Raw genomic sequence first — 72,089 nt, 5'->3', positions numbered from 1 at the left:
ATGAGTATATATTCAGAGATAACTAAGATGAGCCCCTCATGAGAGCCCTTTCTTCATCCTCCATACCATTCACCTGTGGGTCATGAGAATATATCCATTTTTATTATGATCACAAAACTCCAAAACAATACACAAGACATCACTAATAAAAGTCCTCTATGAGTAGCTTAATAGAGTTCATATATTGCTTGTAACTGTATCTTGAAAAATAGACTCAAGAGTGAAAATTTATAAACATATAGATATATATTTTCTGCCATCATCCAACTGATGTTCTTACTCTTTTGGCTGTTAGTTATTTCTTATACAGCCATAGTGAAAATGAGAATACCTGACAGAAATTAAAGCTGCCTAATGTTAACTGGGAAATAAAGGATTGAATTCCTGCCTTCACTGCCTTCAGATTCATAAAACTCTGACCCATTAATACATTTTTAGACACTCTAATAGATTTTTTATTTTAAACTATACATTTTCCTTCAAGCTTTTAGAACCTCAGTGACTGTTTTTTATTGCAAGTACTTCTGTTAGGTTGATATTATATGATTGTTATCATATGGATCCATCTACTTCTTATTCCCATTCATTCCTTTTATATTCTTAATTGTGCACTTCAGAATACATATTTGGTCAAACTGATTCTCTTTTTACCTGCAACGTTGAAAACCCTACCATATTTTCCTTTCCAGCCCAGCCACCATTCACATTGACAAATAAATCCTTTCTCTTATTGCCAGATCAAGGAAGACCATTCAGACTTCCTTCTTACGTAGCTTCCTTGGAAACTTTAAATGTTTCACCCTATTTCTTTGCATTGCCATATATTTACATTTTCACATGATCAGCAGTGAAGACTTATCAGATGACCTCATTATTTCATCAATGGGTGGTAGAAGATGTGGCCTAGTGCAGGAAAGGTACCTATGAAAGGATGTATCTTTTCTCATGCTAACTTAAGTCATATGAAAACAATGCCTTTAAATAAGAGATACTTATCACAACAAAATCTTGTTTTCCCTTTACCCAAATCTTGTTATGGTTCCACCTTCTGACAGAATGCCTGCTGCTCTGTTTATCCCCACACCATGAAGCAGTTCTCACAAGCTTCTTTCCTATTGATGTAAAGCCTGTTTTCTCTTCCCTAAGGTTTCCTATTCCCCCATCCTTGTATTTTAATAAGTTGCTTCCCTATCACCTTGCTTAACAGATGTACATTTACCCTGACAGATCCTTCCCACACAAGAGGTTTTTGCCTCAGTTTTCTGGAAGTTTCTATTCATTTGAGCTTCCCAAAGCAGTCCCTTCCATTCTCTTTCTGTAAATCACAACTCCGTCCCCACTTTACTTCACCCTCACCCATATCCTCACTTTCCAAAAAGATTTCCTATTTTCTTCTATTACTATCTGAAGACTGCAAGTATAGTCAATGAAGGATGACCAGAAGTTTCTTGCTCCTTCAGTCCCCACTGCTGTTACATGAAATGAATTATGGCTCTAGATAAGCAGCATGGTATTAGTGAATGAGAGGATTCTTATTTCACTTTGTGATGTGTAAGTATCTGTTACTGAAGGAAAGTGAAGAAGGTAAGAGCTGAAATGAAATGCAGACTAATACTCAACACTTGGCAGTTTCTATAGTGCTTTTACCCTTTCAAGGAAGAAGCAGAAAACATTGTGTTGAAGAGGGAACAGCAGTATCAGGAGAGCTGGTAATTATTTCAAAAATTCAGGATAATCTCTAAGTATGAGTACAGACAATTTCTTTAGACTCAACCCACAACTTTGCAGACTGGGAGGGGGGATTTATCAAATTCATCCCCCTTTTCCCATCCTCCCTAAGAAGTGGTATTTGTGTGGGAGTAACAGGGAGGATAGTCCCCCTCTTCTACAGTGAGGCACCTAGTAATTGTTTTAGTAAAAAACAGGTACTGTGGCAGTTAGTGTTCATGGAAATTACCTAAATAATTAATTTCAGATAGCATTCCCACCTTATCTGCTATGCTTCATTCCTCACTGGCAGAAACTAATCTCTGACTTTCCTGTGAGAAACTTTTTCTAGTAGATAGAGAAAGCAGACTAAACTTTGGCCAGATGAGAGATCAGCAAGATCTCTCAGTGGAGAGAAGTATAAGGACAATTTCTTGCAATAGCCTAAACTGCTGGGTGGTTGAATTTTTGCCAGATGGTTTGATATACCTAACACTAAGAAGGATGGCTGATACAAAAACTTGGCTAAAATCATGTTTAAATATTTGGCTTGACAAATGGGCCTCTTTCCACCAATAGGGGTTAATCTTCCTCAGGGCTTTGAGACACTGTAGGTGATTTCTTCTGGTCTTTGATTTTAACTCTATACTGAACTATGGCTTGTATTAAGAAGCATACCACTGACCAGTTGGGAAGTGAGACTTACCATAGAAGAGCCACCTGAGACATACCCAGGGAAACTGTGGATCCCATCACATGATCCAGTCCATTTGCCAGAAATGCTTGAAATTTCTGTGACCATTCTTATGTTTCTGATGAATATTTAGAGGAAACAACTAGACATTTTTTATTTAATTCACATCTGTAGTTATTCTCTGAGCATTTTAAACCACTCCTGTGAAAGAAGGAAAAAGGGAAAGCTACGACATATTCAAATCTATATACTTTCACATTTCAGACCCTGATTTTTGGTAAAGCATGAGTATGAGGGTTATTATACCTGTCAGATGATATACCTCTGCTATGTTTCTTTTGTACTGCAAATACTGCTGTCACACGATGGTTGTGGTCAGTAGTATGTGCTATCTCCAGTGTTTTCAAAGCAACTGCTAACTCATTCATAGAAACCCAAAAGCTCTCCTCTATGCTCTCAATTTTCCGGTCTTTTACAAGGATTTGGATGCTGTAGAAAACGTGGAGTTACATTTTAAAATTCTAAAACATCTTGTAAGTACTTTTAATGAATCAGTTATATAATAAATTCACTTTAGTTATCATGCCTACCCTATTTGCTTTGTATCTTTGTTATATTAATATTATGATACATGTCATTGTACTCCTGTTTGGTGAAAATTGCAACAAATAATACTAACTGAGTTTCTGTATGGAACTTCTCCAGTTCCCACTATAGCAGGAAGCTTTGTTATTTACTACCACCAAACTTAACTACTGTAGCATGTGTACAGGTTTTCAGTTATCTTCTTTTCTATTCTTTCCCTCAAACACAGTACGATAATACACCACTCAAACAAATCTAATGGATGTAATCCATCAGAATATATATAATGAAAAATGAAATAAATTGTATTCCACAAACTCTCCTTTTTAAACAACGGTTACTTTCACAGTCCAGCAAATTCTGATAGATAGATGAAAGTTGAGTTTACTTTGAAACTTCTCCTGGAAAGGTCCACTGCAGAACAATAAACCAGAGGATTGGATTTACATTTACAGAAAATTCCATATAACACTTAGAAAAATTAAGGAAATGGTGTTTTGGATAGGTATGAGTAAATGAAGTGAAGACAAAGGTAGATAAAGTAAAGTTTTTCCAAGGCAATATAATCAAACAGTATTTTTACTATATTAATACAACCAAACCACTTCTCTTAGTACTTGTGTACACAGCACTTTTCAAATACTTTAATCAGTAACACTAATTAAATGGTTACATTGATACATTTGATGTAGAATTTCAAGCTCTGGATCCTTCTATTATTTTGCATAATCAAAAAACTGTCAAAAACATCTCTGGAAAGCATGTATTCATGAGCCATTAGAACTTGAAACTTTGTACAAGGAGCTATGAAATATTTGGATAAAATGTTCTGTATCTATTTCAGCTGTGAAAATGTTTAGCTATATATAGCCCCTTCAATACAAGAGAACTAAGCAGCCTTTAAAGAGGGTCTGCAATGTTATCATCTATCAAAGATTTATAATCTTAAACATTTAATGTACAACAATGCTTCTATTACATTATTTAATAGCTTGATGTATATTTGATATCCCACGGTGGATGTTACTGAAAACGTCAGGATAAATGATACATTACTACCTTCTGGCCTTAGATGCTATAAATGATGCATTGAGTTGTGTTTAATACCTATGAAGAATCAGAAATTATTTCAATAATGTTAATATTTTACAGAGCCTTCTAGCAGTGCATATTAAACACTGAATACAACAGTGATTTAAAAAAAAAAAAAAGTTAAAAGCTCTCTGGATTTGAGAATCTTGGTATTTTTTCCTTCTAAAAAAGGGGAAACAAATTCTGTAATGGATGTGGTAAAAGACATACCTATGCGATGCTCAGAACAAAATTTGCACAGTGGAAGATAACAATATCTCTTGAGAAAGGTGAGGGACAGAGACAACATCTGGAAGGATTATGTTAACCACTAGGTAGTAATAGTCAAGATTTCAGTTACTGTGTCCAGAGGAAAAGAAATATTGCAATGGCTCTTTGGCTCACAAAAAGAAAATTATATATATATAAAATAAACTATTTTATTGTATGTTTACAACGAAATTGTTGAGGGTAATAACTGTTTTGAAAGTGACATTTTTCTGGAGAGAAATCATTACCTGTCTTTCATAAAGAAAATAAATTTAACTGGGAAGCCAACACTAGCTAGTTTCATATGTTAAATACTAGGATTTTTATCTGTTTTAGTATTTCATTGATGTTGTTAATCAGAGCCTTTTCTGTGATCTAGGGATTAAACCAACTATGTCATTCCATTAAATTCTTTTGAAAAAAAATGTGAATGCAGGTATCCCCTCTCCTTTACCTGTTCTTGCATATTGGTTAATGTCATTGTTTGAGCCTGGTCAGCAGCTAAACACCCCGCAGTCGCTCACCCACTCTCCCCCCACTTGGGAACGAGGAGGGAATCGGAGGGGCAAAGGGAGACTCGCGGGTTGAGATAAAAACAGTTTAATAACAGTGACAGAATAATACACTGACAGCAGTATCAGCAGGTAATGTACAATACAGCTGCTCACCACACACCCACCGACCGACCGACCCCGCCTGCTCCCAAACACAAAGGCCCCACAGCCACACTCCCAGAAGTGAGAGCCCCTCCTAGCCCTCTCCTGTCTTTATATAGTGAGCACAATGTCACATGACATGGACTATCGGCCAATCGGGGCCCAGCCCTCCAGCTGTGCTGCCCCCGCACACAGGTGAGGGCACTGGGACCTGGGGAGCCCCTGGGGTCTCAGGGTGCTGCAGCACTCCTCCCGCTGCCAGACCAACAGGAACTCTAGTCCAGACCGAACCCAGACAGTTAAGATTGATCCTTTGTTTTTTGTTGAAATCGTTTTGATCCATGGTGTTTTTAAAGAATAATCAGGTTTTAGTGAGCTACTTGAAGAACAAGTGGTAATGGTCAGAGTGGCAAAAGAGAGTAGATTTGGTTTTAAATGCAAGGTCAGAGGATGAAGTGCAGGGCTAACCACAAATTTCACTCCAATAAAAGTAGGAAAGTGAACAGATCTCTTTTATCTTCTTTATATGTTCTCTGAACAACTTTTGTCAAAGATTATCTTTGTCGTTTGACTTATCCATCACTCCTAATTTCTTATTAGATAGCTATGAATGATTGATATGAAATACTTTATTAACTTAAATGATGTACACTCTACAAGAATGTGGTCCTCTACAGTTTGAATAATCATAAAGACTAATCAAACCTTTTGAAAGAGGAAAGAAAAACTGCAGAGATATTGAACTTAAATACATAAAACTATTTTGTGTGTCTTTCATTTCACATCTGTTCCAGGCAGTATCTTTCATCTTTATGTTCCTCTAGATATCTACTGTAGTTAGACAAAAGCAGACTAGAATGTTAATGCTAACACTTCTCTGGCAAGAAACATACTCTTAAGGGGAGACTGTATGAGTGAGGCTGTAGAGTTTTTCCTAAATTTTGGGATCTTCAGCATGTCTATTACTAACATACCCTCTTGATCAAAACTCATTACTTTTCTTCATCTCCCTTGACAGGGAAACATATACTTAACACTTGTTATTTTTTCCCATATCTTAAGAAGTGTATCATGTGTGTGGCTCCAAGTTTTATTGTTCATTTCTATAACACAACTCGACACTTGCTCCATTCAGTCCCTCCTCTTGTACACGTTCATCATGAAATAAATGCATCAGGAAACAGAAATGCAGTTTTCCATACATCTTTACAAATAAAGTATGGAGTCTGCCTGAGTCTCATCAGATTTCTCTGCATGTCTTTGTAACAAGACCTGTTGGTATTTTCATCCTTTCCCAATTTTTGTTGTAAAAAATATCTGTCTGAAACAATAAAAATTGTTTTTCACCTTCTCAGATGGTGTTTGCCAGCGCTTGGAATGTCATCTGGTAGCACGAGAGTGGATATATGCTTCAGAACAAATTCCTGCTCTGAGCATAGCTGAACTAATGGCAATACTATCGTATCTCAACAGCCTTATCCAACATTGTTGACTGATGCAGCAGATGAGATGCTGAGTTCCTAACAATTTTTTTAAAAGAAAATTAAGTTAAATGAAATTTAAAATTAAATTTTACAGCATTTCTCGAACTATGTTAGAAAGAAATATATTTCTAAATAGAATAATTAAACTTTTTATTTTTTTCTTTTTATCTCCGGAATTAATTTGGTAAATTTTCAGCTTTGACTTTTACTCATCTCACCTCTTTCCTGCCCTAAGCTGATTTTGCTTTCTGCTTTATTTTTTTTTAATTTATCTTCTTCTTCATTCCCTTAAATAATTTCCTTTACATCTTTTCATTTTTAATCTTTATTTTTTGTCCAAGATAGTGTCTTGCCCTTGACATTGCTTTTCATTATCTTTATCTGTGCTTGTTCTTTCTTATTGCCTCTTCTGTGTTTCTATTTGATGTCTGGTTTGTATCTTAATGCCCTTATTTATCATTTTCTTCATATTTTCCCAAAGACTGAAGTGAATTTCTGGTGCTGACCCACACTAAATAATTTGCCTGTTCTCACTCCCCTCATATTTTGCTCTCTGCTCCTTTCTGCTTTCAAATAATGGTTATCCCTTAATTTTACACCTTGTATTAGGTATATGGAAACCCAGCTCTGATGAGTGTCTCTCTTTGCCTTCTAGAGCCTAATAGATGATTAGAAGTATTGGCAACACCATCTCTATGAATTAGATAAGAACTTTTTGTGAATTTTGACTTCTGTGCAGAAAATGAGAAAAAGATCCACCCAACCTATGGCTGCACTGAGGTTTTGGTAAACTGAAATTTCTGACATTCATCTGTCATTTCTGTGGACAAGGTATTTTTCATTACTAAATGCAACTCTTCTTTGAAGTAGGATATAATTAAAGTAAAGAAATTTAGCATTTGTGCTGTTACCATCATGACAGCTGAATGCATTGTTTTTTTCTATGTAAAAAAAAAAAATTATAAATGCAAATTTTGCTGAATTTCTGAAAAAATCACATTGATGTTGAACAAAAATTAATCATCATGCTAATTCTTTTGCACTTTTTTCAGGTCAGTTGCTTGAGATATAATGAAAGTTTTATATCTGAGAAGAGAATGTTAACACTCATATCTAGAATATTTATTAAAATAATAAAAAAGTAGGTAAAGCCAGAATATGAGATTTGATGGGATCATTACAAAAACAGAATAAAAATCATACATGAATTATTCTCTGAATATGATATGGTTTGCTTTAATTTTTTTTCAAGTACCAACTGACATTTTACCAATGTTCTGTTTGGAAGTACTGGATGTTGACGATTCAAATAATTGCTTTTGGCTCACAACGCTCATCCATTCTGAAGAATTATTCATATGCTGTCATTTAGTTTGTGAAGTATGACATATCTCTGTGTGACATGGACTAAAAATGATCTAGCTTAGACAATATAGATTTGTCTTGCTCATTTGACAGAATTTTTAAAAGGTTGAATTTATGTCAGTTGCACTGAATATTTTATGAGAGCTCCAATTTGTATAATCATCTACAACATTTCAAACTCCTTTGAAATACTTCATATCCCTTGATTCTGAGTGAAAAAATCAGAGCAGCGGAGGCCTTGAATTTGGTACGATATTTATCTGTGAAAGGACTGGACTACCTGGTAAGACTTTTGAGGAAGACCTGGTATAGCACAAAGCAATCTTTTCTGCAGGGGCCAGTTCTGTAAGGAAACTTCTGAGTCTACATCTTCATCTCTCTGTACTAGACAAGGATGCCTGTTCTGGACCAGGACACCTGCAGACTGTTAAATAACGTTTTTTCAGACTGTGATTTCTCAGGCAAAGGTAAATCCAACTTGGCTATCCCACCACACTGCTTTCTGAGGACTCCATACAAGGACCAAGGAAACTTTTTAGATAAATTTCAAAGCAGAGAGGTAATATGATTTAGGGACTGATGTGTAATGCATTGCAGATCCCAATTTTTCTCAACATTCCTCACCTGAAGAAGTGTATATCCTTATTTTCTCTTCCACCCACTATGAGAATCCTTCACATTTCTTTTGGTAGTCAAAAGTAATTTTGTGGAAATCCAAGGAAAAGTAGGGGAAAGCCATATAAAAATGTGGAGTGGGTTGTGGGGGGTGGAACACATTTTGGATCTGCATAGTGGCCAAAGAAAATAAATAAATGGCATTTAATCAAAGCATCTAGTTCTAATTACCTAAATGAAGGCAAAGATTTCTGGAGTAGAAACATTGATAATTATCATATACTTGTGCCAAATTCTCCTTAAAGGCAGAAAATGATGAGGAAACTGTTGAGAAGTTGATGATTGTCATAACTGTTTGAATAACTTCAAAATTGCTTTATATATTAAAATACTTCCTCCACTACAAGAAATCCTCCAAGTCAAGCTCTAGCTTGAATTACACAGCAGTCTTATAAATGCAGTACTGTAGTTGCTAAAGAGAAATCCCATGTCACAGCAAAGTGAAAAATCTTGTGCAAACTGGCAAATTCATAATTAAACTTAAGCCAGGAGGAGGCAAACAAAAATAATACAAAAGTAAAAAAAAAAGAAAGAAATTATGGTAAAACCTCTCCGAAAAAAACCTATGTGTAGAAAGTGTAATTTAAATAACTACTGTTTCAAAACTCAAAATACTTATGCACATGGTCTCCCTTGAACTGAAATATCTATGTACTTTATTAATTTCATCATCCCAGATAAATTATTGGCTTAAAAGCAAAACCTTATTTGGTTTAATTTTTACTGTGATGGTTTGGAATATAAAGAGACCATTACAAAACCATCCACTTTAAAAAACCCAACATATAGTTTGCATATACTACCTTCTGCAGAAATCCCAAAAGAACAATGCAATAAAATAAAAGACAATTCTGTAGTTTTAACAGTACTTTAAAGTCTATGTGATTCTGTAAGTGTCCTGGTTTCGACTGGAATATAATTTTTCTTCTTAGTAGGTAGAATAGTGCTATGCTTTGGACTCAGTAGGGGATTTGGTATGAGAAGAATGTTGATAATAGACCAATGTTTTCAGCTGTTGCTTAGAGATCAAGGACTTTCCAATACCCTACATGCTGCCCATTTGCAGGTGTACAAGAAGCTGGGGATCAGCAGAGGCAGAGAACTGGACCCAAATTAGCCAATGAAATATTCCATATCATGTATTGTCATGGTCAGTATATAAAGGAGGGGTGGATGGAAAGTTGGGGCCAGGATTGCAGTTCTGACATCTTTGTTTTCTTTGGGATTGCTAACCAGGAACAGGTTGTGTATTAGTTGGCAGGTGGTGAGCAATTGCATTGTGCATTACCTGTTTGTACTTTCTATTATTGTTAATTTTTAACTTTATTTCAATTATTAAACTGTTTTTATCTCATTCTATGAGTCTCTCTACCTTTACATCTCCAGATCCCTGCCCCATCCCCTGGGAGGGGGAGTGAGTGGCTGTGTGGTGTTTGGTGGCCAGCCTGGTTCAAACCACAATAGTCCATTTTGACATGCAAAGTGGGGCTTGAAGGATTGAAGTAACTACAGATCTGATCAGAGTGTGTTATAACAAATTTATTATAAGCAATGATTACATTGGCTTATCAGTTACTCGTCATAAAGTCAATTTATTGACTCCTAGAGTCATGGTGTTTAGAGTTGAGCTATACATTATCTCACTTGCCATACATAGTCTTTATGATGCTGCTTATCACCCATGGGAGGTGGATTAAGATTTTTGCTTTGTTGTACTACATAACACTGGTTTATGGCACGATAAAGTTATCTGTTTTGGGACTAATCCGGTATCTGTACTCAGCATTGTTGTCACCTTTGTACTTCAGGGGTCATCTAGCAGAAAGGGTTAACAATTCCATCCTTTATCTTTTCTCCTTGGAGACCCAGCCCATGGGGGTGATACCTCTCTTCACCTTCTCCTTCTCCTCCAAGCTAATTACAATAGCATTTGAGAATTTTGAAAATTTTGTGTATCCTTAGAGTTTTGAAACTAACATGGTCTTATTGCTAAGAGTCAGCATGTCCCTGAATGTGGTTCAGGTTTTGTTCAGGCTTAAGCAACTATTTAAGAGTATCATCTGGAGATCTACTCCAACACTGGAGAGTTATGAGTGGTAGGGTGTGTGGGATAGAATGGGTGAGTACCTAGGACAGTGAGTACCCACAATGTTTTGGAACTTCATCCATGAACAAGTGCAGAATCTGTCAAAACTAGTGAAATATTTGGAAAAAGTATTCTGTCACCCTGGTAAGTCCAGAGAGATACAAATCACTGCAACGTGCTGGGATTTGGCCCATGCTTACCAAGTCCTGTTCAAGAGGAAGAGAAGGTCTCTGGATCTGATAACAAATTGACAGGCACTGTAGCCACTCCAATCCCAGTGACAGGTACTGCAGCCCCTCCAACTCCCACAAGAGGTACTGTAGCAACTCCAACTCTGGCAATAAGTATTGTAGTTAATCTAACCCTGAGGACACTCACTGCAGCTGAACCAGAGAACCAACCCATGATGGTTTCAGTTGCTCCTATATGTAAGAATAAATATACAAATATTCACCTCACGTAAAGGATGATGATGAACCAGGGCCACCATGAGAACAGGAGGAAGAGGTGATGCATGCTGAAGAGTCTCCACCTTATATTAAATGACCAGATAATGAGAAACGATATGTCCTGTTTACTGATGGGTCCTGTTGCACTGTAGGGAAACATCAAAGGTAGAAGGCTGCTGGGTAGGGTCCCACATGATGGGTCACAGAAGCTGCTGAAGGAGACAGTGAATTGAGTCAGTTTGAAGAGATGGAAGCCATCCAACTGGCCTTAGATGTTGCTGAGCGAGAAAGGTAGACAGTGCTCTACCTCTACACTGACTCATGGGTGGTAGCATATGCCCTGTGGGAGTGGTTACAGCAATGGAAAATAAGCAATTGACATCACAGAGGCAAACCCATTTGGGCTGTTGAATTATGTCAAGATATTGCTGCTCAAGTAGAAAACTTGGTTGTGGAAGTACGTCACATAGATGCTTATGTATGCTAGAGTCAGACCACTGAAGAACATCAAAACAATCATCAGGTGGATCAAGCTGCTAGGATTCATGTGGATCAGGTGGATCTGGGCTGGCAACATAAGGATCAAAAATGTATGGTTTGCTGCATCCATGACTCCTCAGGCCATCAGGGAAGGGATGCAACATATAGATGGGCTTATGATCAAGGATTGAATTTAACCATGGACACTATTGCACAGGTTATCTACAAATGTGAAATATATGTTTCTATCAAGTGAGCCAAACAATTAAAACCTCTTCGATATGGAGGACAATGATTTAAACTTATATATGGGGAGGCCTGGCAGATTGTTTATGTCATGCTTTCACAAATTTGGCATGACAAATACTATGTGCCCACAATGGTGGAAGCAGCCACTGGATAGTTGGAAGCATATGCCATGCCTCATGCCACTGCCTGGGACACTATTCTGGGTCTTGAAAAGCAAGTCTTGTGGCAGCATGGTAACCCAGAAAGAATTGAGTCAGATAATGGGACTCATTTCTAAAATAATCTCATAGACACTTGGGGCCAAGAACATGGAATTGAGTGGGTATATCACATCCTCTATCATGCACCAGCCTCTCAGAAAATTGAGCAGTACAATGGGTTTCTAAATATTACACTGAGAGCAATGGATGGTGGAACTTTCAGACATTGGGATACACATTTATCAAAAGTCACCTAGTTGGTCAATACTAGAGGATCTGCCAACCAGGCTGGCCCTGCCCAGTCAAACCTTCTATGTACTGTAGATGGAGACAAAGTTCCTGTAGTGTTGTCCTGGGTTCAGTGAGTGGTGAAGTTTTTTGGTGGCAGGGGAGGGGGCTATAGGGGCGGCCCCTTGTGAGAAGATTCTTGAAGCTCCCTCAGCTCCAAGTCAGCTCCACTTCTGTTTGGAAAATTGAGCCAATCAGCTGCGCCTCTGCGATAACGTATTTAAGAAGGGACGTGGTGACGGGCAGTCGGGCTTGTGAGGAGGAGTTGCTGCAGCTGAGTGAACACCAAGGTCAGTGGAGGTACAGAGGAAGAAAGGAGGGGGGAGGTGTGCCGGACCAGAGACTCCCCTGTATCCTGTGGTAAGACAGCAGGGTGACCCCCCCCTGCCACCCATGGAGATCTGCGGTGGAGCAGACATTGATTTATGGCCTGTGGCTTCTGCTTCGCATAATCAAGGTGCTGTGCCCAAAGAAGGCTGGGGTCTCATGTGAAAAGGTAGCCCCGCTGCTGTAATTCAGTGCTGGGAGGATTGCAGCATGTGGGGGTGTCCCACGCCAGAGCAGCTCGGGAAGGGCTGCAGCTGTGGGAGGGAATCCAGTTGCAGAAAGTTAGTGACCCATGATGGAGCAGTGTGGGGAATGCTGAGGCCCATGGAAGGGAATCATGTTGGAGAAAGTTTGTGGAGGACTGTCTCCTGTGAGAGGGGGACCACGATGGAGCAGGGGGAAGAAGTTTCGGAAACTCCCCTCACCGAAGATAAGGGAAGTGGCAGCGCTGACTGCACCCCCCATTGCCTGCCCCTGTGCCACGGAGGGAGGAGGTAGAGATATCGGGAGCAGAGCTCAGCCTGGGGTGAAGGGAGGGGTGGGGGGGAAGGTGTTCTCAAGATGTGACAATGCTTCTCACTGTCCTACTCTGTTATGTGTTGTTGGTGTCTGTAATAAATGTATGTTCTTTTTTTCTTCCCCTAGCGAGTCTGTCTTTTGCTCATGATCATAAAGGGGAATTTTTTTCCCCATCCCAGTCCTATCTCGAACCCCAATCCTGGCTCTCTGTCCCTTCTCATTGCTGGAGGAGAAGGGAGAGAGAGCCGCTGGGTTGTGGTTGGCTGCCAACCAGGCCCAAACCACGACAATTGTACATTAAAAATATGCTGAGGAATATAGTCTGGATTATTCCCGCCTTGGATAAAGGTAAAACCATGTGTGGGATTACTTTTGTCCAAGGACCTGAGTACGCTTGGTGGGTTATGCAGAAAGATGGGGAATTCTGATGTGTATCTCAAGGCGATTTGATTTAAAGTGAAAACAGCTGATAAATTGAACTATATTCTCTTAATTGTTAAATAATCCTTTTATTGTATATTGTTATTGCTATGGTTGATACATATTATACTAATTGCAGCCCAGCAACTTCCTCGAGATTAACCTCTTCATCCTGCAGACGGTGAGCATGGACCATGCCAGATACATCAGCTATGAGCTCCAAATGCAGCAGAGACTACATGCTTTCCCCCTGCTGTGACCAAGGTCACCCACTGAGCCAACTCTGCATCACTCCTCCTGTCTTAAAAGACTGTTACGACAGATGTAACTTGAAGTTATGGACTAAATGAACTCACTATACATTTTGGAGGGATGGCCCATAGAATAAGGGAATAATATCATGGAAAGGGATGGTGATTAATCAGAATGTATTTGGAAATATGGAACCTGAGAATAATGTAAATGGTATCAAATAAGGGGTGTTTACTGTCCCAGTTTCAGCTGGGATAGAGTTATTTTTTCTTAGTAGGTAAAATACTGCTTTGTTTTGGATATTGTATGGGATTTGGTATAAGAATAATTTTGATAGTAGATTGATGTTTCCAGTTGTTGCTAAGAGTTCAAGGACTTTCCAATGCCCCATGTCCTGCCTGTGTGCAGGTGTACAAGAAGCTACAAGGGAGCAGAGACAGAGCACTGGACCCAAACTGGCCATCCCATATCATGTATTATCATGCTCAGTATGTCAATGAGGGTTAGATGGAAAGGAAGGGACTGTCTCTCACTTCTGGGACTGCAATTTTGACATCTTTGTTTTCTCTGGGATTGCTAGCCAGGAATAGGCTAGGTATTAGTTGGAGGGTGGTGAGCAATCACATTGTGCATTACCCATTTGTACTTTATATTATTGTTATTGTTTTATTTTATTTCAATTATTAAATTGTTTTTATCTCCACCTATAAATCTTCTTTATGCCTCCAATTCTCTCCCCCATCCCTCAGGAGGCAGAGTGAGAGTGAGTGGCTCTGTGGTGTTTGGCTGCCAGCCAGGTTTAAACCATGACAGTAAGTAAGAACACTTGCTTTATTATTTCAGTTTATCTAATTTTAGATGCCTATGTTTGAAATGTTTTCTGTGAGACCATGTTCAAACTATCCAATCCCTCTGTCCAACCTGTGCTAGTGCTCAGTTACCCCTGCAGTGAAAAAGTTTCTTGATGTTCAGAGGGAAACTCCTGTGTTTCTGTTTGTGCCTACTGCCTCTGGTCCTGTTACTGGGCACCACTGAAAAAAAAAAAAAAAAGGTCCCATCTTCTTTACACCCTCCCTTCATGTATTTGTTCATAATAATAATTTCCCCCCTGAACCTTCTCTTCTACAAGCTGAGCAGTTCCAGCTCCCTCAACTTTTCCTCATAGGAAAGATGCTCCATTCCCTTCATCATTTTATCAGTCCTTTTCTGTATTCTCGCTGGTGTGTTTATGTCTCTAGTATGAAGAGCCCAGAACTGGACACAGTACTCCAGGTTTGGCCTCACCACTGCTGAGGAGAACAATCACTTCCATTGACCTGCTGTCAATGCTCCTAATGCAGCCCAGGATACTTATTAGTCTTCTTTATGTCAAGGATACATTGTAGGTTCATATTGAGCCTGTTGTCTACCAGGATGACACCCAGGTCCTTTTCTGCAAAGATGCTTCACTGCTGGTGCCTGGGATTGTTCCTACCTATGTACAAGACCCTGTACTTCCCCTTGTTGAATTACATGAGATTTGTTGGTCCACTTCTTCAGCCCATTGAGGTGCCTCTGAATGGCAGCATGACCTTCTGGCATATCAGACACTCCTCCCAGTTTGGTGTCAGCAGCAAATGTTCAGAGGGTGCACTCTGCCTCGTCATCAAGATCATTCACAAAGATGTTAGACAAGAATCAACTCAGTATTGAGCCCTGGGGTAGACTAGTCAATGGCCTCCAACTAGACTTTGAGCCACTGATCTCCACCCTCAGTGTCCAGACATCCAGGCAGTTTTCAATCCACCTCACTGTCTGTTCTTCTAGCCCATATATCAACAGCTTCTTTATGAGGATCTCATGGAAGACAGTGGCATAGGCCTTACTGAAGTCCAGGTAGACAATATCCACTGCTCTTAACTTGTCTATCAGGCTAGTCATTTCATCATAAAAGTTTATCAAGTTGGTCAAGTTGGTGACTAGTCCTGATGACTTTTGTGTCCTTCATGTGCCTAGATGTGGTTTGTGGCATTAGTGGCTCTACCACCTTCCCAGGGATCAAGGTGAGGCTAACCTGCTTCTGGTTCCCTGCATCCCCCTTCCTGACTTTTTTTGAAGACAGGAGTGACATTTGATTTATTTCTCTCCTTAGGAACCTCTCTCAATCACTATGATCATTCAAAGATTATTGAGAGTAGCCTTGAAATTACACCTGTCAGCCCCCTCAATACTCATGGGTGCAACCCATTAGAGTACATGGACTTATGTACATCCAGTTTGCTTAAGTGTTCCCTGACCTGATCCTCTTCCACCAAGGATATGTCTGCCTTGCTCCAGCCTTTCTCCCTTTCCTATCTCTGGGATCTGAGATGTCTGAAGGATGGTCTTTCTAGTAAAGACTGAGGCAAAGAAGACATTGAGTTCTTCAGCCTTTTCCATGTCCTGTGTCACCAGGACTCCTGCCTCATTCAGCAGTGTGTCCACATTTTCCCTGGACTTCCTTTTGCCATCTGTGTACTTACAGAAGCCCTTCCTGTTGTCTTCAGTTCCCTCATTGGATTCAATTCAAGTTGGATTTTGGCTTCTGTAGCTGTGTCTCCATACACTCAGACAATGTTTCTGTATTCCTCCCAAGTTACCCATCCTCTGTATACTTCCTTTCTGAGTTTGAGTTTTCCCAGGAACTCCTTCTTCATCCATGCAGGCCTCTTGGTAATTTTGCCCGAATTCTTACTCACTGGGATGGAGGTTTCTGAGTTTGGATGAGGTGATCCTTGGATATTAACCAGCTTTCTTAGGCCCAAATTCTGTCTATGACCTTGTCCTGTGGGATTCCTCCAAGCAACTCTCTGAAGAGGCCAAAGTCTCTTCTCCTGATGTCCAGGATTGTGAGCTTGTTTTTCACTCTCCTTTCTGCCCTCAAGATCCTGAACTCCACCATCTCATGGTCACTGCTACCTATTATCCTCACATCCTCAGTAAGCCCCTCCTTGTTGGTATGAGGTGTGGCAAAACACTTCCTCTCATAACTTCTGTATCACTTCGGTTAGAAAGTTACCACCTTGGATTGCTTGAACCTCTTGGACTGCTTACACCATGTTGTGTTATGCCTTCAGCAGGTACAAAGGTAGTTGAAGTTCACCATGAGGACCCAGGGCCTGTGAAGATGAGAATAATTCTAGCTGTCTGTAGTAAGTATCATGTCCTTGCTCCTCCTGGTCAGGCAGCCTACAGCAGACACACTACAATGTCACCCAAGTAGGTCTCCTCTTTAATCTTTACTATAGGTCCTCAATTGGCTCATTACGATAAGTTCTCATCATCATATTTCATAATCTTACAGAATTTATCTAGAAACAGAGTATTTGATAAACTTGAAGAGAATTTATCACATTTAATCAGTCTTTCACACAGATTTAGACTGGTTTTTATTTGTTTGTTTGAATACTGTGGTTCATGCTCTTTCTAGTGAATGTGGAGTAATATATGGTTCTATTGTTATTATCTACTTCAGAGCTAATGATATCATTAATCCAGTGAACAATCTGGTCATTCTTTAGGAAAAAAAATCAACTTGGATTGGAAGTTTGAATATGAAAACATCTTTTTAATAAATCTTTTATATTCTTGTTGGGGAGAGCTGTTACAAACCCCAACACACAGGTTATACAATTCAAATTTAAGTCAGAATAAAATATATTAATACAAACATCTGTAGGCTGTAATCTTTATTGAGCTGTTGCTTTGAGACTGTGGTTCAAAATTTTTCTCTTACCTATATCCCAATTCTCAACTACTTTGTGTTCTATGTAAATTAAAAAAGAAATACAGTGAGTAATCTAAGAAAAAGGAGAAAACAAGTATTCATCTGTTCATTTATTTACTAAACTACAAAGTCACTGTGGAATAATACTGCAACTTGGAGAAGATTTTTGCCAAATATAATTTCTAAATTACAAGATATTGAGGAATTCCCATCAAAAATTCAAAACCAATAAATAAAATATAGCAAAGAAATACATCACAGAAGATCAAAAATCACAAAGAAAGAAACAATCAATATTAATGGAAACAGCATACTAGCTAGCTAGAGTTATTTTTTGGCAGCTTGAAATTTATTAGATTAGATCAGAATATATTCTTTGATATGCATAGAGGACACAAGCTGTACTGATGTTCAACAGAAAGGCCTTCTGGGAAACAAATCTGTCACTAAAATCAGTGATGAAAACTCCTTTATGCCTGGTTTATCATTAACGAGCAGGCATTACTTTATTCAGTCAGGGACATGAGGCAATCATTCTACCCAATATGTCCACCATACATTACAATAGCCAAAGCTTATATCATTGTTACAGACATATTCATTCTATTTCCTATAACTCATTATCATATTTACATAGTTATTACAAGTGCAGTTTGGATCTTTGAGGGTCTTCCATGGGGGCTGTTGGTGGTCTCTAGTGGTCTCTGGTGGTCTTTGGAGAGGAACATTTCTTGATCTTTCTCCGAACTTTTGAATTTTTCTTTATATGATAAGGACTTGGCCTTTCTTTGGTTTATGTCTGCACTTTCTTATCGCTTGCCTATGCTTCAGCTAGTTCATTATTTTTCAGAGGACCTTAATCTTCAAGGATAGGGGCATCTGATTAGGAATCTCTCTCAATTTATGCATTTTCCAGGAGGTGGTTATCACGCTTGCCTAGCTCAAGGACCTTTGTGCAACAGACGTTGCAGGTGTTCAGGTGATTGCTTAACTTTTTATGCTACCATAAATATTTTTTTTTTCCTTCAAATTTTATTACTCATTTTTCAACAAATCTACCCTAACTTAAGAAAAATATGGGGAAAAAGGCTTTAATTCTTTGGTCAGTAATAATGATTTTGCTAGGACATGCTGGAAGGAGAAGTGATTTGCAGCAACAAGGAAGCTAAACCATTTTGTATGATTTGTCCAAAGAGGTTACAATTTTCAAGCTTGGGAGTAACAACTGTAAGTATTTATGTGCTTTATTTATGGTGTGAATATATGGTCTGATTAAAAAAAAAGAGCAGATTCACTTGGAAGTGTTAATTTTGTGTTTTCCAGTTTCTCTCTGAAAACACAATGTCTATAAACACTCATTTTTAAAATGAAATCTTACATTATTTTTTAAGCAACTGTCTCAGGGATTTTGGATTTTAGAAAAACTGTCATTAAGCCTTGCAGGACTCTCAATAGAAACATGATGCTAAGCTTAAGGGCATACTGGTAAAACCAGCATAAAACCTTGAACAATTGAGTCCCGAGCCCTAATCCAATGTCTTTATTATGACCTTCTACAGTAAAACTAAATTATCAAGTCACAGGCTTTGAATAAAACAAATCACAGACATAATGTTATATATTAAACCTATCCAGTCTGTAGAGACTATGTAAAATATCTGTATAAAATATGAACATTTTTGTAATATCTATTTTTGTAGATCTGTAGTATCTTATGGTCTAGGATATGAAAACCCAAGGGAACAAAGAGAAGAGAAAAAAATAAAGGAATAGTCTTCATAGTAAAGTAAGTGGAGGACTCATTTCATAGATCCAAATGTTTAATAGCTCTTGATTTATGAGGTGTTTGAATGTTAGATAATTTGTCTAGGCACAAACTTCCTGTCATAATAAGATATTGGTAAGAAATGCTCAGAAAAAAATAGTCTTGAAATAGCCATAAGAACACTATAAAAAAAAGAACTTCAGATAAGTGGCAAAGATGATGAGTGTCAGTTTAAATAAAAGGAACACATATAAGAAGATAAAACAATACCAGTCTCATCTCAAATATTTATAATAGTGAAAAAGAAATGCTGATATCAAATTTATATTGTGGGGTGGGGTTATTGCTTCACATACAATTCAAATAAGTTTATTTATGAGCCTCATCATAGGACGTGCTGGGCTTGTGTGTGTGGCAAGGGTTTCTGTTAGTGGGGGTGGGGGTTACAGCAGTGGCCCCCTGTAAGAAGCTCTCAAAGCTTCCCCAGCTCCAAGTCAGACCCATCTCTGCACCAAGGCTGAGCCAATTAATGATGGTGGCTGAGCCTCTGTGATAACAGTTTTCAGAAGAGGAACCTGGGAGGATGAGTTGGAGTTGTGAGAAGGAGTATGCTTATACAAACACTAAGGTCAGTGGAAGAAAGAAGGAAGGCAAAGAGATGCGCCAGTGCAGTGACTCCGTTGAAGCTCGTGGTGAGCAGGCAGGCCACTCTGCCACCCATGGAGGTCCACAGTGAAGCAGAGATGCACCTGCAGCCCACAGAGAACCCCACACCAAACCAGGTGATTGCACCTGAAGGCCAGGACTCTGGGGGAAGAAGCCCCCAATGTTGTAGTTCGGTGCTAGGAGGACTGCAACACACAGGACAGACCCACACTGGAGAGTCTCAGGAATGGCTGCGGTCCATGGCAATGACTCATGTCAGAGAAAGTTTGTGGAGCACTGTCTCCTGTGAGAGGGACACCACACTGGAGCAGGGGAAAATATGAGGAGTCTTCCCACTTAGGAGGAGGAAGTGGTGAGACTGACCGCAACCCCCTCTTCTCTTCCCCCTTGAGCCACTACAGGGGAGGAGTAAGAGAAATTGGGAACAAAACAAGCCCTGGAAGAAGGTGGGGGGAAGGTGTTTCTCACTGTCCCACTCTGTCTGTTAAGTGTTGTTGTTAGTGTTTGAATTACAGTGATGTTCTTTTTCTTCCCCTAATGAGGCTGTCTTTTGTCTATGACCATAATGGGTGAGTCATCCCTGGCTGTCCTTATCTTGATTCAGAAGACTTTTTCTTTATTTTCTCCTTCCCATTCCTGAGGGGAAAAGGGGTGAGTGAGCAGCTGCATGGTGCTCAGTTGCCCTCTGGGCTAAAACCATGACATAGGGGTAACTTAACTTGCATTAAATACCAAGATGAGTAATGATATTTGCTTATCTAAAATATTGTTTCCCATTAACTCCTTACATTATAGAAAATAGGTGTTCCTAAATAAAGTCTTCCTCAATAAGTAATCCTTCTGTAACATAGCTACTGAGCGTATGGAAAAATAAAAAACTTGTTTTGCATGTCCATCTGAGGAAGTTTATATCTGTTTTTTTTACTTAGCTGAACTCAAAAGAATACCATAGTACATTGTTAAATAACATTACTTCAAATGTGCCAGCAAATCTGGAAGGAACCTTCTGCTAAGACAAAGTCAGAGCTATGCCAGAGTCTTCAAACTGACTTTTTCATGAGAATGTAAACTTTCAAACAAAGAGAAAATAATACTTCACAATGAAATGAATAAAATGTAGGATCAGGGGAAAAGATCATTAGAAAATAAATTATCAAATGACTTGTGTTTTCTTTATATCTAGATATTACATAGCTGTGATTAGTAGGAGACATCTGTAGAAGGGCAGGTTGAAGAAACCTACCTGGTAACTGCCACTAGACAAAACTCAGAGGTAATACTGAGACTGTTTCTCTCAGACTTTCAAAGCTATATAAACAATAGTAAGCCTGGAAGGGTCATCTCCTCACCTAAGATAGGATTATCCATGCTTACAGACATAAACCCACCACAGAGACTAGTTATTTAGAAAAAAGCCTCAGATCAATGCAACATAAAATTGTTTAGAAATAAGCCTGATAAAAAATGGAGTATTTAGAAAGACTACAGGTGTTTAAGGCTTCCTATAATAACAGGGATCTGAGGTCAGTCAGCACAGGCAGATGACTTATATATACCTGACTCAGGACAGATTGCCTGCCATTAGCTGTGGTACAAATAAACTGTGCTAGCTAGCTAGTAGTCAACACCACTCATACTCTGGGAACCAAAAAGAAGTTTCAGGATTGATTTTGTACAATATATGGATAGTTGTCTCGCAGGTGAATGAGATATGAATATTTTTCTTGGAAGATATCAGATTAACATAAAGAATATGTGAAATAAAATTAAATTGTAGGTTGTCCATCAATATTCAGATGGATTAAACGTTGTTAGGCAATGACTGGTGACTTCACACTACCTACTTCTGATGTTTAAAAAGCAGATGTCAGGCCCTAGGAACTATTTTGGTTACCCGAATCAAGGCAGCACTCAGGTTTAAAATGCAAGTGTTGGACCTTGGTCTTTTTCACATGTCCAATACAGCCTCACAGATGTTGCAATTCACAGCTAAGCACCAAAATTCCATCTAAATCCCTGCTTATGTTACTGTAAAGATATCTAATAAACTCAAATAACACAGAGTTCAGGCCAAACCATGGATGAAAGAAGCTATAGCAAAAGCAATTTTATAATAACAAGTAAAGCTCTTACTCACACAGAAGAATTTAATTTCTAGGTTCATTTGAACATGAAGTAAGCTCAAACTATCCATTTCCATTTGCAGAGAAGTTCCCTAATGTGCAAAGGAATAGATCACTCTCCAACTTTTTTTTTTTTAAAAAAAACTTATCCACTTTGCAGAAAGGCAGGTATAATCCTAGCGCTAAAAAAGAAAAAGCTAGAATGCGAGGTAGAGTAGCAAATAAGTTCTCACTCTGTCACTTGATCACTCTCACTCAGCATGAGAGAACTAGAAAGGCAAAAGTAGGAGTATTTGTGGATCAAGATACAGTTTAATAAGTGAAAGTAATCAAAAAGAAAAAAAAAAACAAACACGATGCAAAAATGATCACTCACCACCATCAGACTGATGCCCAGCCAGTCCCCAAGCAATGGTTGCTTTGTAAAAATTCCCACACCCAGTTTTATTTCTTTACATGGTATGGAATACTTCTGTGGTCAGCTTGAGTCAGCTGTCCCAGCTGTGTCCCCTCCCAGACTCTTCCTCACACACAGCCTACTCACTGTTGGGGCCACAGTGAGAAACAGAGAAAGCCTTGATGCTGTTCAAGCACTGTTTCAGCAATAACTAAACCACTGGTGTGTTACCAACATGGTTTTGGTCACAAATCCAAAACATAGCATCCCACGGGATACTATGAAGAAAATTAACTGCATCCCAGCCAGATCCAGTACACATGCTCTTATTGAATAACCTGTAAATTCCCTGGAGATCTCACCCAGCACCTGCAATCACCCTTCCAAGCACAATTTATCAAATTCTGTAATGCACAGGCTGAGAACACAGATGATAAAGTCCCCAGTTCTGCAACGATATTCCTATGGACAGCTCTTGACTCAGGAACAGCTCTATAAACTTGGGGAAAAAATCATATTTCTTTTTATTGGGGCTTTGATACATTAAAACATTTATCTGAAATATAATGAGTGTTTATAAGAAAATTCAGTATGACAGAATTAAAATTAATGAGCTTCATACCATTCATCCCATGTACTGCTGAAGCCCATTCTAATGGCATACTCTATTCCTTGATGTGACGAATAAAGCAAAGATTTTATCAAAGCAAAAAACTTTATCTGGCAAAGCAAAATTCCCCATTTAAAGGTTTCATCTTCACTTATGAATGTGGATTACGTGCTTTGTAACATTTTCTCCAAGTGAAGGACAATAGAATATTCTACATTATATTTCTAACAATGCTGTATTGCAGGCAACAAGTATGGTGTGTGTTTCAGTGGAGGCACAACAGATAGCTGTTCACTTGAAAGTACATTTTCACAAATATTGAAGATACAAAGTGAAAAACTGAGCTTGTTTTTTTCTAATTTATCAATTCACCTTCCCAAGGAAAATATATCGATTCTCTTAATGCAAGTCAGCATTATTTAAAAACAACGTTCTCAATAAAAGTCTTTGCTCATCTGTCCTGGGTTTGAGTGAGTGGTGGGGTTTTTTGGTATCAGGGGAGGGGGCTATAGGGGCAGCCCCCTATGGGAAGCTTCTCAAAGCTCCCACAACTCTAAGTCATCTCCACCTCTGTTTGGAAACTGAGCCAATCAGCTGCACCTCTGTGATAACGTATTTAAGAAGGGACGTGGTGACAATGGAGGCACTTGTGAGGAGGAGTTGCTGCAGCTGCATGAACACCAAGGAATGGAGGAAGAAAGGAGGGGAGGTGTGCTGGAGCAGAGACCCCCCTGTATCCTGTGGTGAGATGGCAGGGTGACACCCCCCCCGCCACCCATGGAGATCTACGGTGGAACAGACACTGATTTATGGCCTGTGGCCTCTGCTTGGTATAATCAAGGTGCTGTGCCCAAAGAAGGCCGGGGTCTTGTGGGAAAAGATAGCCCCGCTGCTGTAATTCAGTGCTGGGAGGATTGCAGCATGCGGGGGTGTCCCACACCAGAGCAGCTCGGGAAGGGCTGCAGCTGTGGGAAGGACTGCAGTCAGAGAAAGTTAGTGACCCATGCCAGAGCAGTGTGGGGAACATTGCGGCCCACGGGAGGAACTCATGTAGGAGAAAGTTTGTGGAGGACTGTCTCCTGTGAGAGAGGGACCATGATGGAGCAGGGTGAGGAAGATCCAGACGCTCCCCCCACCGAAGATGGAAGAAGCAGCAGCTCTGACTGCACCCCCCATTCCTTGCCCCTGCGCTGCTGTGGGGAGGAGGTAGAGATATTGGGAGCAAAACTGAGCCCGGGAAGAAGGGAGGGGTGGGGGAAAGGTGTTCTCAAGATGTGGCAATGCTTCTCACTGTCCTACTCTGTTATGTGTTATTAGTGTCTGTAATAAATATATGTTCTTTTTTTTCTTCCCCTAACGAGTCTGCCTTTTCCTCGTGATCATAAAGGGTGATTTTTCCCCATCCCAGTCCTATCCTGAACTCCAAGACTGGCTCTCTGTCCCTCCTTATTGCTGGAAGAGAAGGGAGAGAGAGTGGCTACATGGTGTTAGGCTGCCAACCTGGCTCAAACCACGACATCATCTTTGCACAAGAAGGGAAATATGCATATATAGTACAAACCTTTCTGTTTACCTTATCTAACAAACAACGATAGACATCTTTTAATCGATAGGCCAAAGTCTTCATTCAATTGGAAAAACTCCTTTGATACTGAGTTTAAAACAACCTGTAGGTAAAGTTATATCCTTTTTCTAACACGTCACATTTTGTTCTCTCTTAGAGACAAAATTTTTCTCCTCACAGTATGCCCTAAGCACTCTACTTTTTCCTGATAGAAATCTTTATCTATAAAGTGTTTTGCAGTAATAACCTTATAATAACTATATAGTAAATTTGAAATGTGCAATATAAATTATTTTTGTTAGTCTTCTACCAAAAAAAATCATTATCTCACTTATTTTATGGTGAAAAATAAAGTGAAATTTGAGGGAACAGATTTTATTTTAAGTTTAAAACTTTCAAAAAGCATTAATTCTTCTGGTATTTGCCAGACCCCAATATTAAAACATGATATGATGTTTCTGATTTCTAGGAGGTCAGTTCAGTGGCAGCACACTTTCCTTCTTTGACATTGACAAAATGAGGAGGGGAATGGAACTGGTTGATGGTAATTCAGATCCTTGGTGATATGGGAAAGTGAACACTTAGTAAAATATTGTCACCCTGAAGAATGAGTCAGCAAGATAATGAGAAACTTCATTATAAGGGACCTTGAAAGATGATAGGAAACTTTTGTCGTAAGAGGCCTTGAAAGATAATAGGATATCCATCCGTTAATTATGGCATCTGCAAGAAGCCATTTGGTTGGAGCCGGTTTAGTGGTTATTGGCTGAAGTAAGTCAGAATTCTGGGATAAAGGTGAAGAGTACATGGTGAAGAAGACCATGAGCTTTCCTCCAAAAGACCCTGGCCCATGACCACCGGATGGCAGTACACATGTGGCAAGAGGAGGAGACTTAGGATAATGAATTCCCAGAAATAATTATAATAAACACATCTATTCTTAGAATTAGTTGTAATAACCCAGCCTATACTAATGAATATGCATGTTTTTGTATCATAAATGATGCCTGCTTCATGATACGGTGTGCAATCTTGGAGGAGCAATCCCCCTTGCACCCAGCACTGCAATAAACATACCTGCTTTATAACTCTTTGTGAGTTGTAAAGTTTGTTTCCACATGTCATTGGAATAAACCTTGTTCATTCTTCAGTAGCTGCTAGTATCATAATTGCTGTATATATCAATATGCCATCTTCCTGGAAAAAAAACAAAACCACGGCACAAAGTGCTTACCTTAACTAACCTCTTCTGGGAAGCTGCTGCAGTAGCAATGGTGAAATGGCTATGTGACAACCAGAATTAATGTAGGAGACTACAGGCCTGTCCTGTACACATTATATATGCATCTCAGAACCACCACTTATTTCTGTCTGGTCATTCTTCTTTCCTTCTAAACAAAATCTGGAACTGGAATAATAATCTGATCCTATGTTACTCTTTAAGAAAATATAGTGTCATTCCTATACAGACCACCCCCGTAAAAGGACAGAACCCCTCACAACAACAAAATCCATTATTAGATTGATTACACAGCAACTTCATGGTTAAAAAAAAAATAAGGAAAGCACATATCTTCCTGGTAGAACACTGGGTAAAACTGAAATAAATGAGAATATTTCATATTTTTTCCACAACATCAAAATTTAGTTAATATTTATTTAGTATTGAAGTTTTAGATACATGCTAGATGCTTATCTGCATTATTCAGTGTTATGAAATTTACTGCTAGGTTTTGTGCATCATAGTACATTCTTCCAGCCTCTTTCACAGCAGAAGCTAACTAAAACCCCCAAAGTCTCATTTATCTCAAACTAGTGACTTCCTAAAGATCACGAGTAATGGGCTGATTATGCAATTTCTTCATTTTCTCTCTCCGGTGATCAATAGTTTGGGGAAGTGTTTGTAAAGGCACATTCTTCTTTCTTACTCTCACTTCATATACATGGTTTGCAGCAAAACACATCTCATGAGACAAAGTTGTTAAGGGAGTGTACAGGAATATTAAATAAAAACACTTTGACCTGGATTTTCAGAGGTACAAAACACCTGTAAAGTATCTTTACAGAGGTACATTAGTAACTTTGGGCTAATGTCAAGCTGTGCTCACTAATATCTTGAGTTAGGTTGTTCAAGAAAACTGCTCTGTTTTCGTGGGTGAGAATGATTTTATGATTTTTTGATCATTCTTACCATAAAACCTGTATTTTTTAAACTGACTACCAGAAGAAACAAGAGATGGTAATCTGCAGCAGTGCCACATGGCCGAGAAGGGAAACAGCCATACAAAAATGAGTTGGCCAAAATTTTCTTATTCTAAATACTATAATTCCTTATTCTAAATAGCTAATTTAACAAACCTAAATACATTGGTATGTTCATGAAGATATGAAGAATTTTTCCATTTCACTTTCCTCCGACTTTCATAAATATTTTAGTTTTACAGGATTTTTAAAAATTTACCCACTCATTTAAACAACAGGGTCCTAATAGAGGTACTTGAAGTAATTCTATGAACCCCCAAGTGATTTTACAAACATACAGACACAAAAACATGTGTGTATATGTGTTGGAAGAAGTTCCACAAAGTCATGAAGTGAGTAAATATTTTACATTCTTCATCAAACATTTAATGTAAACCTTTTAAACATTTTTTTTTAATCTAGCCAGACCATAAAAACTACCACAATACTATAAAGTATAATTATCTGATTTTGAGCCATTCTTTATGCCTCCATAGGAAGGCATAAAGTCTCATTAGCATTCATAACCACAGTGGTATAACATGGACAAAAAAATTGACCTAATGACATTTTATGCTTTGAAGAATTAGGATATAAAACCCTTTTAACCTACTGAATACTGTTGAAATTACTCCTCTTAGTTGCTTACATTTACAAAGTGACTTGTCATATTTCACAATGGAGAGTTTGACAGATCGATTTAGATTTAACAAAGAGATACTGTTTCTCTATTTTAAATACGTTGGCTCTTAGTTTTGTCGCAGTTACCTTAATAAAATAGCTTGAATCTTAACATATTATTTTGATTTTAGTTTAGAATATGATTTTGATTTTAAAAATGAGTTATAGCAGCTATGAGAATATAATGCATGCTAAGGCCCTTAGGAATAATTAGCTAGTATGGTGTGTGCCTTGAACACTATAAGAATAATTATGGACTCTGAATTAAAACAATAGGTACTGGTCATGGACCTTGAGTAAAAACAATAGGTATCAGAAGATACTGGGTTTGGTTTGGAAGATCAGCCAAAGATGAAATGAGCATGCGCAAGGATGGAGTTCGATCAGTGGATACAGTGAGGAAGACTATCGATGACCACCAGAGGACCCCCGTCCAACATAATCATGCATGCATTAGACACATTTGCATATGATAATGATTTCCAGGAAATAACATGAATATGCTAATCACCACCCTCCCCTCATTCTATTCAAATCAATCAGTAAAGATGACCAATGATTTCTGTGAAATAGGAATATAGGTAAGTTGAGGTAACTGAAAGCCAATCATTATTAAGGTCAAATTAAACTTAATGAATATTGTTGATCTTATGTAACCATGACTCTGCTGAAAAACTGTATAAATATGTTGTGCTTTGTACCTGTCGATGAACACGTCTTTGGTGGAGTTATCCCCCGTGTTCCCCAGCGCTGGAATAAAGAAGTGCCTGCTTATCTGCTTTGTGTAAGTAAGTTCTATTCCAGATTGCGACCACTAACTATTTCATTTAGTGAATTCAGTAGTACTGGTTTTCTTATACATCTGTCAGGCCTTTTTACTTCTTTCTAGACTCAAAATTTTGTCTGTGTAACTCATTGTTATACTCGGACATTCTGTCATAAACACATACTATTATTTTTATTACCTGTTTTGGCCTTTTTATTAGGCCTTTGGCCTATTATCTGTTTAGACTTTTTTTTTTAGATCACAGATATGGCTGCAAGTGACTTAATTTAATCATCCTTAAATTGTCTGTCCAGTCTTAAACTAGTCTTTAAAGCCACCTCAGCAGTAAAGACGGATCAGCTGTCCTCTAGGGATGTCAAAGACTGTTTAAATAAACAGAACAAACCCATTTCTGAAAGTGATATTCTGTTCCTTTACCAACTTGGAAAGAACCCTAGTGATTCTTGGACTAGACACTCAACTATGAGATGGCTAAAACAGGACATGTCTCCATTCTATAACTAGAAAGCAGTGAAATATTACTAGTAATATTTTGATATTGGGATGTAGCAAAGGTTTATATAAGGACATTTGTCTCTGCAATATTCTCTTCCCCTCTTAATGTCACAATATCATTATAATCTCTCTCAAATGTTTGAAATTAAAGCATCAACTTTCCTTTCCACAGGTCATCTGATTTATTTTCACCCATTTTTAGTCCAGAGCCTCAGCTTGAGCAAAAACAATGCAAGTATGAAGAACAGTGTAATCAACAGCGAAGACTTGTGTTGTCAAGGACATTATAGGACAGAACCTGGATGGACCTCTCATGTATCCATCTGAAAGTTAACACTAAAGGCAAGAATTCTGGGTACACCTATGCAGGACTATAGAAACGTACTTAGAAGGAAAACTGAATGGAACAGATGCATTAGGAACGTTCAGGATGGTATTTAGCTCTTGTAAGACCATTGTATGTACTGATGAGGATGATTATGGATGTCAGGTAGATTATATGCCCAGTTCCACATTCTGAAGCAGTGTGATCCTTGCTTTTAAATGGAAAAGTCCAAAGAATTGAAAACACTTTCTGTGTATACTTTGTTCAATATTGTATAGACTTGATCCATTTAAAATACTGATTTATTTTTTCTGCACAGCCATCTTCCAAGGTGATTCAGGCTGGATGGATGATTGCTTCTTCTTAACTAATTCTTACTGCTTAAGTAGACTCTAGCTCAACAGCCCCTTCTACTTTTAGTATAACAGAGTCTAAGAGTTGGTTCCCCAACTTACAAAGCTGACTTTTTAGCCATAGAATAGCAATATCTAATTGTCTACTTTCAAATATTTACATTTTCTTGGTTACATGAAGTGTGATACTCTTGAAAGACAATCACTGGTGATTCTAGTTCTCTCTTCATCTCAATTTGCTGTAAACTTTTAGGAATAACAAATGTCTCGGAAACAGCTGTTGTCAGATATACTAGCCAAATAGCTTCCTCACTGTTAGTATCTGTTTTCTGCAGACTGTGAAGTGTAACTTTGAACCAGACTTAGTATTGCCCTGCACTTTCAACAGCTTTTAACTCCAGAGAGCTTTTGATTTACATAAGACTCTTATACAAAGTTTTATTCTAAGTCTCCTGTGCTTATCAGAATTAACTCAGAGCTTGAATTCAGAGGAAGAATATCTCTTTTATTCAACCTCTGAGTGAACATCAAGATCCAGGCAGCACATCCAGTTTCAATCACATGTGAAAGTATTATTTAATTTTTAATAATTTTTTTAGCATTGGCTATCAAATACCATGGTAAGGGAAATGTTTAGATGTGATATATATAATAGAAAATCTTTTCTAAAGACTCTGTTGAACAAAACCACACATAAATGAGATATCTCAGAGCTTTGAGCAATTCTTCCCTTCAATACAGCTATAGAATCTTCAGCCCTGCTCTATTTTTCCTAGTCTTCCTTCCAAATTGCAGTCCTTTCTTCTTATGGCCAACAACATTAATTAAAGAAAGGGTCTACAGTATTACATTCATTAATCTGACTCTTCTGTTTCTTCTGAAGTTTCAAATGAGCTAAAATTCCCTGGGTTTTCTCCTCAGAAAGCTTTTTTAATGTTTCAAAACTGAACTCAGCTCTGCCTTTCTCCAATCACTGCATTTCTTCATGGTGTTTTCCTCAGCAGAATTCATCACACACAAACCTCATTTCTTTTTGTGCATGTAAGCATGATAAAAGTTTTTTCCACTAGTTGGATCTTCAGTTTTGATATTTTTTCACTTACCTGGTTAGCAAGATAAAACTTTTAGGTGGCAATTTTCAAGCGGCAAACTTGAATTACAGGACAAGAACAGTCACTATAGTGTTTTAAAAATGTTTTAATTATTCATATTAGTGTAATATGGAATGAGATTATTTTCCAAGTCAGAACTCTGTCTACTTGAATATTTTCCTATCTATAAGCAAGTGCTAGAAACCTAAACAAAAACAAAGATAAAATCACAGCTAGTGGAGTTAACAAATATTTTGGACTATCGTCAAATATTCACTGAAGAATCAGCTGCAAGCAGGATTCAGCTGCAAAGGGAGCAAGGATGAAGCATTATGCAATCGTCATTCATCTGGTTCAGTGCAAAATTGGCCATGTTAGATTAAACAGCTGATTATTTGATTTAGCAGATTTGTTCCAAAGCGGCTGAAGTGTGGTAACATGGCCCATGCTAACATCTGGCTGATATAGGGAAACCAGAACCTATGAGACAAGAATAACATTAAATTACACAACTGTTTGCAGAAGTAAATAGAAGTCAGCAGAGATATTCACTCAAAGAACTAATAAAAAAAGAGGAAATTTTTTAAAAGATGAGAACAATATCAGGCCTAGTATTATGAATTGCATTATTTGGTAATCGCAAAAGCTGTGCTGATGCTTATTTTTTAACAAGAGCAGCAACACCATGACATACTTTTAGTATTTCTTGTCTTATTAAAAGTGCTTTTCTAACAAGCGCAGTGCTGTTACAGTAAACCAATGTACAAAACACTGGCATCTTATCCTTTAGAAACAGAATGTTATTATCCAGTAGCATTACTAAAAACACCAGACGTTCAAAATGAAAGTTGCTCGCACTCCTGAAATTCAGAGTTAAATAATGAAAATTTAGATAGAATATTTAAACTTTGGGTGAAGAAAACACAGTGGATTCAATTCATGTTTTCCAATATTTATTATTTAATTTGGGTAAATAGATCTCTAATAAAAAATATAAGTGTAAATAATAAGTTCAATTTCAAATTTTACTGCTTGCTTGACTTTTAAAATATCCCTATGATCATATATTAAAAAATTTCTGCTTGATTGATCTGAGAGCCTGGAACTTCTGAAATGTTTTAAGGAAGAATTTCAGCACATTAATAAAAAGAAGGCAAAGTTAATGAGTATTCTTAAAATTATTAGTGCCTTTAAAAAATCTATAATTCAACTTCAAAGAATCCTGTTGTCAGTATCTGACCTATGATGCAGAGCCCTAAAAATCAGAGTGGTTCATGTAAGGATATATAGAAGGAAACTGTCTGCTCCTTTAAGGATATGTGGTCAAGGGCCTTTTCAATGCAAAAAAAAAGGGATATTAAGAAAAGGAAGGAGCCATAAACAAGAACAGAGAGAAACACAAACCTATCAGACAAGTGATAAGGGAGGCAGTGATGAGAACAAACCTGGTCAGTTGCACTAATTGGTAAGGATATGTGGAATATGGGAACGTTTATTTTTAAGTAAGTTTGTTTTAGGACTAAGGACCTTGCTAAATTGGGATGATAAGGAAAAAATTGAGATAAAGGCTTAGAAACATAAAACCTGACCGCTTAATGTTAATGAAAATAACCAGAAACAAACTTGGCCAGTTGCAGTAATCAATGTGCTATCAAGAAAATGCAGGCAAACAGGACTTTGTGACTGATAAGGATGTAGACCTGAGGGTCCGGGATGTTGGAGGGAGGGATGAGTAGGACTGTACAAATTCATGAGGCAGTGTGCAGGAGTGGAAGAAAACAGGAATAGACAGAAAACGGACCGGTTGCATGTAAACTGTGGCCAGTCAGTTTGCTTGTCTAGCTGAGCCCAGCACTTGATTGTCACAATCTGTCTGAACTCCCCACTAAATCTTTTTTAACTACCTCTCTTGTGTAATGTCACTCTCTATCCTGTGGATGTGAGTATAGCAGCATTGTGAGAGGGAGTGGGTGCCAGCTGCTGGAGTCAGAACCAGGGTGTGGGCGCTCCTGGCCTGTAGTGTTAGCTGCCGGAGAGTCTCAGTCGCTCTCTACAGCTATCTAAAAGGAGGTTGTAGTGAGGTGAGTGTCAGTCTTTTCTCCCAAGTAACAAGTGACACAATCAGAGGCCCCTGGCTTCAAGTTGTGCCAGGGGAGGTTTAGATTGGATATTAAGAAAAATTTCTTCACTGAAAGGGTTATCAAGCACTGGAATGGGCTGTCCATGAAAGTGGTTGAATCACCATCCCTGAAGGTGTTTAAAAGACCAGTAGATGTGGCACTTAGGGACATGGTTTAGTGGTGAACTTGGCAGTGTTAATTTTATGGTTGGACTCAATGATCTTAAAGGTCTTTTGCAACCTAAATGAGTCTATGATTCTACGATTCAGTGCCAGCAGCTAGAGCAAGAGGGGGTCTTTAACCTTCAGCCACAAGGAAGGAATGGTGTGTGTTCCCAAAACCAGCTGCTGGTAGTCACCAGCATGAATGAGGCAAAAGAGGGTCTCAGACTGTTGGAAAATGGGTGAAGAAAAAAAATTATTTAAGGTAGCAAAAGAACTTAAGCAATCAGTTGAACACCTGCAACATGTCTATTGCACTGAGGTCCTTGAGCTGAGCAAGCATGATAAACACTTCCCGAGCAATGCATAAATGGAGAGGCTCCATGCATGAATTGGGCTGAATCAGAAGCCCTTGTCTTTGAAGATTAAGGTCCTCTGAAAAATAATGAACTAGCTGAAACTATACAAGAGATAAGTAAGTGCGGACATAAACCAAAGAAAAGCCAATTCCAAAGTGTAGACAAAGTTCAAGAAGAGCTCCTCACCAGAGACCATCAGAGACTGCTAGAGACTACCGATGACCCTCATGGAAACCCCTCAGAGACTCAAAGCACATGTGTAATAATTATGTAAATATGATAATGAGGTTTTAGAAATTTAATTAGTATGTAGGTAACAGAGTGATATAAGCTTTGGCTATTGTAACATCCAGTGGACATACTAGGTGGAATGATTCCCTCATGTTCCCATCCAAATAAAGTAATGCCTGCTTGTTAATGCTAAACCTGGGGTTAAGAAGTCTTCATTCCCAATTTCGATGATGAGACCAGTGGCTGGATCCAGACTGTGGCCCACAGTCATATTCCTGATGGCAGCTGCCACTGATGGGTGTGTATATCCTCCCTGAACCCATTGTGCATGGAGTGTGTGGGTGTAATCACCAACAAACTTCAAGATATACCAGCTGGCAAGTAGGAGACCCTGGGTTGGGGCAGCGGTTGCAGATGGGCAGATGGTCTGTGCTGGTGAGCTCAGGGGGACCCACAAGTGTCAGGTATGTGGGGCAACTGTGTGACTGCTGTGTGTTTGCAGTGAGCACTGAGCTGGACCAGCCAGTGAGTTGGGTATCTGTGGGATAGACAAGGGGGCCCAAGATTGTGACAGGGGTGCCAGGCAGGTAGAAGGACTGTGCCAGTACTTGGAGGATCTGTGATCTTAGGGGAATCTCTGTGAACCTGGAGATCATCCCGCGTGTGCTGCACTAGTGACCTGCTGTCTCTGCCAGCCCAGGAGAAGGAGGAGGATGGGGCTGGTCTGTCTGCCTTTGTGGCTGTGACAGTCTTCTGTGCAGGTGCTGTTGGAGGCACCTTTGTCTTTCAAAGTATAGCATTTAATCTTTTGAGATTATATAGTTGACAGAGTCCTCATAAACCAACACTTCAAATTATGATTACAGGATATCTGTGGTGTATCACCTCCAACCACTGCCTGCAGTACGGAATAAAAACTGCATTCTGCATTATTTTTAGTTACTATTTTCTTATTCTTGTTGCTGGAAGAGCTCTACTGTTCAGCAAGTCAGCGTTGTATGTATTAGAATACTGCACCTCTGTACAACTTAAGAATTCATAATACCTGGATCTAAAATGACACTTAAATGAAATGCTCATTTTTCAGTTCATGATCAGACATGAGAAACTTAAAACAGGATAAACAACTGTTAAATTCCAGTGGATTGCAATCAGGAGATTTGACCTCTTGGCTCTGCAGCAGACTCCTCACATAACTCAGGACAATCTTTTATTTCAACTGAAAAGAAGAGAGCTGTTTCCTCATCTTACATCTTTTGCTAGGTTACTCTGTTGAAAATGTATCCTGGGTTGAGTGAGTGGTGGAGTTATTTTGGTGGCAGAGGAGGGGGCTACAGGGGCATCCCCCTGTGAGAAGCTTCTCAAATCTCCCCCAGCTCCAAGTCAGCTCCACTTCTGTTTGGAAAATTGAGCCAACCGGCTGCGCCTCTGCAATAATGTATTTAAGAAGGGACGTGGTGACGAGCAGTCAGACTTGAGAGGAGGAGTTGCTGCAGCTGCATGAACATCAAGGTCAGTGGAGGAACGGAGGAAGAAAGGAGGGGAGAGGTGTGCCGGAGCAGAGACCCCCCTGTATCCTGTGGTGAGACGGCAGAGAGGCCCCCCCCCGCCACCCATGGAGATCTGCGGTGGAGCAGACATTGATTTATGGCCTGCTGCTCCTGCTTGGTATAATCAAGGTGCTGTGCCTGAAGAATGCCGGGGTCTTGTGGGAAAAGGTAGCCCTGCTGCTGTAATTCAGTGCTGGGAGGATTGCAGCATGCAGGGGTGTCCCACACGGGAGCAGCTCGGGAAGGGCTGCAGCTGTGGGAGAGAATCCAGTTGGAGAATGTTAATGACCCATGACAGAGCAGTGTGGGGAATGCTGCGGCCCATGGGAGGGACTCATGTTGAAGAAAGTTTGTGGAGGACTGTCTCCTGTGAGAGGGGGACCACGATGGAGCAGGGGGAAGAAGTTTCGGAAACTCCCCTCACCGAAGATAAGGGAAGTGGCAGCACTGACTGCACCCCTCATTCCCTGCCCCTGAGACACTGGGGGAGGAGGTAAAGATATCAGGAGCAGAGCTGAGCCCGGGAAGAAGGGAGGGGTGGGGAGAAGGTGTTCTCAAGATGTGGCAATGCTTCTCACTGTCCTACTCTGTTATGTGTTGTTGGTGTCTGTAATAAACGTATGTTCTTTTTTTCTTCCCCTAACGAGTCTGCTTTTTGCTTGTGATCATAAAGAGGGATTTTTTCCCCATTCCAGTCCTATCTCGAACCCCAATCCTGTCTCTCTGTCCCTTCTCATTGCCAGAGGAGAAGGGAGAGCGAGCTGCTGGGTTGTGGTTGGCTGCCAACCAGGCCCAAACCACCACAAAATGTTACATTTGTTTTGTATTCGGAACTGCTTTTTCAAGTCTGTCAGACAGACAGACAGACAGACATGATAGCATTTTTTAAGTATGTTGTCACAGTTCTAATAGTTGACTGACTGAAGCTTCAATGAATAGAGTATCAGCTGTTGAAATATGTCCTGGTGTGAGCCCAGAAGGCCACTGAGCACCACACAACTGCTCACTCACCCCTTCCTCCTCAGGAATGGGAAGGAGAAAATATAATAGAAGGCTCAGGGATCAAGAGAAGGACAGGGAGGCATGACTCACCCATTATGGTCTCAGGCAAAAGACAGACTCAACTTGGGAAGAAGGAACAGGAATTTAATTTGACCAGCACCAACACAAATTTACCAATCACACAGAGTAGGATATCTGAGAAATACAATCACATCTTAAAAACACCTTCCCCCCACCCCTTCCTTCTTCCTGGGCTCAGCTTTGCTCCTGATTTCTCTACCTTTTCCCCCTGCAGTGATGCAGGGGGGCAGGGGATGGGAGTTGCAGTCGGTTCATCACCCAGTGTTTCTGCTGCTCCTTCAAGAAGCTTCTCACAGGAGCTACCACTGTAACCCCCTCCCCCACTACCAAAACCCTGCCACACACACAAACCTAACACGAAACATCCAGCTGGCAAGTACATTGCTTGTAACCTTTCACATTTCCCTTCCACTGATGTATTTCATATTCAACTGCTGCGTGTTTCCACAGTCCTTAGTGTGTTTGTAATATCTAGTGATGTGTTACATTCATGATCAATTATCAAAATATTGATGAACTGTAAAATAAAAAGCAATGAAGACTGCTCAGAAATTCTTGGATAAATAAAATACATGCTCATATGGTTGTCATGGGCAAAAGACAATGGATTTTGAAGACAAGGCCTTGTAAATATAAAGGATAACCCTGGGGCTTATGTGGTATGTGGCCAGTGAGTGTTCAAAGCAACAGAAATAGAGGTGTGACTAAGGGTGCTTTTCTTGCCTAATGAAAAGAACCAAATCAGTATTTCAGAGAACTGAGGGGGATTTTAAACTGAAACAACTGTCAATATCTGTGGAGAAGAAATGACTGTATGAATTTTATAAAAGCTCTTTTTAGAGTTATTCAGCACATGAAAGATGGAGAAAAATGAAGGAAAATTACTATGCAATTATCATTAATGTATACAAAAATCATGTAATTGATGATATCACAAAATGTTGCACAAAATACATAATTGAGTATTATTTGGAAATATCTTGGCCATGAAATAGGTTAGAAAAAATATTCTGATTGCCTTCCAATTAGAATGGCTTGTAAGACAATCTGTCTAGTTTTAAGATGAAAACTAAGACACTAAGATTATATTGTCTACAATATGTACAGACTAAACTGATAATATCTGAAAATTCTTTTTGCTTATGTTCTGAAAGTTTTATATATAAAAAAAAAGAGAAATAAATCCTTTATCTTTAATACGATATATATCAGAAGTCTTTTGAAATATCTCAGTTGTAGTTGTTTTTTTTTAGAGTGTTGTGCAGTAATGTCATTAAAAACTCAGGTAACAACAGAAGTGTTACAACATTTTAACACCATGAAAATCAGCTTGAAGAACAAACTACTTGAAGTAGAAAACATCAACTTCTAATTTGTCATCATTCTGACTGTAAATGCTATAATTTTTGTATCATTAATTTTACTGTTATAGGACTGAATCTATTAGCAATGCCAGGAAAGTCCAGTTACAGGTTGGGATGTCTAAGTTGCTCTCCTTAGCAAAACACAGAACTACCTCGCCTTCAACAATTTTACAGCATGATATGTAAAGAATGAATAAATATAGCATATTTATTTCTCCTCTACTAGTGCTAATCTACAGAAATCTATGCTAAGTATTAATGAATACAGAATATGTTGCAGGATTTTAAAAAGTCACTACAATAAATGCAAGAAAACACTGTAAATCACGATTCCTCTATGAAAGCAAGGTTCTATCACATCCAAACGAAGCCATAAAATGGTACTATCAGTAAAAGTGATGTGTTTACCCAAAATACACTTTTAAAATTTAGTTCAGAGATAAAATGTATTTGCTGGGAAACCTGTATGAAATGCACTAAATTTAACATTTGCCCACTAGATAGCAACAAATAAAATAGATGTGTCTATATGCTCTGAATTGATCAACACACTATTTCTAAGTGAGTCAGACTTTTTTTACTTTAAGCTTAAGATAGTAATAATGTAAATGAAATATAACATAGTTTGCTTTAAGTTATTCTGTTTCATATTTATATTAAATTTATTGATACTGTTTAATAGCATAGAAAGCTCAATAACTGATTATCAAGTAAAAACAGAGAAAAAGCTGTGTGTTGCAGTCAACACATTAGAGGGAAGAGATGTTATACAGAGGGACCTCAACAGGATTGAGAGGTAGGCCCATGTGAACCTCTTGCACATGGGTTGAGGCAATTTCATGTACAAATACAGGCTCGGTGATGAATGGGTGGAGAGTAGCCCTGCAGAGAAGGACTTGAGGATATTAGTGGATGGAAAACTGACTATGATCCAGCAATGTGTACTTACAGCCCAGAAAGCCAATTACATCCTGGTCTGCATCAAAATAAGTGTGACCAGCAGGCTGAGGGACATGATTCTCCCCCTCTACTCTGCTCTCATGAGATCCCACCTGAAACATTGCATCCCTGGAGCTATGGGACCCCCAGAGGGGGCATGGACCTGCTCAAGCAGGTCCAGAGAAGGCTCATTAAGATAATCAAGGGCATCTCCCTTATAAGCACAGACTGAGAGAGTTGGGGTTATTCAGACCAGAGAAGAGGAGGCTCTGAGGACACCTCAGAGAAGTCTTCCAGTACTTAAAGGGAGCCTACTAGAATGCCAGAGACAGACTTTTTACAAGGATGTGTAGTAACAGGGCAAGGGGTAATGGATTTAAACGGAAAGAGGGTTGATTTAAACTAGATATAAGGAAAAAAGTCTTTACTGTGAGGGTGGTGAAACATTAGAACAAGTTGCCCAGAGAAGTTGTGATATCCTGGATGGGGCGTTGCACAACCTGATCTAGTGGAAGGTGTCCACGCCTATTGCAGGAGGGGCTGGAACTAGATGATCTTAAGGTCCCTTCCAATGCAAACCATTCTATGATTCTACGATTCTATAAAAATTAAAAAGGAAAATTAGGATCATTCATCTATTCAATTGTGATTAGATTATACAAAAACAAATAATAGATAAGATACAGATTAAATTATCTTTTAAAATCCATATTATTGGCTAGCTTTTTGTTTATTATTTCCATGCTTTATCTGCATTGATACTTTTACACAAAGTTACGTCAGAGATACTGTTTTTTTGCAACATTAATTCTAAATGAGACATGCTGAACACAGAATAACCAAGTTCTGTTGGACTTTTTTTCATATGTATGCTTACTGGCAAATCAATTAGGATAATGCTAACAAGCTAACATAACGCATAAGATTGGAAAACAGAAAAGAACTGAAATATACTGTTTATTTTTACTTTCAAGACAATTTACAAAAAAGAAAAACAAAACAAAACAAAAGAACCCCACATTCTTTGAAACTTATTTGAAATGCTTCAAAGACTTGTCCTTTGTATTAAATATCAAAGCTATTCTGGTTATCCCAGTACCAAAGCCCTAGAGATTATTCTGGGTTGTTGGAAGGGGAATGAATTTCAAAATAACTATTGTACTTGGAAAGACAAAATGTTTTTTTCATTTTGGAGTGATCTTCGAGAGAATCAACAGCTGTTTAGATTTGGTGTTCCAATTCCAGAAGTGTTGAACACTTTTCCAAATAATTTTTCTAGTATCAAAGACAGCCTGCAGAAACATCCAGACATCTTCAATACCAAAACACTGTGGGAGAGATCTAATATTGCCAGAAGATATCCAAATGATGATGCCTTTTTTTTTTTTTACTGTTTTGGGTCTGTATGTAGCAACCAAATTTTGCATCTTTTCCCTAGTCTGTTGGAAAGGAAGAAGATGGTACAGCTCATATTTCTTTGAGACAAAATACGAACGTATTCCAGAGTTTAGTGCAAGGGCCTTTTGAATTTTCTCTTGATGAAACAAATGTTTGCTTGCCTTTTTTTTTTTTTTTCCAGATAAGTATAACTTTTGAATAGTACTCATTCGCTCTTTATAGACATAAGAAAATACTAAATAAGTCAAAGACTCTGTAATGAGTTAGATAAACAGGAAGGCATATACAGTACAACCTTCAAATAAAACAGCCTCTCCAGAACTCGAGGAGAGTAGTTTACCCACTTATCATTTTCTTCAAGTTGATGGATTATTCACAGGCCTGAGAATTCCTGTGTTATGAAAGTAAAATAGTATCAAGTATGTGCTATCCAAGACTTCCTAAAAAATGGGAAAAATTTATGTGACCTTCATTCCCACTATAACATCTATAATGGGAACATCTATCAGTTATCACTCATATAAAATCTCACAGAAATGCATAAACTAATGTTCATGTTTCTAAAAATCCTTCAATGACTGGTTGTTAGCTTTCAATAAACATAAGCTTTGGAGTAAGTAATCCAGTTAAATAACTGTGGGACTGAAAACAAAACTACGCCCCCACAAACCCAGTCCATACTGTTTATAGCCTTATCTTTAGCTCTGTCTGCTATTAAATTGTAGCTTTTTTGCAGCAATAAGAATACATTTCTAGGTTTTTATGTAGTGTCAAAAGTGATAAGGTACTGATTTTAAATTAATCTCCAGGAAAAATCAGCTACTGCCTGGGAGATCAGACACAAAGTTGCCATGTAGCATTACTGGAACAGAGTACACAGGGAATTCAACATGCCATTTATGTCTCTAGGGCCTCATGTACCAGTGTTTCTGTGTGGGCAGAACTTAAATTCTCTATGACTATGAATTATGAAGCACAATGATACAGAAATAAATACTTTGTTTAGAGATAAACATACAGTTTTATTCTACAGGAATGAGAAAAGTTAGATGCTCCCATCAGCTAACTACTAAACTTGATAATGTACTGATCATAGAATAACTTTAATTACTTTCTGCTTATTTCCAGTAGGACTGTTTTAAGGGTCTCTGGTTCAGGATATCAGATCATATTTAGTATCAAACTAAACAGTAGAAGCAAGCTTTGCTCATCTGAAGTGTTGCAGAGGTAACTAACATCAAAACCTTTGCCTACCTTCTACACTATACATTCAGACTAAACAGCTTTGGAGAGATGGAAGGGAAGAAAGAAAAGGGAAACAACATACAACAAGCTAATCTGTCATCAAAAGAGAACTAATGTTCAAGACACATCTATAAAAAAAGTGACTGAGAGGCAAACACACACTCCTGTGTCCTGTGAAGTCAATTTTTACGATAGACTATACAGCACATACTTTTTCACTGCAGGAAATTTGAAGCACATATTTACTTTCTCAGTTTGTTAAGCATCCAATTGATGCTATTTAAACTACTGAATGTGTATGTGCACATAAACAGGGCCACTTTCTTCACTGTGCATTAAATAAACAAATGTTTCTGACTACATTACAGCTTGAGCTTAAAGTCTTCCATCTCAGTGTGCTTATAAACCTGTCCCTGTTTGCCTGCTTATAATGATCTGAACAGAGGCTTGCAACAGTGTGTGCAGGAGGGGAGCTTACACTGGCCAATACATCAGTAGAAAAACCTAAGATGAAAATTCTGAAAACGTGGAATTCTTAGCCACATGGACACATTTTGTTTTCATGGTTTCAATAGTGCTCTTTCTTTATATAAAAAATTCTCACCAGCAATCAACAACTATGAACATGTTATATTAACCTTCCAGTCACACCTTTATGGCACATCTGAACCTTATCACTAAAAGTTTTTGTTTGTTTATTTTCCTCTCATACTGGGCATAAAGAAAACCCTTTATGAACAAAGTTTGCAGCTGTGGTAATGAATAAGAAAGTATTACAACCGTTTCACTCTCTTTTGGAAAAAAGTAAGTTTTACTAATTATGGTAAAAATTCTGGTCATGAACCATAAATGTGACCTTGGAATAGATGATTAATACAAGCTTGATGAGTTTGGACTGGGGTAATATCAGCCAACTTTGGAGGGGAAAAGACAGATTAAAAATATATAAAAGATATGCTGCTGAATTTGTTTCCATTAAGGATTTTTAAAATCTGTTTCCACTTCATCATCTCACTTTAATATAACGGTAGTATTAGCTGATCTTAATGCTTAAAGTAGTTCCATTATATTTAGAGTATTATCCACATATGATTACTTTTGATTCGCTGAAGGAGATTAGAGCTGAATGCTACTGGTGTTACCTAGCAAAACTACTGAATATACATAAAACAGCTTTTGGCTGCAGTTAAAACTGAATAAACTATTCCCAAATGAAAAAAAAACTTCCAATTCACCAAACTGTTTTGACAGTCAATTTTTTTAAGATTGTAGCCTAAGGGGTCTGCACTCAAAGATGAAATGCAATAATCCCCAAAAAGAAGAGGTGTAAGTTTATTGAGTCATCTGCTTTTATTTTATACTGCTGTGTCAAATTTGGCGTCCATAAAATGCCAGAGGAACTGAAAATTGTAAAGCTAATAAGATGTTTGTACTCAATTGTTTCTGATGTTATACAGCATATCACAATAAAATAAATAAGCTGAGTGGAAAGAGCTAAAGAGTTGTATAAAAAAGAAAAAGTATACTAGTTAAAGAACACAATGGAAGTGTAAGCAGAACAGCAATTTGGACATATCAAACCTGTATTTCAAAGTCATTTTCTGCTGTCTTTTGTCTCTGTACAAGCCTAACAATGCTTCACTCTTGTTTTCACTGTACATAGAAAGAATAAACAATTATAGTAATACAGGGAATAACAGAATGAAAAAAAATTCAGATTTGAGGTTTCTTTCATTCAGTTCTATTAATTTGTTACCCAATAAAGCAGGTTATAGACAATTTTACAAGGTAAACGAGACAGTTATATATAAGGGGACACCAGAATAGTCCCCTTAGCATCAGTGATTGGTAGATGCCAACCTAGAAGATCTCCCAAGTTTTGCAGAGCTAAATTTTTGCTTGATTTTAATAATGATAGTTCTTCATAGTGCTTTTTCTTTTATTTCCATTCTGTTTATTTGTTTCCAGTTTTATTGCCAATTACATACCCTACATTTTATCAATGTAATGTCCTGATATCTCTCAGTCACACTAATCTTTAAAGGTATACCTACATTCATGCCTGTACATCTAAATAGAATAAAGCCTGGAAGACACCTCTAACACTGCAGCGCTGATCATCCATACATTCCATGTTCCCTCACATTGCTTTTGCCTCTGACTGATAGTATTCACTGAAGTAATATCCAGACATGGTTCAGGGAGCATGGGGACTGTCTATAGTGGAAGTATGAACTTGTGTTATGACCCAGAGGAGTCCAGGGAGTCATAAAGATTTCGTGATACCCTTGGGTTAAATTAAGGTCAAATTACACCAAGTGACTAGTTAAAATGTTTTACTTGTGGTACAAACAACTTAAATTTGGAAAAGGAATAGTAAGTGATGTGCCCTCTTATTGATAAATCCATAAGAAAGAAAAGAAAAGAAGTAAAAGAAAAGGAAAGGAGAGAAAGAGAGTCAAACAACCTGGATCACCACTGCAGGTTCCATCATTGTCTCAGGTATGATAAACTTGGGCGGTGGGTGCACACACAGCAACCTTCTCTGTTGCCTTTCAAGTTCATATTATCTGCTGATTTGTATACTAGATGAAGAGACGTGGGTTTTCCATAAATTCATTTACATGAGAGGCAAGGAAAAGGTGGAGCATGGGTTCTGTGCATGCATTGAGGTGGGTGTGTATGCAATAACCCTTTTGTCCACTTGAGTCAGTGGTCATGATCTCCCCCTGCCACATTTATCTTTCCCCCAGTTCATGTTTCTTCGACAATCATCCAGCATCTGGCTCCTTCTGGTGCAGTGTATTCTCCTCTTGTCAATCTTTTAGCTCTTCTTCAAGGGTATAGCTGTTAGCAAGGCCTGCATTGATTATACAAAGTATCGGGCTTACTTAATAGATCCAGTGTTTAGCAGTCCTCTTTAGAAGATCAGTGCAGTACATTCAATAATTTGGCACTACAATCACAAGAGAGGAGAGCTGTGCACCCTTTGATGCACTCTATGTTTCCTTAGGCAAACAATTCATTCCTTCGATGAATGTCTGAGTCATTAACTCCTTCAGTTCCTTACAACCTGACAGCATCATTGCTACCACTACCTCCAACACTATAGTAAGCTTTTGAATCCTCAGACTGTATAATGCAGTTTCCTGTCATATCCAGACTAGAATACCCCTAGAAACTGGAATTCCTCAAGTTTAAGAATGTGCAAACCCCATTAAAATGGCCTGAATCAGAATAAATTTTAGATATTCTGAACCTGAAAAACATGCACGCACATTTATGTCTTCAGACCACAGACACTATATGAGTCTAGAGGAGACCACAAGCCAAGTGCTAGGTAGTATAGATGCATCTTCAACATTAGAAGAATATCAGCATGGACCCAGACCAAGAGACCTGATTAACAGTGTGCACTCTTGTCTCTCAAGAGTGTTGAATCAAGAAACTGCAAGTTTATTTTTAAGAACCTCACATTTGTGAAGTGTTTTAGAGTTTTCTCTGTCATAATCTAAATGCCATTTTGGCTACTGGAGAAACCAAAATCCTGAGTCAGTGGAGAACAGACTCCTTTATTAGAGGCGGATTAGTGTTCCACAGTGTCAGTAGCAGATGGTGAGGTTAATCCAGGAAGCCCAAATGCTTAGACATGAAGGCCTAGACCTACCCAGATAAATGTTCAAAAATGTCTAAATGGACATTTTAGAGTACATAATAATACATATCACAGAGAAAAAGGTTGGCATAATTAAACAATGTAGATAGTCATCTTGAAGACCATGATATCCCTGGTGGTAAAACTAACTTTATTATTTGAAAACCTATCTGCCTGGGCACTAGTCTACTACAAAGAACCAGCCACCTCTAAATCAAAAGGTGGTGGTGTGAAACAATCTTAGAAGAATAAGGATTAAAAAGACTGTGCTCCTGTACTAATTAGCTAATTCAGATACTGATCTATATTGTAGATAAGATGAAAACTGGGGACTTAAACCTCTCTGCAAATTGCTAAATACAAAAGAAACTAGTGCTCATAATTAGGGGCAAGAACAGCAGGTAACAACCTTAGATGTCAATAGTAGAAACGTCTGTCAGGCATACAACAGAGATCAGTTATGTAGCATCTCCTTTGTAGTAGTCTATTTGTATCTGTCTTTTTTTCAAACAGGAGATAAATATCTTTTCAGAAATGCCAGAGTAGTTTGTTATCTGGTGGTTTTGCTCATACAGGAATACTATTCTCATGTCTGTGAAATTCACCATGAAGTGGCTAAAACACTAGAACAAAAATGAAAAGGACCTGATATATATTATAATTAAATGAAAATATTTATGAACTTAAATCCAGAGGCCAGAGTTAGTAATAACTTCCTTTTCACATTTACACAGTGAGTAGTGCTCTGACTGTAAATGCGAGAGAAGCAACATCCTAGATAAATGATGAGTCAGTTTAAGATATTATGTGCTAGAAATGGGCTTCTTCAACCCAAAGAGTTATTATCCATGGAAAGCTCTTAGAATGTACACCACATCAAGTTGACATTACTGAATCTAGGAAAGTAGTCTTCAGCGGAAGATGTTTTGGGAAATTATTCACATAATATATATGTGAAATTTAGCAACACCTAAACCAAATTGACTATTTTAGGCAAACAAATTCTAAGATTAAAACACATTAAAGCTAGACTATTTCAATATAGTTATTTTTTGTTTTGAGAAACTGAACAAAAAACATACACATTTGTCATAAAGAACAAGACCCTTCTTGACTGGTACTATATAATTATATTCCAAAACTAATACAATTTTGTACTAGTTATAACAATCATATTCTACAGTGTTATTTACAAAAGGTCTATAAAATAATACAGAAACCCTGAAATAACCAAACTGTAGTTTCATTACTTTATCCCATTTCTCAAACCGTTGTCGCAAACAGGCGTAAGGAAAAAGTAAGATGGAAAGACAAAAATCATCAGTGCCTTCAGGTGTAAAATGAAAGTCACAGAGACACAGGGGAATAGATTCCTTGAAAGGAAACTTCTATACAATAAGAAAATGTTAATAAAACATGAACAATATGTTTGTGACAAAAAGCTACAAGTTACTGTGAGGATGGGAATACAATGCATCCTTACAGATGTACCAAGAAGTCCTTGTTCTTAAGGCTTTCAAGGTTGACAGATATGTCTAAAACAGGTCTCATACAATTCAAAAGTCTTTAAAAAGCTAAGAGCATAAAAAGAAATCACATGTATGTGTGTATGTACATGCATACACACACACAAAATTAGAATACATAAAATGCCTTACTTCTAGTGTCACATATTTACATTTATCACTTAACTCAAGAACGATGTAATAAAGAGTTTTCATGCAACACAGATGATTATTATAGAGGTGTAATTTGAAAAACACGATACTCAATGTGTAAAAAGTTAAAATAGCAAGACACTAATGAGAACCAGCAGCAAAGGAACTGGCAGCTGGAACATCTTGACATTCAAAGAAGTACTGGGTTAATAGAATTAGAGATGTGCTTCATCTTCAGGGGTTTTCTTAATTTTGGTTTTTCTTTCTCCGTTAAATAGTTTTATTCCTATTTCTTAAAATCTTGATCATAAAATTTATTTATTCTTTTATTGTACTACTTTTGTTTTAGCATACCTGAGATGTATTTGAAAAACTTAGCAGCAAGAAGCTGAAAGCTGCAAACAGCAAACTTGAACCCTAATAATACCAAACCACATGTCTGAGAGATATATGTCAGAGCAGATCTTTAAGAGATATAAGCCACCACCTCCTAGGATCCCTAGGGAACAGGCAGCAGAAAAAATCCTCACTTCAGTGCAAATACTTGTAAATATACTGAAAGAGAAGAAATGGTTTGAACTTCCATTTACTTAGTAAAAAAAAAAACCTAAAAAAAAAACCCCAAAAAAAGAACAAAACCACAGACAACAAAATCAACAAACAAAATACATACATACACACAAAAAACACCTAAATTTTGAGCACCATCAAATTGAGAGCCTTATTTTTAAAAAATAAAGCTGCACTTAGTTTTAAGAATGCAATACAGTTGCCATGAAATGATGAATTCTGCCCCACACCTCCATGTCTAGGCACATTAGTCTGATAAGTGCTTGAATTTTCATTAAGCTGGGTGAAAATGAGAACCAAGGGTTCGATTTTCACTATCAAAGATAAAATCACAAAATAATTCAGTTGCTATTGAAAGGTGTAAAAATGCTGTCCAAATATTTTTCTGGTATTTCTTTCTGCCATTATAAAGTAACTAGATGCAGATCATTACAGAAACAAAATCCTGCCTTGAAAGTATTCACACCTGGCATACTAGAAAGCTATGTACTGTGAGCATATATACATACACACACATTTTTCTTTCTATAGTTCTCTGCTTCCTTTTCTCTTTCCTGCTGCAGAAGTAATGATTAACTGTTGAGAGAATGCTTGCTGCTAAACAAGCTCTCATTTATCAGTACCACTCACACATGCCTACCCTTTTGCAGAATAGCTGAAACGTGTTGCTGTAATTCATTAGTCAGGTCCTGGCTGCTAATATACTCAAGTAGTAAAGTTGTATTTGGAAAATTCTTCCTCCTTTATAGTTGCTGATAAACTTATAGGAGAAATTATGGTTTGTTGAAACTTCTTAGGCTTGAAATGTTCCTTCAGCTACAGATCATTGCATACACTAACTTTAATTCCATTGGTATTACTACTTCATTAACACTTTTTTTCTCTTTAATTTGTTCATGTTTTCAGACTCTGGTTCAGAAATTATTATCTGTATATTATTTTAGTCTCATATTAGTTCTGTTTCTCTGCTCCACCTAATTTGCTTAATTCTTTCAAATTCACCATTTTAATTCCGGGTCACCTGCCAATCAGACAAAGAAATAAAAAATTATCTAAAACACTGTAAGATCATAATTTTTTCAAACCGTAGATAAAATGGTATATACACACAGATAGACACTATATACAGGATGTATTAACTATTGGGAAACACATCGGCACATACTAAGTAGTCCTGTCATAGGGTGATACTATATTCAGTAGACCTTTTCATTTTAAATAACAGAGGCTCTGCAAACCAGATAAATCTAGACACTCTAGATACTCAGTGTCCACAGACAGTCTTTTAATAAGCCTGTGGTTCAGGCATACAAATTTCCTGAGGCATGCAAATTTTCTGACTGAATTATGATGTAAAATGGATATATGCAACACTTAGATGCATTATTTCAAGTCAAAACTGACTGATGTATAGAAATACATTTTTTTTTGGCTGTGTAGCAATGTTCCCTGAATTGAATTCTGAAGGAATTGTGGTCCATTTCATCAAGGCCAAAACAAGGGAAAATTATCAAACAAAAAATGGTTTATGAACCAGTACCGCATTTTTCCTTCCATTTTCAAACCTCCCAAGTTCCATTTTATTTGTGATTTCAGGTTAGTTTGGTTAATGGTTTGATCTGTATTTTTTATTTCCTGAGACTAATATCATGACAATCATGGCAATTCTCCTTTTCAGAACACTTACATGAGATGTTTGAATTCACTCACATGATAAAGAGAAATTAGGTCTTACATCTTACAGTATACTGAAGAGTGTCCTCAGAACTGGGCTAATGGCTACTCTGAAAAACATGATCTAATCTATGACACTACCATCCATACATAAGTACTTAAATTTAAATTTGAAAGCTACTTCTCTACTCTACTAGTAAAACACACATGAAGGAACTGGTACGACCGAATTCTATTATCAGTTCCATCAACTATTTAGTTATTAAAAATAACACAGTATTAGTAAAAGCCATCTACTAAAATGCCCATAGCTTATAGTGAAGGAATTTTTTTTGGAAGGGTCAAATCAGTCTCCTCAGGGTAAGTTTTTTAAATGTAAGGTGATTGTTGTTATCACTGAAGTACTAGTAGAAACATGGATTTCACCCTTTATCTCCCCCCCTTTCATTTCATTCGATTTGAAATAAACATTTTGGGGTTTATGATTTAATGACAAAATGGAAATAAATATATTTGAGTTCAGTCCAAATCATCTAAAAACTTCTCTGTAGTTTGTCAGTAAAATGGCAATTACTTATTACCCTTATCCCTTTTAAACTACCAACATTAGTGTTTAATTGACAAAGGAAACATTTCACAAACATTTGTAGGATGAAAGTCAGGCTGTCTTTTATTTAACTATGCAAATAAAAAACCCCATGAGTTTAAGATCAAGTTAGCAGAAATTAATTAATATAATTTGCTTCAGAGAGCAAATTTTCTGGAAGAAATTAAAGCAACAACTCTTGTTTCATCAAAGCACTAAGATTGAGTTGCTGCCCAAGCAACCATGATTTAAGATGGAGGCCTACACCTTGCAGAGAAAAGTGTACTTCCAAAGAATTGAAGGATTACGGACCAATGGGAAAGTCATTCTTAACTCCACTAGGAACTCCTTGTAAACCCAGTTACAATCACAACACTATTTTAGTGGAACTTTTTGTGAATCAAGGAAAAAAAAAAAAAGAGGCTCAAATACCTTTTCCTTCCAGCTCATAGAGCCACAAAAGCCACTTTCACCTCAAAACTTCCCTTCTGGTGTGTAACCTCCTTGGAACTGCTCTTCTTTCATGCAGTCCAAGGCATTCTTTTGATTTTGGCAGGAATTCATCACTTGTCAGGGATCTTTTTGCTTAAAATGCTAGGTACAGAGCTGGGTGGAAAGGGTGGTCACTGAAATTATGTGGAAATTCTTTGGCCTCTCCTTTGTTTGCTTGTTTGTTTTTCTTGTCTTTGTTTGTTGCTTTGTGGCCATGTTGCACAACAGCTTATAAATGTACTATCAAATTAGAAGATGGATTTGATAAAATAATGCATTAAGCCTTTTCTCTATATGTTTCTAGATGACATGAGGCAACTTAAAATATCTGACTAAAGTAAAGGACATGGGGAAATAGAAACACTTAGAGGCCACGCACTACTTTCAGACTCCCTATTATAGCACACTGTAATAATTTATAAATAGAATGATATTAACTCATGAATAGCAATGTGCCCCCTAAAATTCTTTGTAAGCAAGCAGACGGGCCATGCAATATGATAAGTAATCTTATCCTTTAGTTTTTCAGATCAAGTTGCATCATTGATCTCTATGTAGAGTTTGTGAGAATTTTCTGGGGTATTCAGGGCATTCCAGGTGAAACATCTGTTGCGTACTTTAACAACAAATCTTAATAATGTTGCAAAGTTCAAAGCAAGGAAGAGAGGAAGATTTTTATTTCAAAATAAAACTCATTTCACCCCTTCACATGTATACTGGCATATACATGTATTTATAAACAGCTAACTCTATATTTCCACCCAGTCTGGACAGAATTACCTGAGGTAAGGCAGTGGAGAAGACATACAATCTTTGGAGGCCTATTCACATCCCTTGGATTGTCCTTTGGTGAAAGTCTATCGGTTTTCTGATGTTCCTTGGAGGAACTGGGGAGCCCAGAGGGCTGGGCAGCGTGAGCGTGTGGGGACAGTCTGTGGGACTTTCTCTTGCAGCCTTCAAGGGTGGCACAGGATGTTATCAAATGAACCTTCTTGATATTATGTGCTTGGAAATGTGTACCATGGCCACAGATAACTGATGGGGCCCTGGGAAGACACATCCAAGACCTACTGAGGACTGGCATGAAACACTGATGACAAACACAGGACAAGAGATGTGAGATGGAGTGGACAGTGGCATTGTGGTAACCCCAGGTGCATGTGCTGGGGCCACAGTGCTGCTGGGACAAGTGTTGAAGGCAAGGATGGCCCACTGTGACATTCCTGAGGAATGGACTGTGACATCCCTGAGTGATGGGTTCTGACATCACTGAGGGATGGACCATAACCACATGTCCCTTGTTGCTTATATCCAGGCAGTGAGTTTCACCCAGCCAGCTCATGCTTTCACTACTACTGAGCGAGTATGCAAGGTTTGAAACATTGAGTGAGGCTTTCGGTTGGTGATAGTGTTGTGCCCAGAGAGTTGCTGACTGCAGCTCCCATTGCCCATCTCCAGAGCCATCACAGGTTTTTTCCTACCCTGCAAGGTTCAGGCAGCCAGGACACTCAGGAGGCATGCTCGCAGCAGCAGAGATGAGCTGTATGGGGAAATTTCACCTTGGGGAGCTGGTAGGGTTTCCTTCTTGAGGGACCTGAACACTTCCTCCACCCCTGCTGAGGCTAGCCAATGACCATGGTCTCTGTTCCTTTTCTAGTGCATTACATGCTGCTGCAGTGCCAGTGAGAGAGAGTCACTTGTCATTGCCAGCTCTCCCCAACCCACCACAGCACATGGAGAGCATGGCCATGGAGCTGGACAACCACTGTCCCATATGTCTAGATAGCTGGGAGGAGGCCAGCTATGTAATGCTGTGCTTCCACTGTTTCTGTTTCATCTGCATCCAGCAGTGGGCTGAGAGCAAGCCCGAGTGCCCCCTCTGAAAGAGGAGGGTGAGCTCCATCATGCACTCTGGCATACATAAATAATGAACTCCCCTTCTTCCTCATCCTTTCTCTCAGCTCTTATTGCTGAACATAAGCTATACGGGGTGGAGGAATATTATCCCTTTGGTCAGTCTGGGTCAGCTGTCCTGGCTATGTTCCCTCCCAAGATCTTGCCCACCCCCAGCCTACGGGTGCAGGGGAGTAAAGTTGGAGAGATAGCCTTGATGAGCCTTGATGCTGTTCAAGAACTGCTCAGCAGTAGCCAAAACGCTGGTGCGTTATCAACACTTTCTAGCTATCAATACAAACCACAGCACTATGAGGACTGATATGGGAAAAAATTAGCTCCATCTCATCCAGACCCAATAAAATTTCCAACATCCCATTCACATCATGCTCAGATCCCACATAATTTAATACATATCTATATACATATATATATATATAATATCTTTTAACTATTTCATTGTATTTGATTCTCATTACTAAAATCCCTTCTTACCATCACTTACAAATTAAACCACATACTTAAAACATCTTCATACCCAACATACATATCTATACATTCTTGTTAACAGTATCACCTGTCCTTTAACAGATAGATACTACTCTCCCTTTCCATGGGTTTCCTCCACTCCTCCAGATGTTCACAAACAAGCTATGACTTGGGACTCATCTGTCAAGATGTGTGTTCAGGACAGGAGGAGCAGTATGTTCAGTTGTTAGGCACCAACACAGGTTTGGTTTGGACCGTCATTGCACTCCTGTAGTTCCTTGCGAAACTCACTCTTAGTTGCTCTGTCACTCCTGCTACGTTACTTCCTACAACATACAACTTACATCACAGTTTATTTTTCCCCCAGGGTTAAATCTCCTTGAAGCACACAGTGGGTCTCCTTATCTTTCTGCATTACTCACCAAGTTCACCCAGGTCCTTGAGCAAAGACCATCCCATGAATGGGTTTCCCTTCTTCTATGGGAGGAGCAATCCATACCATCTTCTCCAGCCACTTCCCTGTGTGCACTATGGGGACCTTATCTCCTCCCAGAGTACTTAGGGGTTTTGTTTGGGCATCACTAGCCAGGTGGCTTCTGTTAAATTCGTATCCCACTGCTTTCATGCCCCATTGTCCAACACTCTCAACATAGTCTTCAACAGTCTGTTATACCTTTTAATCTTTCCAGAGGCTTGTGGGTGATAGGTGATGTGATACACCCACTCAATGCCATGTTTCTTTGGCCAGGAGTTTATGAGGTTATTTCAGAAATGAGTCCCATTGTCTGATTCACCTCTGTATGGGGTACCATGTCACCACATGAGGTACCATGTCCTCTCCTCTCCTTTCCCCTTTCCTCTCTTCCCCTCTCCCCTCCCCTTTCCCCCCCACTTCTCTACTCTCCCTTCTCTCCTCCCCTCTTCCCATCCTTCCCCTGCCCTCCCCTCCCCTGTCCTCTTTGTGTCCACACCCTTTCAGCAGGTTTGCATTGCATTTAATTTTTTTATCTTTAAAGTATGGTTTCAGTTTTATGCTATGGATAATTCTATTCCACTAAAAATAAAACACTTAGAAGCCTATTTTGACTGTATATTATGAACTGTTGTTTTCTTTTTGTTAAAGTGACTCTACTAGACTGAGAAATTTGAAATGCAATTTTTCTAGCAGTTACATATATAATACCTGTGTATGTTTGATTGATTCTGATGAGTTATCTTTTTTTACTATGGAATGATATCAATAATATCAGGTAATTTATATATTTAAATCTGAAAATTGCATACAGTTTTCAAGATAAATGGGAGAAAATGGAAGCTTAATAAATTAGGGCTAGATATACTCTTTTATATATATATGTATTATGAAATAAAACTTATGCAATTACAAACCAGTTTGCGTTACTTTCCAGGAGTGCTAAGCACTTAAAACTTAATCACAGTTTATAATCTTATCTCAGAATTCAGATCCAAGACACAATCACAGAGTGACTGATGTTGGCAGAGACCACTGGACATTGTGTACTCCAACCCTGCTCAAGAAGGGTCACCCACAACAGGTTTCCCAGAAACTTGTGCAGCTGTTCTTTGAATATCTCTGTAAATGGACACTCCACAACCTCTCTGAGAAACCTGTTGTAGTGTTTGACCTCTGTCACAATGAAATAAAAGAAAACTTTTTCTTATATTTAAATGGATTTTTCATGTTTAAATGGGATAGCCCATATTTCACTGTCTCTTTTACCCTCTATCAGGTATTTGTACACATTGAGAAGTTGCCCTCTGAGCCTTCTCTTCTCCAGGCTGAACAGTCCTTTCTCTCATCCTCTCCCCATATGACAGATGATTCACAAACCTTAGATCACCTTCATGGCCCTTTGCTGGACTTGATCCAGTATGTCTGTGTCTTTCTCGAACAAGGCAGCCCAGACCTGAATGCAGCACCTGAATAGAGAGAGAAGAATCACTTCCCTTGAGCTGTTTGCAGCACCTCTCAAAATGCATAGAATCATAGAATATCTTGAGTTGGAAGGGACCCAATAAGGATAGTTTGAGTCCAACTCCCTGTTCCTCTCAGGACTACCTAAAACTAAACCATGTGACTAAGAGTGTCACCCAGATGCTCCTTGAACTCTGACAGGTTTGGTGCCATGAACACTTCCCTGTCACAGTTACCAACCACACTCCCAGCGAAGAAAAGTTTCCTAATGCCCAGTCTGACTTGCCTTGATACAGCTTCATATCATTTCTACATGTTCTATCACTGGTCACCAGAGAGAGGTCAGAACTTCCCCCCGCTCTGCTTGATTTGAGGAAGTTGTAAGACTGCAGTGAGGTCACCCCTCAGCCTTCTCCAAGCTGAACAAACCAAGTAACCTCAGTCATTCCTCGTATGTCATGCCCTTGAGACGTTTCACTATCTTAGTCATCTTCTTCTGGACACACTCTAATAGTTCTTTGTCCTTCTGATATGGAAGTGCCCAAAACTGTACATGGTACTCAAGGTGGGGACACATCAGTGCAGTACAGAGTGCGTCAATCACCTCCTTCAACCGGCTAGTTATGTTATGCTTGATGCACCCCAGGACAAGCTGGCTCTTTTGGCTGCCAGGACACGCTATTGACTCATATTCAATTACCATCAACCCAGATCCCCAGATCTCTTTCCACCTCAAATCTCCAGCCACTTGTCCCCCAGTCTGTATATATAACTAGGATTACACCCAGGTGCAGAATCTTACACCTGATCTTGTTAAAGTAGCCTTGTTAAAGTAGGCAGTGATGCAGCCCAGAATGTCCTCAGCCTTATTTGCTGCAAGGGCTCATTGCTGGTTCCTGTTGACCTTATATGCCAGAAACTCCAGGGTCTTTTTAACCAAAGCCACTTTCCACTCAGTTGGCCCCAAGCATACAATAGTGCCTGGGGCAACTCTTAATGTGCAAAACTTGGCAAGTGTCTCTATTAAACCTCATGAGGTTCTTCTTTGCCTGTTTCTCCAGCCTATCCAGGTCCAGCACAACCATGTTGTGATTCAGTCACTCCTCTTAGCTTTTTATCATCTGTGCAGACTTGCTGACAGCATGCTCTGTCCCATCATCCCAGTCATATAGGAGATACTGAACAGTGGGCCCCAATTTCCATTGCTGGGTTACACTACTAGTGACTGGACTCCAGTTGAACTTTGTGCCACTGATTACAGTCTTTTGAGCATGGTGTTGCATTTAAAGTGAAGAATTAATTTGGTAAGAGATGAATTCCCTTGCAGTCTAGCCTGTCCTCAGAGATTAAAGGGGCTAGGGGTGGCTGGACTTAACTCTTAATAGGTATGTCAATTATTGCTGTGACTATAGGCCTGACACCAGATGCACGAACAACCATTGTGCTGTAGTTCTGGTTGCATTCAAGAGAAGCAGTCAGGTAAAATGAATAGCACGATTTATTCTTATACAACATCTACAGATTCTTTGAGGTTGCCTATGATAAATGCACAAACTGCAGGTTGGCTAAATAGCACTACACACAAAAATGATTGCAATCACACACTCAGTTCCCGGGTAATCACTCAGCATAGCTGAGGGCATAAATCTTATCAAAAGGCTTCCCTTCTGGGGGAGATGAGGAGCAGAAACCCATTGGTCTGTCCCTCTGATTTAGTGTTGGATTATCATCCCTCCAAGTTAGATACAAACTTGGTGTAGTATTTATCCAGATATGTATGCATGAGTGGGTGGGACTGTGGTCAATCCATTATTTCTTGAGTAATGATACAGCACAATTTTTGGTGGTGGGTGTTGTGGGAAAAACAGGCAGTTGTTGTGGGAAAAGGGGAAGCACGCGATACAGTGTCTGCAGAGTTGTGCAAAACATTCCTTGGGAAAAGGGGAAGAGCATTAAAAAAATATATATAATTTTGTCAACAAAATATTTCTGAATTTGAAATTGAGTTGAGATTTATATCTCAACTCCCGTGTTTGTATATAGAATACACACCTTCTTTAAAATTTTAGACATTGCTTCATGTACCAAATGAATTTTATGACAGTTTGCAAGTGCTTCAGATAGTTGGTGTACAATTAATAAGTAGTTTTTAAATGACATGCCAAAGATTTTAGGAAAAATGTTTCTAATGCTCTCAAAAATAAATGGTTGTTTGTAGCTCTGTAGTTTTCATATAACTCAATCTCAAAAAAAAAAAAAAAAAAAAGTAGAGTCTGTGAAAAAAAGAAAAAAAAAAGATTTTGTAGAAAATGTAGAGGAAAAATTATCTTTCCAAGTTTGTAATCTCAAATATAGTTTTCTTGTTGGAAAAAAAAGACAAAAAAAAAAAATAAAATTCTCATCATACTCAAACAAAACCAAGAAAAGTATTTCATACAAAAGAGGTGACAGGAAAGGAAATTTTTCTTTACAGATAATTTAAATGGCTTAAAAGAAAGAATGGAGAGAGCTATAATATATTGTGACTTCTCTGTAAATTAACTATCTTCTTTCACAAACACACACCAAAAATCTCAAGAAGGAAGTTTTGAGAACTCATGTCCATGTCACAGTACAGCAGTAATACAGATTTGTATCAAAAATCCATAAAAGAACCGTTGCTATAGCTTTCATCACCAATGTCTCTGTGGTAATTCTGGGAAAGCTGGACTACTTTGGAATCTATATCATTCTAGTCCATAAACTGGGCAGGACACAGTTTATATAGAGTTTATATAGTGATCTGGAAATTAGTTATACTGCTACCCAGCACCTCGTATTTCTTCCTGTAGTACCTGGAAAAGTAGTATAAAGTTAAAAAAAAAAAAAAACAAAAAAACAGCAAGGATGAATAAATTTACTTTAGGTTACAAAATCTTTTTTCAGATGTACTGTTTGAATTGATTTTTGAAGGAGTTAATTGACTAAGGGTGTGATATTCAGAGCAAAGTAACAGAAAATATTTTCTGGGGAGAAAATAAAGTAAGGACTGAAACGACAGTAGAATTGGATAAGACAGAGAAGTAAACTATGGTGTAGAAAATGAAACTGATTACCCACATATATAAAGAAAGTCATGGCGTGTTTTCTACAATGCAGCACCTAAAACAATTCCCACACAATACACAAAACAAGGGAAGATGAAATTATGTACTGGGCATAATAAACTTTTGCTGATTACTCTGGGAAAGAATCAGATTCTGGAAATATTCAGATCTCTCTTCTCAACTTCAGCCTCTCAGGAGAGGGAGGCAAAAATGCTGAGGGAGTCAAGAATGCTCAGCTGGTTCCTCTGTAGTGGGGACAAAAGGAGCTAGAAAACCATGGCTGTAATTTCAACTTCAATTTACTGTTTTGGTAAAGATACTGCATGGGAAACAGCTTGCAAGCTGACATTCTAGTTTTGGAATCAAGAAAGAATCTGTCATCAAGAACTAGAAGTATGTGAAGAGATTCCTCTCTTCTCCTATCCTATTTCCCCCACGGTTTGTGTAAGGGGATGTGTGTATACATCTGTGGATATTTTGAGAACATTAATGCAACAGAGATATATAGCCACCTATTTTTGCAAGTGTAAAATTATACCCTTTTACTGAATGTCATTCTTTCTGTTTTCCTCCACCTTAACACAAGTGGCCTGAAGGTCATATTTTAAGCCAGTATCTCAAGTGTCTCTTGCAAATAAAATTCCAGTAATTATTAGTGAGACAAAACCACACCTTTAAAACTCATTATTCTATGTCTCATCTAAATTTTAAGAAAATTCTTGTTGCTGTAAAACTTCATCTTTTTTTTTTAACAATTAATTTTATAAAAAGAACACAATTTGACAAGCAGTATAATTGCAACTGTTTCTGGGCACTTGAATGATAGTTTTTGTAAAAAAATTAGCAAATTTCTTACAGTGTCCAGACAGATTTAGTTCATCCTTACAGTCTAGTCCTTACTTTTGCTACTAGTTATTTTGTTTAAAACACTAGTAATTTCAGCAATGGATGAAATGAATCTCTAACAGCTGATTATGAAGACAATGAATAAGTGTAATGAACCTTTATAACCACAGAAGGTAAAACCCAAAAGATGCAATTCAGCATCTTATGTAAAAGGACAAAAACATGTATCAAATTAAAACAACTTTCTAGAATCTGGAGATCAAGAGATCTTTTAAGAAAAAGTGGTTATTAATTTGCTTCAGAGGGCTACAATGTGATGAACTGCATTTAAATAATAGAACAAGCATGACATAAGTGATAGTATTGATGTCATTTAAATGGCTACATCAAAACAGGGCAAAACAATTTATAAAAATTTTGCAACGTGAGAAGGTACTTCTGATTAAGGAAAAAAAGTAAAAGTTTATGTTTCAGTTATATTTTATATATAAGTTTATATTATTGCATACTCCTTCCTTTCTAATGCCACAATGGTTAAAGGAGTAAGCTGAGAATTTGTGAAATAACTATCAAGGCTGCAATGAAATTCAGTGCTTCCTTGTTTGTTTGCTTTAGAACATATCACCAAAAAATGACATCTCTGTTGGAACAGAGTACACATATACACCTGTTCATTAGAGGAAGAATGTGCCTGAAGGAGAATTACAGGCAATATTGGAGAACACAAATTTAAGTAATAATGAAAAATGTAGGGGTTTAGATTGTGTCCTGGTTCAGGCTGGAATAGAGTTCATGTTTGTTTTAATAACTGGAGGAGTGCTTTGATAGCTGTTGGTTGATTACATTACACTCCCACAAAGTTGGCATGGTAAATGTTATGTTCTCACAATGGTAGAAGAAATTACTGGATGGCTGGAAACATATGCTGTGCCCCATGCCACTGCTTGGAACACTATTCTGGCCCTTGAAAGACAAGTCCTGTGGTGGCATGGCACCCCAGGTAGAACTGAGTCAGATAATGGTACTGATTTTCAAAATAATCTTATAAACACCTGGGCAAAAGAACATGGCATTGAGTGGATATATCATATCCCCTATCATGCCCCGGCCTCCGGGAAAATTGAGCAGTATAATGGGCTACTAAAGACCATGCTGAGAGCAATGGGAGGAGGAACTTTTAAGCATTGGGACACACATTTAGCAAAGGCCACCTGGTTAGTCAATACTAGAGGATGTGCCAACCAGGTTGGCGCTACCCAGTCAAAGATTCTATGCACTGTAGATGGAGACAGAGTCCTGGTAGTGCACCCTAAAAACATACTGGGGAAGACCTTCTGGGTTATACCTCCTTCAGGGAAAGGTAAGCCCATACGTGGAATTACCTTTGCCCAAGGACCTGGGTGCACTTGGTGGGTAATGCAGAAGGACGGGGAAGTCCAATGTGTACCTCAAGGGGACTTAATGTTAGATGAAAATAGCCAGTAAATTGTATTAGATTAATCACCACACCACCCTATCAATGCTTTGTTATGGAAAACATGAACTTGGATAAAGTTAGGACTGGTTTCAGCAGCTGCTGCCCAGTGACTGCCGCAGACTGTGAATACAGACAGTGTCAGATGCATCAGCCACCAGCTCCGACTGCAACACAGACTGCATGCCATCCTCCTGTCAAGTCCAAGGACACCTCTGCCCTACTGACTGAGTATCGCTCCTCCTGCCTGAAGGGGCTGTTATGACAGATGGAACCTGAAGCTGTGGACCAAATGAACTCATGATACATCCTGCAATGATGGCCCATGGATCGAGGGAATGATATCTGTGTGCATATATCTATGACCAAGTAAGAGGATAGTAATTACCTAGAATGTATTAGAAATATGGAACGTGAGCATAATGTAAATAATATGGAATAAGGGGTGGATACTGTCCTGGTTGGGGCTGGACTAGAGTTCCCATTGGTCTGGCAGCGGGAGGAGTGCTGCAGCACCCTGAGACCCCAGGGGCTCCCCAGGTCCCAGTGCCCTCACCTGTGTGCGGGGGCAGGGGGAAGCACAGCTGGAGAGCTGGGCCCTGATTGGCCGATAGTCCATGTCATGTGACACTGTGCTCACTATATAAAGGCAGGAGAGGGCTGGGAGAGGCTGCCACTTCTGGGAGTGTGGCTGTGGGGCCTTTGTGTTTGGGATCACTGGCTGGGAGCAGGTGGGGGTCGGTCGGTGGGTGGGTGGGTGGTGAGCAGCTGTATGGTACGTTACCTGCTGATACTGCTGTCAGTGTGTTATTCTGTTACTGTTATTAAGCTGTTTTTATCTCAACCTGTGAGTCTCCCTTTGCCCTTCCTATTCCCTCCCCGTTCCCAAGTGTGGGGAGGTTGGGTGAGAGACTGCATGGTGTTCAGCTGCCAACCAGGCTCAAAACGTGACAGATTGCCTTGAAATGATAATGCCACTTTTCAAACCTGATCTAAACTGTATGAGTGAAGTTTAAAATTATTTGGTATCCGTATCTTACTGAAATATTTCAGAAGTGTCACTGCCTAGAAAGATGGTGAAGACTAACATCTTTCACTAAAGCCTTGAGAAAAGCTATGGGGATTCAGTCCTTAAAGATTTACTACCAATTTGTCCTTTTAAATCTATTTTTATTTACAGGTGAATATTTTTTAATATTCCTTTGAGCAAAGATAACTGTATATAAAGTCAGCATTTTAATAAAAATTGACAAATTTTATCCTTTCAGTTCATTTACGAATAGTTTTCCTCAAATTTACAAGACTGAGAAATGTATATAAGTAAATATCACTAAAATCAGATATACTTGACATAAAAATCACTTCAGCTGTCAGTTTCATCTAAGGCTGTGTTAGGTTGACCCAGACTGTAGTAACACCACTTTCATTTCCTGAATAAGAACTTATTAAATATTCTTAGTGTGATAAAGTAGTATGACAGTTCACGAAATGCTTACATGTATTTTTGTGTGGATTTCATTAACCAAGAATGAAGTAGATAGGTCAAGAAGCTAGATTTTCTTTCCATGGTCTGCATCTGACTCAACACATACAAGCTCTATCCAGTGTTATCAGCGTACAATGAAGAGTTTAGGAAACTAGAAAGTAACGTGTCAAGTTTTGTGTGCTCAGTGCAGTACTATTCAGTGGAGAATAAAAGAAGCACAACTTGTTTTTTTTTTGAGAGTGGAAATTAGATCTTAGGTGAAGTCATAGAGACAATTTTAAAACAAATTATTTCACATTTAATTTCTAAGAAAAGAATGGGAGAAACATTTAACATGAAATGTACCTTGAAATAATTTCTTGCTTCTTCTCTATTACTAACTAATGTCTCACAATATAATCAGCAGCTTATAAGAAACTGGCTGCCATCTTTCTGTAATACTTTGTGCTTCCTGTAAAGAGCACTAGTTACTGAAAGCAGAATCATGCATCCTTGTATTCTTTTGCAATGTACTATTTTGTAAAGGACATATTTACTTTCTATCTTGTCACACTTCATTTAATCTGGCAAACATAGCAGAGAAACATGTTATGTACTTTAAAACTTAATTTCTAAAAAATCTCAGCTGCTGCTTTCATATAATGAATCAGTCCTGACAGGAAATAGAGCTGAGTTTTATGTGGAGACTTGCTCATTTCTCACTGCTGCACTGGAATATTGAAATGAGAATTGCTATTATACCTTGTCTGCATATGTGCAAACATTACTTTCTTAGAAATGTGAATAATATGAAGTACCATTGATGTTAACACTCTTTAAATTGTGCAATAAGTCAAACTTGTGCAAACTTTCCTATTCATGAAATCTCTTAACTCTGCAGTTCAATCTAAATGACTGCTTTTGGCTTCTCACTGGAAATAGGTCATTGTTAAACAAACTGTTTTAATATAGATTCTGTACAACTGTGATTATTTTAGGAATGTAAACTCTTCTGTTACAAGCTTCTTTGGACAGGTGGTGTTTTCTAACATCTAGATCATGACCAAAGCCCCGTGAAGCTACCAAAATATAGCTATTAATAACAAAAATAAGAATTATATGACAGATAACAGCAACATTCACCAGATATGATAAGGAAAGAAAGAGTCGGTGCAGAAGGAAGTATATAAAACTAAACTGACTTTCTATGCAAATACAGAAGATGAGAAGCCTCTGGAAACTCAGTAAATGTTGAATTATCATACAGAGTAATTAATAATAGAAACACTAGACTACATAGAGATATTAGAATAATTTCATCCAACTTTTATTTAATACCATAGAAGGGATTAGTGAGACTAAGAGTAATACATGCCATTCTGGTCACCTTGTTAGGGAGGAACTCATAATTCATTGTAACCAAAATGAAAGTAACATAAAACTATTCAAAGTAGTTGCATAAGACTTTCCAGATTTTGGAAAAGAAGGGGAGAGATTTTCAACGAGAAGACAAATATTTTCAAGTGAACAGAAAGGGCATGTAGTATACAGATGTTTTATAAAGAAAAAATATGACTGCACTGGGCAGGAAAGTAAACAATGAGCCTGTTATCCTTGAAACTTGGGTTGACTTTTTATGACAGAGCAGGGAACAGATGTTCTGGAACAGAGAAGGCAACGACTGGTTCAACTAGAAACAGTACTTTGGACTTAATTCTCTGTAATCTAACAATATTTGACAAGTATTATAAGGCTACAGCTAAATTTTAAGGAAAACCAATAGTGTGACAGATGTCATCATATTTTGAACTTGTACATTATTTTGGGTTATGTTCTTCTGTGGCATACCTGTTCCAAAACCTGTGCTTCTGCATTGCTGTTTGTTGCAAGTTAAGTTACTTTCTTTCACTGTTGCTGCAGTCACATGGTGCTGTACTTTGTTGAAACATATACTCTGCATACATTACTACATAATGCAAATGTCCATCTATATGGATTCAGATTTCTCTATATGTTTCTTCCCATACTAGAATAACTGATTTCTGAACCTTTGAGTTAAAATCTTCCAGCATTATTAGAATTTAATTCTGTCATTTTGATCATTGACTATGATCAAAATAAACCCTTCATTTTGCTGTAAATGAATTCAGAGACTCTAATATTAAACATTCATAAAGCATTTATGGATTGATTCCTAAAGTTAACACAGCAAGTTAATTATATCACTTCCTCTGTTCAAAATGAATGCTTAGAACACATATAATGAAATGAATCTAAAAGTTCTTTTGTATTGACCTGGTTTCAGCTGGGATAGAGTTAATTTTCTTCCTAGTAGCTAGGATTTAGTGTGAGAATCATGTTGATAACATTTTGATGGTTTAATTGTTGATAAATATTCCTTATCCTAAGATAAGGATTTTTCAGTTTCTTGTGCTTTGCCAGCAGGCAAATGTACAAGAAGCTGTGAGGGAGCATGGCCAGGACAGATGAACTGAACTAGACAAAGGGATAATCCATACCATAGAACATCATGTTCAGTATGTAAAAGGGGGGAACATGACTGGAGAGCGGATCGCCGTTTGGGCATCAGTCAGCAGATGGTGAGCAATTGCATTGTGCACCACCTGTCTTTTCTTGGGTTTTATTTCTCTCTCCTTTTTATTGTATTCCTTTTCATTTCAATTATTATTACTATACACGTTGCAGATATAAGTATTAACATGGTGATGGTTTTAGCAGCAAATCGAGATTTATAAATGACTAGCAGCATTTAATCATTAACCAATTTAAAGATTTATAAAATAATAATGTTATAAATAAAATAGCACCTTAACTAGAGATTTGAAGTTGACAAGATTAACTTACTACATGGTACCTTAAATCAGTACATGCCTGCATATTCACAAACACAAAGCATACAAGGAAAAAAACTTGGATCCAGTAAAATAAGTATGTGCCCACACTAGTGAAAATAATTATGTATACCCAAACACATTACCAAGCAGAGAGTGTGGGTGAAAGAGAAGCTAGCTCAAAGTTAACATTTCACTCTTCTCGAGATTAGAGTAAATACTCACAATGCATCAGCATCCCTCAATGAGCGATGATTGAGACTTGAGAAGGTTGAGTTCACCCTGGCCTCCCATCAGCTTTGACATCAGATGACACCTTAAGATTTAATACCTGAGAGGCATCTCAGCTCAGGAAAGATGCTGGTCACAGGCCTGCTGCAATACAGGAGAACTCAAAGGATCTCACTTAGGATCATAATTTATAGGGTCCAGGATAATTGACTTTTGTCACTTATCACTCTGGTCTAGGTTGGACAATGGGGTGTTCTGGTGTTCTTACCAGATAGATATACGAGAGCTTGATGGATATGCAGCTGTTATTGGTTTCCTTCAACTGCATCCCAGGTACAGCTGTACCAAACCATCAGGAGGTGATGTATTTTTATAACAACTTCAAAGGAGAGCAGAAGCCAGACTTGTCAAAGAGGCACCTTAGGGCTCAGCTTCCCCACCATTAGTAGTCTTTTACCTCCCCAGGTTGGTATGATCCAGAAGAGGGTTGGAATCACACCAAGCTCCAAACAGCACATCAAGTAGAGAGTGGGGGAGAGGTTAGAATTGCACCACCACAATCCACCCTGTGACTAAAGTCAGTTCATCTTGTCCATAGCGTGGAAGTGTGGTTGCCCCTTGTCTCTATGTCTGTAAACAGAGAATGCCATAATCCAATTATAATTAGAGAGAATCTTGTGTTTGATCAGCTTTGGTTAGAAAAAAAACCCAAACAAACAACATTATTTTGTGGAAGAATACACATGACGAAACTTTTTGCAACTATATGATCTGTTTAAACCATTCTCCAAACCTTAATATATACTATTATAAGCAGTAAACATACTAAAGTGAGAATTATGAAAATTATGGCCGGGTGAAGCATGGAATTGTTGCTGTTGGTGACCATCCAAATAAGATTTCCCACCATCGTTGTTCTCCATCCTTTTTGACTCTTGTTAACACTTGATATATTTCTTTTATATCATGCTGGACTGTAAGAAGAGTCTTGTGTTTCTCGTGCTTATTGTAGAAGGTTGACTAAGTCAGGGTGTTGCAGGAGTTGCTTGATTATGGTTCACCCCAATAGGTGTAGGTTGTAACTCATGATATAGCATGTAATCAAAAGATAAGTTGTCATAGGTAGTTACTGGCACAAAGAAATTGAAAACACAACCAATAATCACAGACAAGTTACACACACATAGATTGAACTGATTGGTTATGTTATAGACAAAATCATCTATTAATAAAGAATCACATAATGTTCGCATACAAGCACATCCTTTTACAATATATAGGACTATGGTTTCAGATGTTCTGTTTAGATGGATTTCAAAGTGGCAAATATTTCATTCAGTATCAAGACAAATACCTTGAGCTTCCAGAGTATTATTTTCATAAATTAAGCCTCATTGTTCTCACACAGTACATGCATTTACATCAATTGTGTGCCACTTTTTCTCCTTTTGGTGGACCCATACTCTATGCTCTAAGGAATAGAGTATGGTTCCATTGTGTTTCAGTCCTAACGCAATGATTTGGTATATGTTGTACACTGAAGCATTGCATATGGTGAGGACAAAAGCAATGATCTTACCACTTTCTGCATGGTGTGTGAAGTTGACCAAATGCCATCACAAATGAAATTCCCTTTCAAATTCTGAGGCATTGTCCCAGAACAATTTATGAATTTCAGTGGGTAGGGTTCCTCCTCCTTCTCTAATAATGGCTGCTATTATAGACTGTATCCACAACTGTGCTTGGATACAACTCAGGGCAAGAGAAATATTATTTTGGGTTGCTATGAGATCTTTCACAATTAATTGATGGTCCTTTTCTTCATTTTGTTCCCAGTGAAGTAAGAAGTCTGATGGAGGCCACTGTCTTGCTCCTAAGGCCAGTAAAGATGATTTTAGTGGGTGTTCCGATTTGATCAGGTTGTTGGTAGCAGTGGTTAGTTTGTTCATTAGGACTTCAGCATCTATGCTATTTAATACTCCTAATCCTATTCCTAAAAACCCAGTGTCATCATGTTGTGTGCACTGGGATTGCTGCAAAAATTGTCCATGTAACCATGATAACCAGCCAGTATGAGCAATTCTCAAAAAGGCAGTACAGTCTGGTCTATCTGCTGTATCTATCCATCATCAATGTGCAGTGCTAGCTTCACCTTTTTTGGAGACCAACTAGGGCTAAAGAGGACTTCTTGTTGTCCTGTATTTTTAATTATGTAAGGGCCAGCATTGTAAATGTGAGGAGACAATTTAATAGGAGGTTGAATCAGTAAAGGCAGTTGTTGAATTTAATTTTTTATCTGGAGGGCCAAGATAGAATAAGATTTGGAGACTGCCCAAATACATATTATGAATGCTGAGCGGGATATAGAGAAATTATACCAACATTCATGTCCACAAGGAAAGGTGTGTGTATTATCGCGGTCATGTCCATGTTTTCCTCCAGTATAATCTACAAAAATGTGTGAAGCTGCTGTACACTGAGTGTGGTTTTCAATTTGGCATCTTATTGAAATAGTGTCTCCACTTGTCCCTTTTAGAGATGGAATTTGCTAATCCTTATCTTCATATTTTATAATCTATTTTGGGAAGGTAAGATTATTGCATAATGCTACTATTGACAAATTTAGGTATTTGACAAAATGAGTATTGGGTATATAACCATTATAGCCTATATAAGCATGGATCCATGGCCATCCTGTTGTACACAGTTTCCTCATACTGCGTGTGTCAATTGTAGAATCAAATAGTTGTTCTGTGCCTCTATGGCCCCAAACACAAAATGCAATTACAGATTTGGTAAAGGTAAAATTACATCAACAATCTAAATTTACTTCTGTTATAACAATCGTTTTTTTGGTTTAGTAAAATGGGTATAAAGTATTCTATTCTTGGTTGGCTTATGAGAAGTAGATCCACTGATCACTCAGCATCCAATTCATTATTCTCTCTCCTATCATGGCTTGGAGTCAAGCCATCCAATGGGGGTTGTCCCATACGTTTTTTTTTTGGGTTTTTTTTTTTTTGTGTGTACTTATCATTTCCATGTAAAACTAAGCTAGAGAGGTTTAGACCTGCTTTGTTTTGTGGTGTTCCAACACTCCTAGTGTATCTCAGTTATGCACGGTCCCAAGGATTTGATGTTTGGGTCATTGTGAGTATACTTACTCTCATAAGTAGGAAAAGAGAGAGTAAGGAAGGGGTGTACAGCCACCATTGTTGTCGCCATTGATATATAATGGTGAGGAAGAGAAGGAGTAGGGGCAATGCTGTGAAGATTCCTACATCAAAGATGAAAATTGTTCTCACAGTGCTACCAGTAGGATGGCTTGTGTTTGTTCCCATGATGTCACTAGTGAAGTTCATTATTTCTGCAAAGAGAAAGAAAAGAGAAACTGTCTCGGAGGGGAAGATGGAACGGGTTACCTCTTACGATGTAGGATAAATCCATCTAGTACTGCTTCTGTGTTTTATTCCATTATTGTCAATAGCATCTCATTCTAGAAATCCTCAGGGTTTGACTAGAGTTACTGGTATTGTTCCTACAGATGTTTTTTTTTCCATCACAGGCTGTCCCAGTTTCATCAAGAACCAGGTACGCTTACTGTTTAGGGTGTTTTCTGAAGAAGGTATTAAGAAGGCTTGAGTGAATGAACTTTCATAGGGACCAAACTGATTATTTACCTGATGTAAAGTTTCAGAAAGATGGGTGTGTCATTGTTCTTCACGTGATTTAATATATTTTTTCAGCAGTTCATTGGCTTATTCAACTATACCATTAGATGGTGGGTAATAAGATGTGTGAAATACCCATTTTATTTCCCTTTATTTTGCCCATTCCTGTTCTTCTTTGCAAGTGAAGTGTGAGCCATTGTCACTGTGGACAGAATCAGGGACAGGTAAAATTGAGAACCACGAGGAGAGGCCTCAGATGGTATTCTGTCCATCAGCCTTTTGGCATTTGGTAGCTGTAAGGAGTCCAGATATTATCTCTATACCTGCTAAAATATATTTGTACCCAGCAGAGGATTTTAAAGGACCAGTGTAATCAATTTGCCAAGTAGACCACGAAGTATTTCCTTCCTTAATGTGTAAAGGTGGTGCTTTAGCAGTGTGACCTGTCTGCAATTTTAATTTACATGGGGGGCATTCAGTAATGGTGTTTTCACATGTTTTCCTACTGAGGGGCCAACCTCAGCTTTGAGCTGAAAAGGAAAGTGCGTCTCTACCCATGTGGCCTAATTTTTGATGTAACCATTCTCCCAATCAATACCCTATGGGGTCTAAGGAATTTTCAATGTCTCTTTTCCTAATCTTTGTTAATTCATCTATCTTTTGGTTCCAATTTGTAGATGGTTTCTTGTTATTAGCATGAGCTTTCACCCATCCTATTTGGAACAGTGTTTTTCTGGCTATGTTTAACAGTAATTGCCAGTCTTCAGTTCTCCAGATTGGTGATTTGTTCATCTCCCAACCCAGGGCTTCCCATTAAGAAAGCCACTGTGTGGCACCTACCCAAACAGTGTCAGAGTCCATGATTTTGCTTCATTTTGTAATGCCAAAACAACTGCTCTTATTTCTCCTATTTGGGCATTGATCTCCAACTCTTTGATAACTTGTTTGCCAGTTTTGATTTCTAATGCAACAGCTTTATATTGCCATTTACCATCCACTCTTTTTGCTGAGGCATCGGAAAACCAAATGCCCTCAGTTGATGTATCTTCAGTAAGAGGGGCTGCATCTAGAATTGGTGAAGGTTTAAGTGGTTGTTGTAATGGTAGTGCATCAGTGTTAATAGGCATTTGTAATTTGGAAACTTCCACGTGTTCTTCAGTCCTTGTATTTCATCTGTTAACATGCACTAGATAAGCATACCATTTCCTAATTGTAGGTTTTTATGAAATTCCCTCTGGGGGAGCAGTTTCTTTTAGAATTGAGGCTAATAAATGGACCTTTAATTTGAACAGCTTGTTCTGGTCAACTTGTTTAATTGCGTGGACTAAAGACAAAAGACTAAAGACTAAAGGCTAAAGACAAAAGACCCTTTCCCACTCGGAATATATTTGTTCTGCCTCTTTAAATGCAGTTGAGCTAAACAGTAAAGGTCTTTTTGGTTCATCAGGACTGGTTTGAAATAAATTACAGTAAGTACCATGTTCTGCAAAACCCCATCCCCCTATAATAGGGTCACAAGAATGGGCAGCTCCTAATGACCAATATGTTTTTAATTCCTGTGTTAGAGTTTTAACTGCTTATTCATGTTCTGAGTCCCATTTCCATGGTTTTCCCTTTCATAAAATTTAATACGGTGGATGGGAAATTATAGAGAATACAGGTACATGTTTTGTCCAGTACCCTAAAGTACCCATTAGTTGTAGTTCTTTTCTAGAGTGGGGCATTTCTGATTGTTCTATTTTATTTAGAGTGTGTGGTAGAATCACTGTGCTTCCAGCAATCCACCAAATGCCCAGAAATTTCACTTCTTTACTTAGTCCCTGACATTTTTTCAGGTGGAATTTCAATTTTTTGCTTATTACATTTTCCAAACTGTTGCTGCCACTTCTCCCACCTTTTCAGGAGAGGTTCCTCCAATATCATTTATATACTGATATAGTTTCACCTCTTCAGGGAGTGAACTGTCTGCAAAAGTTCATCAAGTGCAGTATGAGCAATTGTGGGTGAGTACTTATATCCCTGTGAGAGTCTGTTAAAGGTGCATTGGATATCTTCCCATGTAAAAGCAGATTTTTCTTTATCTTCCTCTTATAAGGGAACCATGAAAAACACATCCTTTGTATCTAGCACTGACATCCAAAGATGTCTCTAAATTGGAGATGCATGGATTTGATGGATGGACCACTCAATGGATAAGGAACTGGCTGTCTGGTTGCACTCAAAGAGTTGTGGTCAACGGCTCAATGTAACAGTGGAGATCAATGACAAGTGGTGTTCCTCAGGAGTTGATATTGGGACCAGTCCTGTTTAACATCTTTGTCAGTGGCATTGAATGCACCCTCAGCAAGTCTGATGATGACACCAAGATGTGTGATGCAGTTGACACACTGGAGAGAAGGGATGCCATTCAGAGGGACTTCAACAGGCTTCAGAGCTGCAGACTTCATGAAGTTCAACAAGGTCAAATGCAAGGTCTTGCACATGGGTCAAGGTAATTCTAATTACAAATACAGGCTGAGCAATAGGTGGATTGAGAGTAGACCTGTGGACAAGGACTTGGGGGGCATTAGTGGACAGAATACTGACTATGAGCCAGCAATATGCACTTGCAGCCCAGAAAGCCGACTGTATCTTGTGCTGCATCAAGAGAAGTGTGACCAGAAGGTCAGGAGATGTGATCCTCCACCTCTTTCATGAGACCCCACCTGGAGCATTGCAACCAGCTCTGGGGCCTCTAACATAAGGACGTGGACCTGATTGAGCAGGTCCAAAGGAGGGCCACAAACATGATCAGGGGGCTGAAGCACCTCCTTTATGAGGACAAGATGAGAGAGTTGGGGTTGTTCAGCCAACAAGAAGAGAATGCTCTGGGGAGACCTAATTGCAGCCTTCCAGTACTAAAAGGGGACCTACAGGAAAGATGGGGAGGGACTCTTTATCAGGAATTGTAGTGATAGGGCAAGGGATAAGAGTTTTAAACTGAAAGAGGGTCAGTTGGGACCAGATATAGAGAAGAAATTCTTTACTATAAGAGTGATGAGACACTAGAACAGGTTGCTCAGAGAAGCTGGGGCTGCCCCCTCTCTGGAAGTGTTCAAGGACAGGTTGGATGGGACTTTGAGCAACCTGGTCTAGTGGAAGGTGCCCATGACAAGGAGGTTGGATCTAGATGAGCTTTAAGGTCACTTCCAACCCAAACCATACTATGATTCTGTGATTCTAAGTTTTTATGATTAATTTTTAATAGTTATCATCATCATCATCAAACTGTTCTTATCTCAACCCACAAGTTTTACCTTTTTTTGGATTATTCTCCCCAACCCACTGGGAAGAGAGAAGCAGTGAACGAGAGGTTGCATGGTGCTTAGTTGCTGACTGGGGTTAAACCATTGCATGTATTAAGAAAGAATTCCTTTTATTTCTTATAGAAAATACCAGAAGTTAAAATAAAGCTTTACTTCTATGAAAGTATGTGTTCTTTCTGTCCATTAAAAAAAATGAAGTAATATCTTGTGTGTGTACGCTTACTGTTTCATAACTTTCCACAAAACACCTGGACTACAGTAGGCTTGCGATACTGTCTCCCATAAGATCCTCATAGAGAAGCTGCTCATGTATGGGCTGGATGAGCAGAGAGTGAGGTGGATTGAAAACTAGTTGAACTGCCTCAGCTGGGAACTGAGGGTGGCAATCAGTGGCCCAAATTCTAGCTGGAGGTCAGTGACTAGTGGTATACCCACTAGATCAATACTGAGTCTAGTCTTGTTTAACATCTTAATTAATGAGCCTCATGATGGGGCACAGTGCCCCCTCTGCACATTTTCTTATGATACCAAACTGGGAGGAGTGACCAATGCACTGTAAGGTTGTTCTGCCATCCAGAGACACCTCGACAGGCTGGAGAAGTGGGCTGACGGGAACCTGATGAAGTACAACAAGGGAAGTGCAAAGTCTTGGGAAGAACAACCCCTTGCACAAATATATGCTGGGGGATTACTCAGCTGGAAGGCAGCTTTGCAGAAAATGATCTGGTAGTCCTCTTGGACATCAGGATGAATACAAGCCTACAGTGTGTCCTTTTTTCAAAGAAAGTGAATGGTATACTGGTCTGCATTAGGCAAAGTTATTGACAGCAGGTCAGAGGAGATGATCCTTCCCCTCTACGCGGGACTGGTGAGGCCACACCTGGAATACTGAGTTCAATTCTGAGCTCCCCAGTACAACAGAGACATGGATGTACTGGAGAAAGACCGGTGAAGGACTGCTAGGATGATGAAGGAACAGGACCATCTCTCCTGTGAGGAAAGGCTGAGAGATCTGGGATTTTCAGCTCTCAGTTCAGCCTGGAGATGACAAGGTTCAAGGGGCTCTTAATGTAGATATTTAATTTTATGTATTTACCTGAAGGGAGGGTGTGAAGAAGATGGAGCCAGTGTCTTTT

Source organism: Tyto alba, unplaced genomic scaffold, assembly GCF_018691265.1.
Source record: "Tyto alba isolate M040663 unplaced genomic scaffold, T.alba_DEE_v4.0 Super-Scaffold_13, whole genome shotgun sequence".
NCBI classification, from domain to species: Eukaryota; Metazoa; Chordata; class Aves; order Strigiformes; family Tytonidae; genus Tyto; species Tyto alba.
Note: the sequence above shows the minus strand (reverse complement) of the source record.